General features: G+C 37.7%; 1 protein-coding gene and 2 long non-coding RNA genes across 7 annotated transcripts; 1 reads left to right on the forward strand and 2 right to left on the reverse strand.

The window, feature by feature from the left end:
• Positions 1–6,274: 6,274 nt before the first annotated feature.
• On the reverse strand, positions 6,275–13,867 carry LOC121067720. The gene is made up of 4 exons (XR_005818412.1): positions 13,753–13,867; positions 13,358–13,469; positions 12,391–12,621; positions 6,275–7,199 (listed from the first exon to the last, which is right to left on the reverse strand). It is a non-coding gene; the product is annotated as an uncharacterized LOC121067720 (long non-coding RNA).
• LOC121067721 lies at positions 7,904–25,793 on the forward strand. The gene is made up of 3 exons (XR_005818414.1): positions 7,904–8,176; positions 20,341–20,467; positions 24,576–25,793. It is a non-coding gene; the product is annotated as an uncharacterized LOC121067721 (long non-coding RNA).
• A 1,712-nt stretch (positions 25,794–27,505) lies between these two features.
• MCHR2 (melanin concentrating hormone receptor 2) lies at positions 27,506–56,009 on the reverse strand. Of its 5 annotated transcripts, none has more exons than XR_005818737.1 (8): positions 55,876–56,002; positions 55,512–55,627; positions 53,693–53,827; positions 53,522–53,570; positions 49,023–49,151; positions 36,965–37,220; positions 28,323–28,398; positions 27,506–28,176 (listed from the first exon to the last, which is right to left on the reverse strand). XR_005818737.1 is itself a non-coding variant. In XM_040553316.1 (7 exons), the coding sequence occupies exons 2-6, from the start codon at positions 55,516–55,518 to the stop codon at positions 37,199–37,201; spliced, it is 417 nt and encodes a 138-aa protein (XP_040409250.1). In that variant the 5' UTR covers positions 55,519–55,627; positions 55,876–56,009; the 3' UTR covers positions 27,506–28,398; positions 36,965–37,198. The 5 variants fall into 5 exon arrangements, 3 of the variants coding, with proteins under 3 accessions (XP_040409250.1, XP_040409249.1, XP_040409251.1); XR_005818736.1 differs by adding an exon at positions 29,370–29,489 and having other exon boundaries at positions 27,506–28,398; XM_040553316.1 differs by lacking the exon at positions 53,693–53,827 and adding an exon at positions 41,372–41,581 and having other exon boundaries at positions 27,506–28,398; positions 55,876–56,009.
• Between the last annotated feature and the right edge of the window lie 6,128 nt (positions 56,010–62,137).

Below are 62,137 nucleotides of genomic sequence, written 5' to 3' on the forward strand. Positions count from 1 at the left end.
GGGGGAGAAGAGAGTCTCTGCTTGCCTAAGCATAGGAATTGTAATGACATAAACGTGCCTGGCACTTTACATACTCCAGCTTGTGCTTGTCCACTGTAAGTAATAACTAAAGGCAGACCCCTAACAGCAGACCACGTTAAGCTCTCTATTTTGGGGAACTAGTGATAGGCTAGTTCCTATGTTCAATTATATTCTTCACCTTTCTTGCTCTCCCATTGTCCCTCTCCCATCATATTATTTCTGTACATATGTAGAAGGAATTTTGCAAAGGCATAGTACATTTTTAAGCACCATATTTACCATGTGCATGCAGACTGCCTGTGATGCATATGTACCAATACTTCCTTGCTGTGTATGTATAATGAATCCATTATGACTGGGAAACACAGCATGTGCTGTATATGTACAGAGCTGTTGTGTCATACTTCTGCACTGATCCATTGTTTTTGGAAACCACTGGCTCTGCTGAGCAGTCATGGTTCATTTCTTTTTCTCAGCATGCACAATAAATATGGTGGCCTTAGGAGTAAGTAGACCTACCACTGGCAATCCCACTCTGTGAAAGACAGTTATCATCTGAGGTACATTTTTTGTTTGCAGAACCCTTGAGGAAACAGCTTTGGGAATGGTACTGACAGCCTGCAGCTTAGCATTTTTCTAGTCTACTTGATGCAGTTGTTAGAGACACACAGCTCATCAGTATGCTCTTGCTAGAGAACAAGAGCAAACAGCTTTTATTTTGATGATGGACCTTGGATCTCTACTGTGGGACCACGGAGTTAGAACAAGCTCTTCATATGGCTCAGTAAATCTCCAGCCTCTCATACAAGAAGTTCTGGTGTTACTAGAAGCCATCCCCTCTCCCCAAGATGCTATGGTTACTCCATTCTGTGATAAGCCTCCTGCTCCAGAAAGACCTGTGTGTGCACTTGCACAAGAAAGAGCAGGGGAGCATTTGACATTTCCCACTTCTGTCTTTAATGTTTTTTTTCTAGGTCTCCATGTTGAGTATTCTCTTGTAATATAGGTGAGGCTTTCAGAACTCTTTCTGAGGCAGCCACTGCCCATGTTTGATTTGCCTAAAGAGGCAAAATGGGGTGGATGGGTATGTGCTTGTGTGCGATATAGACCATTAAGTTAAGGGAAGTTGTTCTACAACACTGCCGCAGAAGTCCTACAATTCTCTGCACGATGCTAAAAAAGTTGAGCAGTTCACCACAAATCTTTGCATCTCATAGAAATCCAAGAGAAACAGTTTGACATATTTTGGCAAATCAATGTTGGCTGTGAGGCAGGTTTATTTGCTTCTGGCTTATAAGATATATGTCTGAAAGCTCAAATAAAGTGTGGACCGAGAGAACCAGTCAATCCAAGACATAGGGCTCCATTCGAAGGTTTCTGGGTAAATTTTAATAGTCTGTGATATACAAGAGTTTAGACTAGATCAGTCAGTTTTTAGTTCTGGCCTTGAATCTAACTGTAAATCACTAACTGATGTGCATAAACCTTAACATGCAGTGATTTCTCCAGTGGCTGAATATTTAGGCTTTGTCTCCTGTCAATATTCAGCTTCACTGCTGGTACGACCACCAAGGGAGCTGATTTGTGCCAAATGCCAAAATTGTTGTGAGCATGCACCTGGGCAATAACAGAAATAAGGCCAAAAATATTTAGAACTTTTCAGCAGATTGGAGCATAGTTTCTCTCAGTTGTTTTCATTGTCTCTTCTTTCACAGCAGAAAACCATACTTTTTCTTTTTTTTTTTTTTCTATGACAAACATTTAAACAACTCTTGAGTTCTCAGCAACATAGAGACTAACGTCACTCCTCTCTTTCCTCTGAGTCTTACTCAGAACTGCAATGTTTTGCCATGTAATATTTTGTCCATTTGTGAAGGAGTCTACTGCATACAGATTCAACAGGATATCCTCCTAAAAAACTTTTGCTCCCTTTTTCTATTTTGGTATTAAAATGACAATTTAACAAATGTATCAAAGAAAAAATGCTGAAGCTAAGCAAGAAAAGTATCAAGAGAAGACACTGGACAGAACTCTACCTCAGAAGAGTCTACCTGCCTCATTCCAAATTCTGCTCTTGATCTGATACGCGTACACACACATGCATATATTATAAATCACTTGGGGAAACTGATGTGCCTCTTTCTGTCTCACACACACACATGTGCATATGCCCTTTCATAAGTAATGAGACAGAAGTCTCTTCCAGTCCTGCCTGAGAACTCCTGGTGTTTCCGTGATACCAATGTAAAGAAAACAGAGCTGTATGAAAAAATGTTCCCATAAAAGACTTTGGTGTTTTGACGTTTTGTTTCAATGTGGTTTTAAGGTCTCCTAGTGTTCCAGAAGTGCTGTTCACCTAATTCTAGAGGAAGCTGATGAAGGCTGAACTACGTACGTGCCTATTCTGCTCAACACACATAAAAGCCCTGCAGATCTTTTCTTTTACACTTTCTAGTCCACAAGACTTATGACGAAACAGTGAATTATTGTCCTTAGTGAAAGCAGAGCTCTACAATGATCTGTAGAAATTATTACTAGTCTGATGGTAGATATGATTGTTCTCATTCCCCATGTAGCCATTTGCAGAGAAAAATAGATACCTTCACTGGTGTTCACAGAAAAGTAAAATAAGTAATTATATGAAGCTGCTGACAGGATGATTCACATTGAACTGGTAGACAAAATTACCATTTTTAGGTAAACTGTACTGCTTCCGCACGGTCTGCTAGTAAAAGTCTCCGATCTGCTTGCTTCACCGTGACAGGCTTTAAAGTCCAGCAGTTCAGGAGTTGCTTCAGAAGAGGAACAGCAGTTCAGACAGTTGAAGAGAGATGCACAACAACAAGAATTATGCTTACCAGTTGTCCCCTGGTTAGAAGTACACAGTAGATCAAACTCTATTGTTTGCTTCCTCAGTGCTTAACTGATACAGAGTATTTATCTCCATTTAAATATATCAGATAAGAACCATTTATCTGATTTTTTTTTTTCAGAAGATTTAGATATTTATTTATAAAATTAGTCTTTAAATTGAAATAATTTATTTGAAATGCCAGATTTATGCTGAAGCACAATTATTTTATTCATACAGCAAAATGTTTTGTATGATTTCAGAAGTCAATAGCCACATGATGAGACTGAGACTATTGAAGCAACAGCCCTACAGGCATAATGAGAGTTGTCTATCTGAAATCAGTGGGATAACTTCTATTTTTTAAGTGAACAGCTAGTGAGGAGTCTGACCCAGAATCCATTAAAATTCTGGGTGAGCATTATATTGATTTTTGAGTAAATCCTTAAGTACTTTGCTAAATGGGAGGGCTCAGTACCTATAACCTGGTTTGCAAATCATGACATTACTGCTTGCTGCTATTAAATTCTTACTTGTCATCATGTTCCACTACTGATAACTCATTGGGAGATCATTATTGCCATTCTCTATCTTTTCTTTTTTTTGTCCTATCTCACTCATGCATTGCAAAATGTTCATTGTGTGATTTTCCTATTGAGTCTGCAGTCCAACTTGCTTTATTGAGAAGTGAGCCTTGCCAAAAGCTTGTCTGTACATGAAAAATTGCTTCCATAAAGTTTGAAATAATTACCAGCTGTGTCTTCTGAAATTCACACAGGCTACTATTTATCATTATTCAAACTGGACTTTGGATTCTTGTACTTTGTATTTTTATACCAAATTTATCTATTCTTCTGAGACTTTAAAAGTGCAGTTTCTTTTAAAAGTCATTGGACTTCATGAAAATGATGAAAATCAAATGACCTTTTTGATGTGAGTTTAATTTATTTGAGTTTCCTGATCAAAAACTACTGGTCTGGATCATACTTGTGGCATACAAATTCATTTAAACTTTTTTTATCCTCAAGTTACAGAACACAGTAGGGAACATTCTCCAATATTCAACAGAAAGCTTCTAATACAACGTTCTTATTTTTACATATGTATTAAAAGTTATGCATGTTACATATGAAACAAAGCAGCTAGTTTGCCTTATTTATGCATACTGATGTGCATTCAATGTTAAATACAAACATTGGTTGCAATGTTTACCAGATAAAATAATGGACAAAAATTTCTCATGTGTACATGTTAGGACAGCTCCTTGCAATTTCTGAATCATCAGTTAATACTCAGTCCCCAGACAGCTTGCACCTCCAATCTTTAAAGAACTTTTTTGCTCTAAGTCATCACACAGTGATTTATAGTCATAAATACATACACATATATATAGCCTCCCTTAGCTAATAAGCAGAAAACAATTGTGGAAGTAATCAAAAGTTATACATTATGAAATACAGAAAGTTGATAAGGGAAGCTGCAAAGCTCAGGAAACATGGTTGGCAAGGTTCCCAGGAGTAAAAGGATGGGGATATATGAGTTGAAAGAGCCATGGAAGGTGGAACAAAGTTCTGTAGTTCATTAGAAGAGATAAGGGACATTCTCAAGAAAGACTACGGGGGATAAAACTGCTGATGAGAGCCCTTAAGAGCAGAAACTGTAATTATTGTAGACCTATTTCTAACTTTGGAAAAAAAAAGTCTGTCTAGATTTGCCATTGCCTTTACCATATAGGTTCTCCTGTTCTTAAGAAAGCTAAAAAGCTTAAAAAGTCTTTAAGTTGATTTAGGCCGATATCTACTGCTCACAGAGGAAGAGCCATCAGTCTCTGACACCACTCAGACACACAGATTTGAAAAGCAGTGTTGATCCACAAGTTCTGTACAGGCTTGAAGGAGGCTGCCTGGGAACTGATGATAGGTGAGAGTGGAATAAATGAAGACACGTTCAGAGAGGTAAGGAAAGGGTCAGAGATGTGTAATTCTGTCTTGAGTTAATGCCCTCTGTACTCTTCTGCACCACCTCTTCCTTTATTTCTCTTCTGAATTGTCCTCAGTGCTGACAATTAGCAAGTCATTGATGATCATTATCTTAATTCACTAGTTTATCTATACATTTCTGTAAAACACTTTAAAAAACAATCAAAACAAGCACAAGTGTAAACAAAACATCGTTCAAATGCAGCGGCTAAGCTTGACCTTTCTCAGCACTTTATTTTCTGTTAATTCCCTCTTAGAACTTGTGTCAAAAAGCTTAAACTACTAATCCTGGGAAGTGTACCTTTATGTCTTCCATGAGTTTCCAGGGACACTAATAGATGGAGTAAAGTAGTATATAATAATATCAATAGTAGTAATAGTCTAATAAAAGTGGCAAGTATAGCAAAAGAGACCCATGGATAACAGACAATTTTAAGGAGATGACACATATTGTAAGGGTTTAGTTTTCTCCTCTTCAGGTACTTTTGTAATCACAGCAGGAAAGGAGATGTATGTATAGGGCTCTGATGTTTTATGGAGCTATATGAAGGCAGTGAATCCCAGCCACTAACAACAACAGTTTGAAAAACAGATAGATTTTCTTTTCTCATAACTAACTTTGGAGTACTTAAAAGCAAGAAGACGTCCAGATTTGCATCCTTTGTTTACATTGTGTTTCTTTACCTTATTCTGTTAGCATCTGCTTTTTCCTTTAAAATCTTTCCTTTAAAGCCAGTTACCAAAAGAGATAGGAAGATTTCACCACTGCACAGCAGCACAACAGCAACTTTAAGCGTGTTAAAAAGGGAAGGTGTTCCAGTTCCTTCAAAGTATGGATGTGAATGAAGATCTAAGATTGAAAGCCTTTCACATGGTTCTGAATGTCTGAGATAAGTTTGTCTAGTTAAAAATAACTGAAACATAATTAAAGAGGGATGTTTGCAGCAGATGTCTGCATTTCAGACGCCACTGGGGACCCTATGAAAATAGATGGTCAAAACTTTTTTTTTTCCAGTTTCAAATGAAACCCTGCTAGCTTTTCATTCAACTTTTCCAGTTTCCCCTCCCCTCCTCCCCCCCCCGCCCCTCTTTTTTTTTTCTATATATGAAACCAACAGGGTATTTCTGTCTATTCTTTTGAAAACTGAAAATTATTTGTAATGTTTTTATTTAAACATCCTCCTCTCTTCTTCCTGCAGAAAGTGATAATAATTGGGACTTTTTTTTTTTGTCTAAAAAGTTACAATTCCCTACAGCCATTTAGAAAGTGAATTTGCACTAAAAATAACAGATATGTAACAATCATTTTTATATCATAAAAATAAAAATAAAGCTAATTCACAGGTATAAAACTAAACCAAAGCAAGACCTAAAAGAATAGATGTCTATGAGATGCAGATAGCACTAAAATATTACACTTGTTTCCTGGTGCCAGAGAAAATCTTTACTGCTTTGATTTTACTTAGCAGCATGAAGAACTATAAGAAAGAATCACTGCCATAAAATTGGCAAGCTTTTTGTCAGATGTATAACAAAGAACAAGGTGTGTTCCACACCTGTAATTTTCAGCCATAGAGATTTTAATCATATGAGATTTAATTGTTTTGGCTTCCAGAAGAAAGAGTTTGCAAATCTACTCAGTTAAGGCTGCTATGCAGGCTTGTATAATAAATCCTTCAAATTTTCTGCACCAACCCAGGTCAGTAATTTGCTCTTTCAAGCTGAAGATGCCTTCAATGCAGGTGTTCAAAAAATTGTTTGTAAAGAGATGTCTGTTTTAGAGTGAGCAGCATGCATTGTTACTAGGAATTTGTGCTTTACGGCAATACAAATTCAATGAAAGGCATGCCACCAACTTTTAAGCACGTTGGAACAGAAGTTGCAGTATGTCCTGAAATTCCTTCAAGGAGACATTTTTCCTCAGCATTAACTGTGTTTTAGCATTTTTTTTAATCTAGATCCCAGTTTGATTGCATTTGAAAATTGAAAGGATGTTGTAACATCTCTGTATGATGCATTGTTTTAAATGAGTGACTAAGGAGGCTTCCAGACAAAGTATCACAAATCATGCCAGCATCATTTAAGAAATTATGATCCCCCAATTTACCTTCCTTTGCAGAGGGAGAAGAAGCAGATATGTGCCAATGTTTAATGCTCCATGGGTCTCAGCCTGATAGTGATGAAAATGTAATGAATACTGAGAAGCGTGGCATCAAAGGAGTGAGCACAGATCTGTTTTTTGCTGATTCTTCAAGGGTTGAGGGGAAAACTTCTGGCAGAAGGGTGGTAGACACCACATTGGAGTGTCTTCTTTAATTAACTTGATTTGACAGGTGGCACAGTTTTAGCTGCCAAAGAAAATATCCACAAATCAGGGTAAATAAAGCTTCAATTACTATAAGCAGAATCTCTCATTTGGCTGCAGAGTTTTGGCACATGGACTTCCCACAGCTTTCACAAGACTAGTGCTGGGGACTTCAGTGGGAGGAGGAAAACCCCCAGATTGTTATTGTTTTTTTTTTTTTTTTTTAATGGTTTATACTTTCTCATGTCAGATCACAATCCTGGATAGGAAGAATTTTGATCTCTTTTTACTTTTAGAGTTTTATTTTTTTTTCTTTTCTTGTTTAATTGACTCATCAGAAAAGAAAACAGAAATCATCTTGCTAACTTCCACTGTCTTGCATGTGATTGTCACATGTTGTGTAGGACATTTTTGTTAATATATATCACAGTCATATAATAAATGACTGTCTCACAGGATCTGGTAGCTATTGCATGGATTATGAGTTCCACTTCTGATCTCATATGGGTAGGAATTTTCAGGCATAATGTTTTAGTCTTTGAAAATGCTGATTCAACAAAACTAAAAAAGATCTTGCAGGAACTTAATGACGGGATAAGAGATATCTCAGAGAAACTTTTTAGATGTGCTGTTCCTGTTGGAAAGAAATCACATCTTTCAGATGTTCCCTACCTGAGCAGAGGCCCTATTATTCTTTGTATTGCTTTTGGCAATTTACTTTTGCTAATTATTTCAACATTTATGAAATCTTAATATACTCAGTCCTCAGTTGGCTAACCTTGAACAACTAATTTTACTGTTTTCTAGAAAAATTCAGGCAACTTTGGGTAATTTTAGACCACTAAGTGAATTAGCTATAGACAGATAAAGTCCAAAGCTAATAACTTCATAATTTAGTAACTTAAGCATATTGAGCTGAAAAATCAGAGATATCAAACTAAGGGAACCAACTTTGAAAAACAGATCATGAATCTTTCCATATATAAAAATGGAGTACGGACTTCGATATTTCAAAGAAAGGTAGTATATGTTTTTGAATGATTACTGTTTTGTTTATTAGATATTAACTTTTTTTTTTTTAAAGGTAACTTAGGGAAAATAAAGAAAACCAATTTTTATTATTTCATGGATATTGATGTTTGGCCTTTTTATTGTCCCTGAATGGAGCATGTATAATATGTTACTTCAGAAACTGTGTATTCTAAACAAGTGAAGACTCCCCATGTTCAGAAGCCAGTGGAAGTCCTATAGGTCCTTAACTTGCTGTTAAAAACCTTATTTTTAAATTACATGTGGTTCTATACTTTGTACAGGAATGAGTTTTACCCTTTATAAGCAGTTTTAAAGTGAGTGGAAAGTCATTTTGTGTATGAAATCATAATATAATAAATGCATGAGAAAGCATGAAACTAGGATGCATATTAAGATAAAAGTGTAATATTAATTTTCCCTAAACTTTGGTACAATACAGTATGCCTTTATGTTAAATATTAAAAAAATATAGAATATATATAAACATTTATGCAGATTCTTTTTTGCTATAACCTTTGTATAGCAGTCTGTATTTTGTATTCACATGTGGCTGAAGGGAAGAATATATCCTGTTTAAAATGCTTAGAGAGTGAAAAATATTGAGTATTAAAATAATATTTACTTTGTCAGAGCTTAGCAGAATTGGGACATCATGCATCACATGAGATTTAATGGCAGCCACTGGAACAATTGGTCAATTAAAAGTAATCCCATACTTATGTTGTTTGTAGACACTAACAGAGCATTTCAGGGAAGTTAGTCAGAGAATGTACTGTTTTTGCTTGCATTTTAAACAGATCTTTAAGCTGAGAGAGTTTACAGTAACAGTGATTTTAGAATGATGTCATAAGCTGTGTGAACTTGAATACATCTGTTAAGGACTGGATGTCTATACCAAGAAAAATTAGCTGTCTGGGTTTCTTCTTGTCCCTACACCCCTGCATGTCAGTGACATATTGAGAATGCAGCTCCCAGTATGAACACAGCTTGCTCTCAATCCATGTCCTGGAGCAAGTCAGCGAGATGTCTCTGAGGAAAAAGACAGGCTAGGGACAGGGTAGTCCTGTTCAGGAGAACAGTATGGGCTGTGTGATTCCCTTCATCTTTTCCTGCATTATCCCCAAAGCCTCCCTCACACACCCCATGCTCAGACATGCCATGTCCAAACACGTGGAACATGTAACTGTTATTATCCTGTATGAATATCAGCGTGGTGTGCAGCCTCTGTGTTACTTAAGGCACACCCGCCAACAAAAAGCGTTCTATGGAAGAAGAATGAGTGCCACACATGCTCAAGGGGCACATGGGTGATGTGCTGCACAGTGTGAGCACAGCTACTCAGCTCAAAAGGGCATGGTGGACTTGAGCAATGCAGGCACCAGCTTCTCTTCTGCACCTAACTGGGGGCCAGTGCTTGGTGCCAGGGGGGTGATTCTGGCATAACCTGAATGAATTTCTCCCATAGAAGTCTGCAGCACTATCACTCCACTGGGAATTACATTCATCCATGCAAAGTCAGAAAAAACATACCCAGATAAATATTTTACCAATTTCTGTCCTCATATTTTTTCGAGAGGGGCAAAGATTGTTCAGATAAAATTGTCATTCTGTTAAAGTAATTGGCAAAGCCATCATTACTTTTATATGTTGAATGAAAACGACTTCACTTGTATAAACTTGTTCTGCTTTGTACCTATCTGTCTTCTCGTGTCACTTCTAATATTTCAGACATTTATGATTTTCAGATAGAATTGTATTAATTCTGATAAGGAAGCCAAACTGGGACCTGAAAAAAAGAAGATTCTGGCTCTTCTCTTTACTCATTGCTTTAGAACTAGTTCTTGTGGAAGATAAACTACATGAGGAAAAACACAGTGCGCTATTGTTAATTTGTTCTTTTATCACCAGAAGATCAGTATAACACTTCTTTTTATTTGTCATTTTTAAACATATTATTAAAACCCTCTAGATGCATACACACACAAAAATAAACAAAAAAAAAATTTGGGGCTTTCAATTTTTAAATTTGGGATATAATTTAGGACATTTGTTTCAGTCATGTTTTTCCAAATTTAATAGTTTCTCTTTTTGTTAAACTACATTTATTTATTTATTTATTTATTAGAATACAGAGCAGACTGGATATGTTCTTAAGACAACATGATATTAAATGACTCTGCAACTTAACATTTTTTTTGGAATTCCTGTACACTTCTAACATGAGCATTTTAAACAATAGGAAAGGTCTGAGACCAGAAGACCAGATTCCTTTATAAAATTAGTCTTTTTTTTTTAAAGTATTCTTAACCATATCCTTGGGTGCATCAAGCATGACATTGCTAGCTGGTCGAGGGAAGGGATTGTACTGCTCTGCTCTGCCCTGGTGTGGCCTCACTTCGAGTATTGTGTGCAGTTTTGGGCACCACAGTATAAAAAGGATGTAGAGCTATAAGAGAGTACCCAAAGGAGGGCTACAAAGATCGTGAAGGGCCTACAGGGTAAGACCTATGAGGAGCGGCTGAGGTCCCTTGGTTTGTTTAGCCCAGAGCAGAGCAGGATGAGGGGAGGCCTCATGGCCTGCAGCTCCCTCACGAGGGGAGCAGAGGGGCAGGCGCTGAGCTCTGCTCTCTGGGGACAGTGATCGTAGCCGAGGGAACGGCATGGACAGGGGAGGGTCAGGCTGGGTGTTAGGGAAAGGTTCTGCACCCAGAGGGTGGTCGGGCACTGGGACAGGCACCCAAGGGCAGTGGTCACAGCACTGAGCCTGCTGGAGTTCAAGAAGTGTTTGGACAATGCTCTCAGACACATGGCCTGGTTTTTGGGTGGTCCTGTGTGGAGCCGGAGTTGGACTCAGTGATCCTTGTGGGTCCCTTCCAACACGGGGTATTCTGTGATTCCATGATTCTAACACACTTATGAGATTAAAAAAAAAAAAAAAAGGATTTCTGAAGGCAATATTTTAACTACTTTTGGATAGCCCAGACTGCATGCAGGCAATTTGGATGGAAATCCTTCCTTTCTTTGTTATGGGTCTTGGTAAATTCTATTGTTTCAGCCTTTAGCCATTCACTGTTTTTTGGGTAGGGTGGAGGTGGCAGTATGGTTGCAGGCCTTCATAACTTTTTGAATGAACATAGCTGTAGGCTGCATTCTCTTGCTTGGTAGTATGGAGAGCATTTATCACTAAACAAAAACACTGGGTGTTACTTAACCACACATACACTTTAACTTACAAGATATCTGCATATGTTACAGTGCTCTTATTCTAGAACAAGTGCAAACAAACAAAAAAGCAAACAGCAAAAAATACCTCTTCAGGACAAGATTAATCTCATCTAATATTAGGAGCATGTAGGAATGATTACTGTAAAAGTTTTGACTTATCTTTGGTTTTCCCCATCATATTTCAAACTTTCTCCCATGCAAGAAATTATTTATATTTCTTTACTGTGAGGATCAAGTACTGATGGTTTTAATATTACCAATGCCTGTAATCTCCATTTGTCCAGAAAGCAAGAGAACATATTCAAGAGTGAATAAAATCTTTCACAGCTAGTTTCTGCTTCTTCCTGATGTCTTGTGCCATATAATTCTCTGTATTCATCAATGTAGAGCCAAAAGGTATTTTAGATAATCTATTCTAACCTGTTATTTCATGTCATTCAATTTCTCCTAGTCACTCCTGCATTGAGCATAGTAACTTGTATTTATATACATTGATAAGATTCACACCCTGATCCTTCTCTTCTGCAGGCTGAGCAGTCCTAACTCATCTTCACCTCATATGAGAAATGCTCCAGTCCTTTAACCAGCTTAGCGGACCTTCACTAGACTCTCTCCATTATGTCCATATCTCTCTTCTAATGGGGAGCCCAGAACTGGACACAGCACTCTAAGTGTGGAGTAGAGGGGAAGGATTACGTCCCTTGACCTGCTGGCAATACTGATATGTATGGCAAACATGATTGTTTAAACTGCTTGCATATTTAGGAAGCATAGTTTTATCCTAATTAAAATAATAAAAAAAAAGTGTTGCAAGACCCATGATGTCAACTTTAACATTAAGCCCATCTGCCACTCTTAGTGAGAATGATGGGAATTCTGCCAGACTGAGATTAAAACAGAGATGATTTTAAGGATAAGTGCAAAACCACTTTGTAGTGATTCATTGAACTGTTAAATATATACTTACTTATACTTACTTTCTGGGAGAAGGTGTTGCTGACATGAAATCTCAGTCTTGCTTAGTGATCTGCATATTCCAAGGGTATATGCTAAATCCATGCTGTATCAATATTATGCTTTAAAAAGCAGGCAGAGAGATCTGTACCCCTTTTCCTCTCCAAGAAGAGAATTTTGGAGAGTAGTCTCAAGAAATCCCTTGTTGGCACTTGTCCTTTGATATCTTCCTGGTAAAGGTGGAATGTTTGTGTCTGTGAAGAAGTCATACAGCTCATTCATAATGCTGTATCCCCTTCAAGTGCCCCCTATGGTGGTTTTTCTGTGTCAGAATACAATGTAATAGTCTGATTCACTGACATAAGCATTTCCTCACCAATATGCTCAGTAGGCAGACATTTTGAAGAAATTATCTGAAAAGTTACAGGATCTAATCCGATAAAGCATACACTGATGCTTGATGATTAGCTACCCATATACAAGTTGGGGAACGGCTGGCTAGGTAGCAGCTCTTCCACTGAAATTTTGATGTTTGCCAAATATGCATCAGCAACATTATGCTGTTCTGAAGCGAGCTGACATCATTCTCCAGTGCATAAACAAGAGTATAACTTGCAAGGCATCAGAAATAATTCTTTCATTGCTCTCAGCAATGGAGACTGCAGTCCAAGAAAAATCTGAGCCAAATGGAAAGAGTCCTGAGGAAATCAGAATCAACAGAAGCCTAGAAAAATGTAATTATATGGTGTTCAGCCAAAGAAGCAAAGCCCAAGGGGGAACATGAGAGCAGTTTTCAATTACGTAACACTGTTGTAAAGACAAAGGGAATAATCTGTTTTCCATGTTCGAGAATGAGGTGACAAGAAGTAATGTTTTTAAATTGTAGCAGATTAGATATTAGGAATATGAAGTAGCAGTAAGGATAATGAAGTAGTAAATGAGGTTGCTTAAGAAGTTGTAGATTATTACTACATGGCTCCCAACCAATACCTGTCAGGCGTGACATAAGCTTTTACATTATCCTGAGGAGAGTGGGTGTGTTGATGTCTCAAGAACTCTTTTGAAGCCTGTATGTCTGTCATTCTGTGAATCTATGATGTTTCTGAAAACAAAAGTCAAATGTTCTTATGTTCTTAGATTTTTCTCACGTCCATTTCTTTCTTTTTGTTCCTCACCCCCTTCCCCGCCCCCCCCCAAAATTAATCATCCTCATCTTCATGAGGATGAAAGATGTTGCATGGATCTTCCAGAATTATATTTATTAGTATACAAGAAACTTTGAGTAAGAGGGGAAGCAATATAAGGGGTGTAATAAATATACAGCAGTTGACACAGCTCAGAGAGCTCTAGCTGATTGGTAAGTAGTGGACTTTAAATGTTCATACTCATGCTGTGGAAGACTCCAGGCAGGATTTCACACCCAGTTTGTCTTCAGTAGGTATCTGTGTTGTCAGTCAACCTGATGGATCACTGAAGTGCCACTCAGTCAAAAAAAATGAAGTCAGATCTTGTATGCTGTAATGCTTGGGTTACTGTGATCACTGGAAAGAGAATCAAAGTTTCTATGTGCAATGCCAAATATCTAAAAAGCATTATTTATAAAGAAGCATTGTTTGTTAGAAGGCAAAAAAGAAATCTGTGATTGCCCTCCAAAATGGCAGCTGAGGACTCAGTGTACGGCATGCGTTCCAGCAGGAGTGAAGACCTTTGAAACATGATTTAACACATAATGATTTGCACTTTGAGTGCGGTGGCTGTCACCAATATGAATGTTGGTACAGGTGACTGATTCAGGTGGGGTAACAAAGTCTAACAGAACTAAATACACTGGTCCCAGCAAAGAGACTAGTACCAATTGATATAGCTACTAATGAAATCCAAGAGGATCGGGAAGAGTTTAGAACAGTGTTGGTGCCAGGAAAATCATAACTGAATTTGGCAATAGTGCAACAGTCCTTGTATGTTGAAGAAGACAAATGTCACACAATTCCATTATGTGCAGAATGTGTATAACCCCAAGGTTTTTTTTTCACTGAAGAACAAAAACAAATGCTAAAACTTTGCAGTTCCCTTGCCAGTCCTAAGGGTATTAGCTTGGAACATAAAGCTCACGTCAGTTTTCTTATGGATAAACACTGTGTCAAGGTGTTTATCTGGTGTTTATACATCTGGTGAATGTAACAACTTAGGGCTTGTTAAAAGCATAATTGCACCACTGTCACAGTATTTGCAGTATTAATGTTCTCAAATAGCTGCTGTAAGCATATGGTAGAGACTTGATGATTGTTCAATTCTGTCCATAGAACAGTTCTCGTATATTTTTTGTGGTGATAGCCATGCTGGTATCGTAGGCAGAAATGATTTTGGTTGTGCAGATTCTGTTCCCACATGAGTATTCGTTGGAAGAATGTGCTTCAATGTGCTTATTATAGTGTGTAGGAAGTCCTAGACTGAAAACTAGAATAACATTTAAACAGACAACTTTGTTTTTGAAATGCTTCTTGGTCACAGTGTTATAGACACAAGTCACAGTAATTTCCTCCAAGTGTTTTGTCCCCACTCCATTTTTATAACAACTTATGGAAGTATATAACTAAACTTATCACTAGAAGAGAGGAATTTGTTACCGACTTCACCTTCCTATTAAGCTGTCAGCAGAGACAAATGGTTAATTTATTTTTAAAAGTTTCATTTTCAAAACAAATTTCTGTATCTAAAAAATTATTTTGCTCTTAAAGTTAATGTTTTTGGCCCTGAGGGTATGAATATGAAGCAAATATGCTGTTTTGTTGCAGTTGATTTCAGGGCAGTCTTTCTAGGTTATGACTGTTTGGCATGTAAGCCTTCCCTTAGGCTGTGAAAAAATTCCTCTGTAACCTTGTCAAACTAAGCTGAAAGCAAACAGTTTAAATATGTAGCAGGTAACAATTTGCTTCTTTTGCTATGTTTTTAAAAATATTTTTCTATAAAATAATGATTTCAGGTCTTTAAAAATATGACAAATGATATTTGGCCAGCTCTTCAGTGCAAAACTCACGCTAACTGAGGTCTTGACATCAAAATTCTTGCTTTTAATATACTTTCAGTGCTTCACAATTATTTTTTTCCTCATACTTGTGTCTCTGAAATGCTGATCTGTTCTGCAAAATAATTTTTCAAAAATTGAGTTCTTCCAGAAGAAGTGATCATGATTGAATAGTGTTTAGGTCTACCACTTGAGAGCTCTACTGCCATAGGGGCGTTATTAATGTGATAAAACTGGGCCAGACAGCACAGTGTCAAAATTTGTGCATCCTATCTAAAACTATTTAATCACTATGGAAAAAACATCACTATGCAGTTATAACCAGACAAGGTGAGATTTAATTACAAGTTTTCTTTAAAAAAAGAAAGTGCCAGCAAAAGTTATTTTTATTTCAGAAAGGATGCTCAGCGTGTCTATTTCTTTCCAAGAGGTATCTGCTCATGAGCCTCTCTACTCACATAGAACACGAGACAAGAATTGAAGTTCTTGTGCTTGAGATCTGTCAAACTTCCCTCAAAGGAAATGTCCTAAGCATGAAGTGTTAGGTGAGAGGAGGAGAAAATGAGCTTCAGAATTAATCACATCAGAGAGAAAGAAAATGAACACAAGCACCAAAGCTTTAGAACAGCTTAGGGCTGAGGTATTTCTAAATCCATCTAAGACAAAATGGATTGACAGTCCCAGAAATCCATGCTAGAATCTAAGATTCCCCTTCCAATACAAGTTCCAAAACACCTGGCCCCACATTTCTTTTTGTTGGATGGTAGCTTTAACTGTTCCATACAAGTGGAATATCCAGTTGGAATTACTGAGTCAGCAGCTTCCTTGGCTTTCTTTTTTTGCATGGAAGTTTCCAAACATCTCTTCTGTACATGCCCATTAGTGCTTAATTCCTAAGCAAGCTGAGCCGTACAGAACTTGCCTGATGTCCTGTCACCCCAGCAATGTTTAGGGCACTCTCCTGGCACACTGGACATGACCTATGTACTCCTGTCAATGGATTGCCCTTAAAGGGGAATTTAAAGAAAATTAAAGTCAACTAGGAGCTAAGGCACACTACAGGAAGAGGAAATTATAGTTTGGGTTCCCTCAGACAGAGAAAAACTATGTTTTTCACCTCCTAACAGGTGAGCATCTTTAAGAGTGTGCTAGTGAGTAATAGCATCAATATTTTAAAGGGAGAGAATGACCATTGATAAATGTTGTGCAAAAACCTTTGAATATTTTCAAAATGAGATCTTCAGATATTTTACACAGAAATATGCCTAAATATGCTGCTTAGATGAGAGCTAAGTTATTTACCCTTAAGTATAAAATAGTTCTGGGCAAATGATTTTAGGAGTTTGGGAACTTAGCATAAAAAGTAAAGGTGTGTTATATGATCATGCATGTCCTGGTTCTGACAGAAACTGTCTATACATTTTCAGGATGATACTGTTGAAGCTAAGTGCCTAAATTCTACATTAGATCTCCCTGTATCTCATCTATCATCAGTGCTCTCAGCTCCATGTTTTTACAACAGCATTGAAAATTGAATGAAGAAGGAAAAATTCAAAAAATTATCTGAATAATGGAGAAAACTACAATGAGACAGTCAAGGCACTTATTCTTGGATTATTCAAACAGCATGTGAAGAAGCGATTTGATTCTGGCAGTGTCACAGAAAGGTGACAAAGTCCAATTGCTAGACTGTGGAATCAGAGGCATGCAAATGACATACTTTCGATACTTAAAGTAACTATCAATTAGAGAATATACAGAGGAATTGTATTTGCTATCTCTTGATATCTACATATCAAAGCTGTTTACCTTTTGGAAAGACGTGCTTTAGCTGAACATAACTTACATTTTGTCAAATACAAGGTACAGAGGAAACTGGAAGTAATGAAAAAATGATCTAATGGTCCATTCTTGTTTTATATTTTAAGAATCCCAAATCTCTCCTTTTTTTATTCATTCCATATTGAAAAAGCTTTAAAGTCATACAAGACAGAGAATTAATAGCAGCATAAATTCATTGGCAAAAGCCATGTATAATAGTTTTGGGCACTCACCAAGCTGATGTGAGGTAAATCTCTTTCCACTCTGACAGCATAATATTTAGTGAAGTGATATTCTGTTCCCAGTATCTCACTGATACCTCACTGAGTGTGGCTCCAGGATCTGGGAATTTAGGTTAACCTTGAACACAGCTCAGAGCACTGGGAAAATAAGAAAACTTTGTCCTTGTATTCATTCTGATATCTAATATGCTGCTAATTAGATAAACATCAATTAACCTCATTATAATTCTGCAGGGTCTGCTATACAGATGGTGCGGTTGTGAAGGTGACACTGCAGTGCAGATCTCAAATTCATTTTTCTACCACTAAACAACAGGTATAAAATGAACAACGATAGTCCAGCAGATCAAACCTAGTTAAAGAGTGAGCTGCAATAAAGCTTTGAAAGTAGAATAACCATCCTCTATGCTCAATCTGGGCTTGGATGTTATGATCTAAATCCTGCAACTCTTGCTGAGAACATTGATGGAGGTGGTTTGGGCTATGAATAGAACAGATGGCTCCCAAGACATCAATGAAAAAAAAAAAAACACCTCAGGAAAGTTGCTGCACATACGTCTGGAGTCTTGGCCGTCCACATATTGCTAGTGGCTTCTTTCCTTTCCCCTCATCTGCTGGAAGTCCAACGCCGAAGTGCTAATGCTGATGTCTGGCCAGCCCCGGTCCCTGCCCCCTCTTTTGCATACCCTGATCTCAGAGCTGCTTTGCTTGCTTGCACAACCCGAGTCTTCCTCGAAGACTGTCAAGTGCCTTTGAGACCTCTTTTGTAATTCCACCCTCTCTTTCTCACCTTAACGATAATTGTTTGATGCATTAGTTGTTCTGGAGGTGAATCACTTGAATGACTCAAGACTTGTCTTTCCTTCATAAACTCTGTGGTTAGCCTGCACATTGCTGTTGTGTCTGTCACAGAGTTGTCTTGATAGCAAGGCCCATTATACAGGAAAATTGACTCATTTTCCAGTACGGTTAACCATCACTCCAAGCAGCATAATCCAGGAAGCCAGAAAGGTTTTCGTTTGCTGCAACAACTCATGTCTATGAGGGAGTTTTGTCAGCTCAGTTATCTCACTTGTCCAGATGGTCAAGCTGTGCAGTGGGGTCCTGGACAGTCGTATACAATACCTGGTTCAGGTTGCCAGAAGTCTTTACTCTTAAAAAGCCCCTTTGCAAGGGCTTAATCTGCCCTTGCAAAATTGGGCTTGCTTTAAATTTCTTGACCTCTTTTTTTTTTTTTTTTTTTTTTTTTTTTTTTTTTTTTTTCAGCATCTCATGGAATATTTCCAAAGTGGAAATATTTGTCCAGACTGAATGGTCAGGATGCAAGAGCAATTCTCCTGGGTTCAAATTGCAAACAACTACTTTTGTTTCAGTCTTGCAGTTTTACAGAGAAAGGATGCCCTGGCCATATATCATCAAATCTCTTCCTGTTGCAAGTCAAGTTGAAATACTCAGATCTAATTGATTTATGAAAATCCTGTTCTGCAAATTTGGCTGTAGATTTCAAGAGTAACAGTGAAAACTCACAAAGCATGATAGCAAATGGACACCATGAAAAATGGATATGACAGCAAATGCATAAGGCAGAACATGACTGTTAACAAGGATGAATATGTATCGACCTCCTCTTTCAGCTGGTGGGCTTTGCCCAAGGCATTCTTATAGCAGAAGCTAGCCCCAGACCTGAGCAGTTTTTTAATGACTGGTCATTAAGTGAGGTGAAATATAGCAGTGTGCCATCCAACATGCAGCATTCTTTGCAACTGCAAGACAGGGGTCCCTTGAAGCTAAAAGTGCAAAGGGAAGTCTGAATGAGTTTTTTTATATACTATATAACCCACTGCCAGTAAATATGCTTTTCCTTTTAAAAATCTTATAGGTTTATCACAACAATTGGTTCCAATCTAAATGCTCATTTCAAACAGTCATTGAAATCATTACCAGTCTTTTCCAATATTTACTTTCCCGTATTTTCAGGAACACTGAGGTAAGACTTCTGATCCTCCACATTGCACATTAGCTCTGACAACACTTGTTCCGTCTGCCACTGAAAACAGTATGCTTTTCACAAGGTCGGAATTAGTGTTAGGATTTCTTTCCTCTTTACCAGCTTACACTTTTCAACTGGTTGCATATATTAGCCCAAATTACATTTTTAAAATTCTTTGCGCAATTTGCTTTACCTCATAAACCTGTGACACTGCACCACATTTGGCCCATGGCACAAACAACTCGGCTCCCTTCACAGGAGTCTAGATGCTGGGCCTGACCAGCAGCACCTGCCTGAGGAGGGAGCCCTGCAGAACTGCGGGCTCTGGTGCACTTTAAGCAGCTCCACTGAAGTTGTATATTTTAGAGTAAGCATATGCTTAAACACTTGTTTTTGGAATTGTCCTGGAAAGTTCAAATACCTTGGAAGGCCAAGTCCAGAGCTTTTCAGTTTACACCACATAGGCGAAGAGGCACAGCTATGGGGCAGCAGAAGGCACAAGCAGCTGCAGACCTTGGACTTGGTCCTTGGAGGCACTTTGTCCTTTCTGTAGGGTGCCCGGGTGGAAAAGGGAGAGAAATGAGCCTTCTCCTTAATCTGGCTGCCAGACAAAGGGGCAGAGATAACACTGTCATTGCCACCAGTGCAGTGGTGAGAAGGGTCCCCGAAGTGTGATTTGGCCCTAAAAATATTTACAAAGCTCCTTTTCTCACCAAGCAATGAGTAAACATAATGCTGGATCCTGGGAAGTGTTCAAGAGACCAAGTTATGCTTATTTCCTCTCAAAGAGCAGCAGAGAAGTGATGGGAGATTTTTTCCAACTAAATAAACGTTTCAGTATTCAATGTATTGCTAATACACTGCACTAGTCTGTTAACTCAAGATATCTTTACAGGTCAGACAGAGTGATGAGTGTGTCTTCTCATATTCACTGCTGTGATCATGCAACGGAAAGGAGACAAAGTACAGAAATGTCTGACTTTTGCAATCTCAGTGTGCCTAACATCAAGCCTCCAGAAAATGTGAGTTGGTTTTCAGGTGTGTTGTTTTCCTGAACCTATTGCTTATCATATAATATAATATTTTCTCATTAAGCTTATATTCCTGGTCTGCACAGAGCTATTATTTTATTTTATTTTATTTTATTTTATTTTTATTTATTTTTTTTTTCTAAGTCCTGACCCACAGTGTTCACTTAGGTATCATAATCATAATAAATGCTAGAGTAACTGATTAGCTCTTTAAAGTAAAGATATTCTTAAGTAGGTATCCACTTAAAAGAGCCTGCATATTACTAGGTATTCAGGTAGAAAGGATTTGCATGTGCTTTTACTTCTGTTACATTTACATGCACCTAAATTGATCCAAGGTTGTAATAATATACAGATTTTTTCTTCTTTAATTTAATTCCTAAATGTGCATTTTGTTCAATCCATTTTATCAATTTTAAACAGTTCTTTTATGCTACACAGAACATGAGCTCATTCAAACTACCAGATTTTGTATCAGCTTCGGAGCTATTTACTTGATCTTTTTTATGTGAAATTTGAAATGCATTACATAAAGTGCTATACAACATATTAAGATGCACTTTTTCCAAAATTAATTCCAATCCCAGTCTTAAGGATGAAGTATTTCAAGTAGATAATAAGTCAGTTTTTGCTTTGTGACTAGGTCTTTGTAGGACCCCAAAATTTGATTTTAAAAAGCTTGAATCATCGTAGAAATGTATGATCATAACTGCCTATTTAATATAAATTGTATTGCATTGTATTGTTTTGTATTCTGATCTGAGTTCAGAGTCATCAAGATAACATTTGAATGCTTTGTAATAGTACCGTAAATGGCACAACTGTTATTTAGTACATATGGGTAGTCTGTACATGTTTCACTCAGACTTTGTGTGATTCGTCTTATCAAATGTCACATTTGTGATGCACGTGTCTAATCATAACTGGCCCCTTAGACTCATTTTGTAATCAGTGGAAGAATAGTAAATGGGTATGATTCATCTCATTCTAATACAGATGTCTACAATAACTCATATGAATTGTCCCAGACATAGATTTTTCCCTCCATATCTCTAAAGGTTAGCAGGAGAATGACAAAACCTTGTTGCCCATTTTGCCACAAATCTTCTGCTATAGTATGGTAAATTACATTCTGCTGAAGCATGAAATAACAAATGGTGGCTTGATTCAAAAAATTTTTGCTACTTTTCTGTACCAGAAATATCAGTGTGAGCAAACTGATTTCCCAGTGTTACTGACTTTGAGTAGTAGTTTGAACAAACCTTTTGATATAAATAGGATCACTCAAGCAGTATAGTACGAATGGGCTTATGATCAGGTATTATATCAGGTTACTCATAAAATGATTCTCAGCTGCAGCTGGAAATAAGCTACATACCTGCACTCATTATTGCTAAAAGGTTTAGTCACCCTTTTATGAGGTTCATGCAGCAGTTCAAGCCTCTGCAGTGTAAGGGTGGTCACAAACTAAGGACGGCTTCGCCATAGATCCAAGGGAATCTCAGGTATTGAATTACAAATTCAGGTTTCTTTTGGAGAAACTAAGTGTTTAAATAGTGTTTAAACATAAAGTACAAGAGACAGACTCCCTTGCTCAATCTTTAGAGCCTGTCACAGCAGACTTTCTACCTGCCAGAAGACTGGAATTGCACCAAGGTTTTCACAGACTCATTGAGTGCTTTTGTCACCAGACTGTTCATTGTTGTTGCTTACAGCTCTCACTCACAGCAGATTTCATTACAAGCTGTTTCTTTTCCAAGAAACAGATGGTATTTTTCAGCAGAAAAATAATTAGTAAAATTTTTGAACCTGTTATGCTGTAAAATGGGAACTTTTCACTTGACTGGAGTCTTGAGCTGACTCACTGAAAATACATCAGTTTTTTGAAATATATTAATTTATGTTGAGTTTTGGAGATAGTGACTGATAACTTATAGGGATGTACCCTGAGATTTTGCTATGTGAAGGATTTTGCACTGGAGAAAATGAACGCACAATTTATAATAGCAATCTTCCTTAAGAATGCCAGCATAAACTGTCATTTAAGCTCACAATATGTAGATCTGCAAAGAATTTCTAAAACTGCATGGTGCTCCATTTCTATTTATTTCAATGTAGCTCTGTGAAGTGGCTAGTTAACTTCCTAGTGGTGTATAAAATGTACTGCCATTTAAGATTTACTTTAAAAAGCTTGTATTTCAGAATTCCCTATGAAATATTGAAACTTAGAGAAAGAATTAATAGAACATTTTAATTTGTGCTTTGTGCTGGAGGTAGTTGGGTAAATTCAGTTACCCTGTAATTTGTAAAAACATTAAAACAAACAAACAAACAAAACAACATTAAAAGTGTTCCAGCTAGAACAGAAAAGTCACGAATTTTGCCTAATATGCTCCATTAGAGAGTTGGCTGTTAAAACAATGCAGAAGGCCAAAAGACACAGTAAATATGTCTGACAAGTACATAATCCATGTTGCTACAGCTGGGCTAGAGCTGGTACTCAAGTTAGTCCAATTATCTCTACTGATAGCAAAACTCAAAGTCAAGGACATGCAAGGAAATACCTAGAAGTGTGCAGGTTTCTTCAAAACTTTATGTGCAGTAAAATAAAGTAAAACTTTATTTATTCAGCAATTAATTTTTATCTTCTAAAATAAGATGGGAAAATGGCAAGGCTAAATATTTAATTAATGTAATTGCAGATTTATAAGGATTAGTCCTTAAAGTCCAGATCCTTGCACATTTCTTTTACAGCAGAATCCTGAACAAGATTTCATTGGAAAAAAAAAAAAAGTAAGTGCATCTCTCTTTCTGCTTGTATAGCTCTAATTCCAAAGCAGGTCTATCACTATTTCAGTAGTTTTTTTTTTTTTTTTTTTTTTTCCCAACCACACAAATCAGAAGGTGTAGAAGACAGTGGTGAAAAAGCCAGACCCACCCCTCCTCTCAATTTTCTTTATACCACTAATGCTTAGTGAATTTTTAGACTTTACATATAAACTTTAGAGAAAATGGCATATTTCCCAGGAATGCAATTGTTAGTTCTCTCTCCAGCTAAAAGCAAGGATTTAATTTAATTTTTCTTGTTTGTGAGCTTTATTTATTTAAATAGAGCAGATTATGAGACTATTCAAGTTACTTTTGTTCTCTTTTGCTGTTGGTCTAATGAATGGCAGCAGTTAAAAGCATCAGAAATGAAAAAAATGGAAAAAAATCCTCCTCAACTTTAAATGAATCCATTTGTTGTTAATTATTTTCTCTCTGTTTTCCTTCTTCCTTAGTGAAAACACTTTCAAGAAGACCATGTTCTGATTCTTCAAACACCGAAGAACTGCATTTTCTTCCTTTCTTCTTTGTGTTACCTTCTCTCTCTTGTCCCCTGCCACTATTCTTGAATGGACAAAAGGGAGAAAGGGATGGATTCTAAGGGCTGAAGCTACAAAAGTTCTGAACAGGATGAGAAGGCATTTCTCTCTGCTCCCTTCCCAGAGCTCAGGGAAGTGGGCCAGCCGCAGGCAGCTGGCACACCCCCAATTCCCTGCCCAGCCTGACCAAGTTCTTCTGTCCAGCTCCATGTTCCCAGCCCAGAAACCCCTCACTGGGAATGGCTGTCTGTCCGGGACACTTAGTACTGTGGGTCTTCACTTGTGCTGCTCATTTTCAAATTTTTCCTCTCCCTACTCCTCAGTAACTCCTTTAACTTCTTGATGATTAATCCTATACCAAAATTATCTTGCTCTGTTTCTCTTCATGGTTCATACGTAAAAGAATTAGGAAATCTGGGCTCACAAGCAAGACTTCCATTTTGATCCTGTATCTTAAGCCACACAAATGTCTTGAAATCTGGTCAGAAGAATCTTTGCTGAAATTTCAGCTTTATCTGACTAATTTGCTGCGGTGATGGGTGCAGGTTTAAGTGTCTTCAATCCTCCCACTTCGGCTGGAGTTTCAGAGCTGGCCAAAGCCCTTCCAAATCTCAAACCATGAGGGAGACAAAGCAGTACATTATATCACAAAGCCAAGATAATGTTTCTTTGTCTTCAAGAAGTGATTTACAAAAAGTTAAGGAAATAACTCTGATATTCTCATTTCTCTACAGGAGACCAGAAGATAGGCCTGTCAAAGTGTTCAAGCATGCTCCTAAATCCAGATGAATTGAAAAGGCAGAAACTGGTGCATAAGTATTTTGCTGAATCTAAGCTGCAACTACAGTATATTTAGAAAAGATAATGTTTGCAATATAGAAAGATCTGTTTTTTTTCTAAAATGACTGTGTCCACAGGAAGGTAAAGGACATCTCTATATGCTCTCTAACGTGATTTATTAACACTAAGAATATTCCCTGGCAGAGCTTGTTGCACTGCTCAAGAAGACAAGGAAGTGTGGAGACATTGTTTTACAAATCCCATGCGGAAAGAATTCTTTAAAATGAAAACCTCATTGAAACAAAATATCAGAAATACTTATGATAAAAGGAAGAAACCATTACTTTCATCTTAAAGACCTCATAAAAATACTTTTAATAAGGCTTTTGTTATTTTTTCCTTTTCAGTACAAATGGCCTAAGCAAAGCATGAGAATGCTAATCTTCTTATCCCTCCTGTTACATAGGGTATTTTATGAAAAAAAAACACATCGATGAAGTTTAGAGCTTGAACTAAGACTGGAGCCAGTGGCCCAGACAATTCAGTTATGCTATTACTTTCAGAGGTTCTTTTCAGTTTGTATGGTAGGGCACCAATTACAAGATATTTTTATTCTCTCATATCTGTTCAAACAGAAAAAATATTATTTTTTAATTTGGCATCAGGAGCAGGTCTGGATCATTGTTAGCAACATGATAAAGGCTCAACAGTAAAAAAATAAATCTGCATAAGGACAAAACTAAAGCTTCTTAGAGTATCAGGAATGTTCTCTGGTGTGCATCTTTCAGGTCTTGGTGATTAATTCCAATTGCATCCTTTGAAATAGGAAAGTACGATGGCAACCAGCCAGCCTCTCAAAACCAAAATGCATTAGAATGACAGCAACTTCTAAACTGGAGCTTGGCGAGGTGCTGGGAGTGATGCCACGTACTGCAGGGCTCAGATGTGCTTTGACAGGAAGAGTGCTTCCAGCTTAGCACCACCAAACCCTGTTATGTTTGGGAGGCAGATGGAGACAAGCAATCTGCCACTGCCATCTGTAACCAAACCCTTGCATAAAAACAGAACTGCTGTGATAAAGTCACAGCATATGTCCCCAGAAAAGATTGTCTGTAAAGTCTGGAGTCTGCTTTTCACACTTCTGGTGTCCCTAAAACTGACCCACCAGTGCCTTTTGATTGTTCAGCATCCTGGTAATAAAGTGTTACCAACTGAGCATAACTGTTGTCTATATCTGGAGTTTTCTTCCTCTCTTTTAGAGTTTTTTGAAAAAGAAATCCAAAAATAACTCAAGTATCCTCAGTAAACTGACTTCCCTAGACATGAAATTTGTGTGATAGATGTTTGATTGAAGCAGTACGATTGGAGAATAAGCATATGCGCTCTTGTTACTTTGAGAAGGTGCCTGCCAGGTCCTTCCTCTGGCCAGGATAATAACGGCTGGTGATACAGTATTCTGAGTGCAGACAGTGTGTTTGAAAAGGATGCCCAAAACTGTCTTGCCATTAACTATTCATAATTGTTAATAATGAAGAGAAGGATGACCAGATTAAACAGTAAATGGGGAGTTACAAAGACTAGCATTTTGTGGAACAAGATATAGATGGGTGTTTAGAAATTTATACATGTTTATGCTAACATTTCTAAGTGCCTAGTATTGTGTTAGATCTGATGTTAGTCCTTAATATATAGTTCATAGATTACCAGTTAATATACATCACTAATAAGTTAATGAATTTTTCTGTTCTCACTTGAGTTAAACTAAATTAATGCAGTTTTTCCATGTGAAAAAACCTTCACTGCCTTCCTTTAAGCAATGGAGAAGGTAGCGACCATGATAGTAAGGTCCATGTTAGAAGACATCCTCTTTCTTTCTCTCTCTTTCCTTTTCTCTCTCTCTTTCTCCATCCATCTATCCATCTATCTGTCTATCTACCTATCTCTCTATCATACTTAATGATTTACTGTCCAACTGCTGCTCACTGTAGTCTGAATATATGTCTTCAGGTGCCTTGACCCCTCCACAGTGCAGCCAAAGAGGTTTTTCCGTCAGAGCTCCTGGAAGAAGGGTGGTTTATGTACAGAAGTGGCCTCTTCTTAAGATGTGATGGCAGAAGAAAGCAGGGCAGTATCTCATCCACAGTCTGGGCATCTGCAGCTCAATGGGAGTCACAAGGCAGCCCAGCCCTCCCTCGGTGAAAGATGTTGTCATCTTTCCTGTGTCATGTGTTCCACAGTGGGTTCGAAGATCACAGAGTAGGATCACAGATTGCAACCTCCAGAGTGCTGTAAATACGTGCATAATAGGCCAATTGGGATAGGATGAGAAGTTGGGGACTAATTGCAAGTGTGAGGAGGTGCATTTTAAGTGTTTCAGATTCACCAAGTCTCAAAATAACAAGACTGTAATCATAAATGGTCCTAGTGAAATGTTTGGTCCTAGTGAAACTCCTGAGATAAGAGCAAGTGGTCTAAAGAGAGAATATGACAAATATGATCCCACAATATGGTGAACATCAAATGTGAAATTCTGTCAATATCATTATATTTTTTAACATTTTTTTCCCCAATTTTCTTTATTAGCTGTCAAGGTCCTAATAATATTGTTTGATTACATCTTGGTGCTAGAAATCTTGTGGTTTAAGCATTGGCAACATGCAGGACTTCTTCCCTTCCTGAGACGAGTAAGAGTGCATCCTGGGCATGCATCAAGTTCCTCCCAGTACTCAATGTAGTGAGACCACTATTGAGCTCTTCAAGGACTAGAGACCCTTCACAGGGCTGTCTTGGAAGCAGGGATTTTGAGAAAAGAAAAGTGAAGGCTTATCCCTGAAATGTACAGTTTTTAAAAAAACTTAGGTTTAATAATTTCCAATGACGCACATTGTGAATTCACTTCTTTATTTGCAAGGACGTGTACAAAGGTTAATTCAAAAGTAGTTTTCCTCTGAAAAGGCCTTTTATGTCTCTCTCCTGCCTTCAATAGCTGCGGGAATGAGTGCCAGATGAGACAGCTGTATATCTACAGATAAAAATCAAAAGTTACCCCCTTCTGAGTCACCAGTAACTAAGTCTCTTGTGGTCATTAACAATTTCCATGACTTCACACACAATGTCCTGAATGTTTGCAGCAGTTTTTTTTTTTTTTTCTTTTACTACCAGAGGACTATATTTTTGCTTAATGTCTACTTCTGTCTCTATACATTTGGTTCTTCTATGTACAAATAACCATAAAAAGGCAATGGCACAATAATGAAGAATATTTTTGCAGAGAATCCCTCCTCTAGGAGCAATAACTTTTCAAATAGTGGAGCAGATCATCTTCTCACACCAACTTTACACTGATACAATTCCAGCGACAAAGCCACTTCTGAGTTACGCTTTGATGAAGGAAGTGAAATCAGGCGTATCTACAGTGACCAATAAAATTGGTACACAGATAATGCATTTTTTCAAAAACTTGACTTCAGGGTGTTTTCAATGTGGTTGACATCCTGTTCTGCCATCCTTACTTCCATGTTTATGCACCTCCGGAGATGCTTCTGGAAGTTCCCACTGAGCAGGATGTAGAGAAATGGATTAATGCTGCTGCTGACATAGCTGAGGCAAATGGAGACGTAGTAGTTCACGTAGGAGATTAGGGTTGGGTGTGAAACCTGAAGATTCACAAGCTGGATCACATGGAATGGGGCAGCGCTTACCACGAACACAATGACCAGAGCGAGCACCATCTTAGTGAGCTTCATGACTCTTTGCCTGGGGATACTGGTGTTGTATCTGCAAAATAAAAGGATCCTAAGCATGGAAATTCAAAGTGAGAAAATGATGTCATGGATTGAACATACTGAGGAATGGCAGTCATTTGAGACCAAAATCACCTGCAGTGCAAGCAAAGATCAGCTCTCTCTCTTTTTTTTTGTTGTTTTTTTTATTTGCTCATTATTTTTTCTTCTGATTAGGCTGAATTTGATGCTATGCCACACAAATACGGGAGAATTGTTTATGTATAATTGATGAAACAATGACAATTACTTCATTTAAAATGTTTGCCTTTTTTCAACATGAAAGCTGTATAGTTTTGCAACATGTTTCAAAACATGGCTATTAGGAGCTTAAGGAGATGAAGAAGAGAAGCAAACAATACTCCTGCCTGAGGGATTAAAAACCACACTAAAATGTAAATGAATTACCTTTTTCATGGGAAATTGGTTAAGTTGAGATCCAAAACACTTAGTCCTAGAAACAAAATTTGCTGACGAGAAGCTGGGAAACTGTATTTAAGCTTTGTTTCATCTGACAATTTTGTTGTGTTGCCTAGGCTTCCTCAGGCAGCCTGTGCCTCCCTGTGAAATGTGGCTGGGGCCTCCAGGGTATGGTGGCTGCTACCAGACCTGGAACCCATGTCTTCCCAGCATTTCTTGAGACCTTGTTGGACAGATGCCCTCCTGCAGCCAGAAGTGTACGGTTGAGCCATACCTTTGTGCTCTCCACAGATAAGCTGAGGACTTCTGCCATAATTTTATTTTCTGATTTTAGTCAGTTTCCTTCAAGCTATCTTGCTTCTTCCACTGAATCTCATCCCTTATGGGGAACTTAATGCAGCATCAGAAGCACAGAAAGTCACATGGTGCCGGGCCCACTTGCCATTTTAGGGCTATTCCTTTTAGCCTGTTACAGGCTAGAAGCTTACAAAACTTACAGCCTGAGCAGAGAATCTGAAACAGGAAGAACAATGAATAGCACTTTACCTTTCTGCTTTCTTGTTTTGCTGATAGGTATCTCATGTGTAACATAAAATTAAAATGTAGCAAATAAGTATCAGTGGCAAAGGAAAAAAGAAAGTTGTTATAGTAAGATAAAGTGTATACCTGTAAAAGAAAAGGCAAAGAGAAAGAACAATGTGATTACAGGAAGAAAATCTCATAAATGTAAAGAAATAAAATTACATTTTCATAAAGTGATCTCTGTTTTGTGATTCTTGATTAGAGATACATGGAACCTGTTTTTAGGTAGTAGCAGTTATTCAGAACTGTAAGTACATTTAGGAATAAAATCTATGCCCAGCAGTTCGAGAAATACTGTTGACTACAACAAGGCAACCACAAATTATACACCTTAGCTTTCCAAATTCTGCCTGTGTGTGCTTTTTTTCAGCACCTGTAATGAAAATTATTGCAAACTTCTATGCAAGACACAACCTTCTTAGTCCCCTGGTATTTTGCTAGCCTGATAGTAAACCAGTGGTGACCACTTTCTTAGCATTCATTTTTTTCAACCATTCTTGCATCAATCTACAGCATCTTTCCTATTTTTTTTCCAGTCATTTTGTTAAAATTTAAGATATTTTGTTTCTATTTCTTCTTTAAAAACCAGAGAATTTCCATTAAACAAGGAAATTATATCTTTCTGTTTTAATATGGTCCTGATAAGTGCACATAGTCTTTTTTTTTCTTGTCATCTTACAGACTGAGAGCTTAATAACTTGTTAAACTTTCTGGATACTGAATTTAAGTTCAATGTTTTTTAATCTATCCACCAGAGTCTCTTTTAACTCATCTTTATACTTTTCTGTATTAAAACTTCTGAAGCAGAATTAAACAAACCTCTGACAATTGGTCATGCCATCTGAGAGAGGATGGACTAGGCTGAATTCCCCAAATCCTTTCATCCCTGTTTTCCTCTGATTTTATCTGATTTCTTCAGGCCATTGGGGATCTCATGTCCTTCACAAGTTCTTGAAAATAATCGCTCATATTTCAGTGTTTGTTTTAACTAATACCTTAAATCTTCAGCAGTGAATTGCATCAAGCTTTCCTGACAGTAAAATATTTTACGTTCTGTACTGCTACATATTTCCTCCCTCTTTTTTTGGTGCTCCAAAGTTAGAATTCATTCCATTAAAAATCCAGCGGGGGGGGGGGGGGGAGGGGGGAGGGAGGTGGGATGGGGGGTGGGGGGTGGGAGAGGAGAAAGAAGGAGCTGGAACTAAAGAGGCTTAAACACTTTTTTTTATTATTATTTTTTTTTTTTTGGGTAGACAGCACAGGTCTACCCAAAAGTTTAGACCATGTGACTAAGTGCACAGTCCAATCGCTTCTTAAATTCAGACAGGCTTGGTGCAGTGACTACTTCACTGGGGAGCCTGTTCCAATGTGCGACCACCCTCTTGGTGAAGAACCTGTTCCTGATGTCCTGCCTAAACTTCCCCTGCCTCAGCTTAACACCGTTCCTGCGGGTCCTGTCACTGGTGATTACGGAGAATAGGTCACCTGCCTCTCCACTCCCCTCGCAAGGAAGTTGTAGACTGCGATGAGGTCCCCCCTCAGCCTCCTCTTCTCCAGGCTGAACAGGCCAAGTGACCTCAGCCGCTCCTCATATTGTCTTCACCTCTAGGCCCTTCACCATCTTCGTCGCCCTCCCCTGGACACTCTCCAACAGTTTAATGTCCTTTTTGTACTGTGGTGCCCAGAACTGCACACAGTACTCGAGGTGAGGCCGCAGCAGTGCAGAGTACAGCGGGACAATCACTTCCCTTGACCGACTAGCAATGCCATGCTTGATGCATCCCAGGATACGGTTGGCCCTCCTGGCTGCCAGGGCACACTGCTGGCTCATATTCAACTTGCTGTCAACCACAACCCCCAGATCCCTCTCTGCGGGGCTGCTCTCCAGCGTCTCGTTGCCCAGTCTGTACGTATAGCCAGGGTTGCCCCATCCCAGGTGCAGGACCCGGCACTTGCTTTTGTTAAACTTCACGTGGTTGGCGATTGCCCAGCTCTCCAATCTGTCCCGATCTCTCTGCAAGGCCTTTCCACCCTCATCCGAGTCCACAACTCCTCCAAGTTTGGTGTCGTTGGCAAATTTGCTCAAAACACCTTCTAGTCTTACATCCAAATCATTTATAAAGACATTGAAGAGGACTGGCCCTAAAATGGAGCCTTGAGGGACCCCACTAGTGACCATCCACCAGCCAGATGTGGCCCCATTTACCACAACCCTTTGATCCCTGCCCGTCAGCCAATTGCTCATAATAAATAAAAGATAATTTAATATATGCAAGACATTTTCAAATACAGTTATACTACTTTCTGATATATTTGAGCTGTTGGATTGCTCAAGTCTGTTACAGTTGTAATTTAAATATTTTCCACCTTTTAAAATAGTTGCCACTTAACTGAAGATCCAACTGGAAAACTTCTCTACCTTAAAAGTAACCTTCAGATAGCAGCGGCTTATGATACAAAACAAATTCAGCTTCTGTTTCATGACCTTTACATTTTGTAAAATGGTAGGGTGAACTTTAGTCTGTCAGATCAAAGTGGATATAGTGAGCAATTTTCGAGCTGAAAGCAGATTACTAAATGCAACAATTCATAAGCCAAAATAAAGAAAGGAGACTTAAGGGGAGGGACGTATTTTCCCTTTATTTTTTTTGCAGGAGTGGACAAGGTTTGTGTGAACTTCCATGCATTTGGTACACCTTTTCATTTCCAGATGACATCAGAGTGCACGACTAACATGACTGATGCACAGATTAACAACTTGTTTTGGAAAGAATAGTGTCAGACCACTTTAGAATAAATTCAGCAGAAGTAAAGAAACATAACAATGATTTTTTTTTCCTTTCTCTTTTCATCTTTTGCACATGCAGAATCTGTGATGCTGGGTCCAGCTGTAGGCCTGTTCAGAAGGTACTGGGTGCAGAGAGTATGTAACAGAGGCTGAAAATTTCCATTGCTCTGAGTCTTGGTATTGCTTTATAGCTCTCAAGCTCATGGAACTCCACAAAGCAACATGAGGGGAGAAGTACAGAATTGTTCTGAAATGCCTTTGAGGTGATATAATCACAGGAGATTCCCAGAACCCAGCACAAACTGACCTCACTTTGGTGCTGCATATTTGAACTGCCATGGATATGGCTCTCGTCAGCAGGGTTTCATGGAGGAGACCCCAGCAAAGAGCTGATTCTTGTCACATTGCTGCCAGCTTAGGGATAAGATCAGTTATGGTCTCACCTGATATGTGATGAGAGGTGTACTGCTAGCGCTGCTAATGGCATCTCTACCCATCACCACTCAGACCATGGGTGACTGGAAGCTGACAGCTGCATCTCAGCCCCATATACACCAGGTCACCCCCCTGCAACAGGGAAAGTGCAGGCAGAAGAACCCGACCTCTGCCAAGAGGAGTTGGTGGGTGGTAAGGAACAAAAGCATCAAAGAGAAATGGGAGAGACACAATTTATGAAGAAAACTCATTTCATCCCATTATTGATTCATAATTCTTCAGTTAATAAAAAGCAATGCAGCTAAATGAAAGAAAGCTCCTGGATGTCAAAGTTTTACACAGAAAAGGGGAGAGGAAGATTTGGGGCATTCTTTTTGGTAGAAAATATTTTATGGTAGAAAATATTTTATGATGAGCCTCTACAAAATGAATCAAAAATTTCATTATCTCCTTTTCAACTATATCACAAGCCTTTTTACATGCATAAGACCAGAAGAGTTTTACATAGTGGCAATGAAACACGGCTCTCTTGTGGGAAGTAGATCAGCTCAGTTTCTTTTAAAATGACTGAAAGCTCTGAATCATAGTCACAGAATTCTTTTGAAATGGTAATTTTCTGAAAGTAACTGAAAAAGTGATTTACTAGCTGTTATGAGAAAGGCAAATGATCAGGAATCTAAACAATACTTGGAAATTGTTTTCTCAGTGATTGGTGATTCAGTTTCTCTACCAAATTTTATCCCATTTCCCTTTATGGCAGAGTATTTAAATTTTCTACAAGATGAAGGCATGAATCTGAAAAATATTTAAATACTGGTGGTTTTTCATTGATTTTTAGTGCTTGTAGAGCAGAATAAATTGACTGTCCAACAAACAAAACAGTCAAAGCTAGTGTAATAGGAATGTTAATGTGGTTTCAGGCACTGCCTAAGAAGGCACACTTGTTCTAAAGTGTTATTGTCTGCACATGGAATCCCACAGCACTCATGTTCTGCTCTTTAAGAAGATTTGGAAGGTACAACTTTCTTGCAGAATACTTTTTTTTTTTCTTTCTTTTTTTTTTTTTTTCTCCAGAATCTAATGTTTTTGGTGTGTTCTGAAACAAATAGGTAGTAACACAGCAAATGAAAGACTATGTCAATCAGTGAACTACTTATCTTGTTCACAGATCAAGTGAGAAAAATCCAGAAAAAAATACAACCTAAACACAATAAAAGCCTGCAAGAGACAGTCAATAACAATTGAAACCATTACACAATTGAACAACTAAAAGTCAGTATAATAACATCATACCTTATTAAAAGTATTTCATGAAAGAAAAAGAGGTGTAAACCTCAGTTGCTTGGTATTATTGCTCTTGGGCCAATGAAGGTTAAGAACCACTGCATAAGGTTAAGAAAAATTCATATTTCTTGTGATAAGAATTTATTTTCACTCTTGGTTGAATATGAGTATGAAATATAGTTTTTTTCATTATTCAAGCCGTGGAACAACCAAGTTCTTTTCAGTAAATAAGGTTAAAGTAATGACCATTATAGGTCGAATCAGCAAAAGGCATTTCTACTGGATGGCGTCTTAAAAAACTATGTCTAACGTCATGCTGTTATTCTCAGTCATGATGGTGATAAAGAACATTTTGGTTTTACTGTAGTTCTGTAACTACAGAAAACAAAACAAAAAAAACCAAAACACAACACCCACAAACAACAACAAAACCACCACCACCAAAAAAAAAGAATCCTACCTCTTACCTACAAGCTACTAAGAAAGAACTTCTCAGAAATCCTCTGCATCAGCAATGTAAGAACTGATTTGTAGCATTCTTGGCACACCAACTCTCCTGTTTCACTGGTTGCCTCATAGAAATAGCTTCTGACATGGATACTGCTTACAGGATCAGTGTAATTGATGGTAATTTACAGGCTTATAAGGTTTTTAAAACTTGTGATTAGTCCTGCTTTGCACAAAATTTGACCTCTTAGTCTCCATATAAGCATGGCATACTATGTATGCTTTGAGCTTGCTTTCATTTTTCAAGAGCAGCAAACAGCATCTCCAGACAAAATAGGGGAAGAATACAGCCCTTTTTTAAAATCAGCAGTGGAGATATTTCCAAATATCAATAATGAAGAAATTTCAGTGCACAATACAAAAACCATTAGTGAATAAACTGTGAATTAAATGAAGTACTTATGAAAAAATAAAAGTGTGTAGGATGGAGATAGGACATATGGGGTTTCATGCACAGAGAAGTGGCATTACTAGCTGATGTGGAGTAACAATTACACCTAACCAGGCCCCCTCTTCCCGATAGCTGCATGAAAGATGACAGGACACCATATTACAACCCATCAATCACCTCTGAGACATGCCTACTACTTGCCATTCATGGGTGACTGAACTTCAGCTGGTGTGTTCAGCTGGATGATACAGAAGTTCCTTAATGCCTTCATATCTTTTTACCTCTTAGCAGGAAGGTTTCAGTGAGGTTTCCGTTTTGTTTCACTCTGCTTGAACTCACAGTGCACCTAACCACAAAAATATTGGTTATTTGTTCTTTCATTAAGAACTGTGTATTGCACAAAGATTTTTGAGGTAGGTGAACAAATATGTATCGGGATTCATTAGCAGGGTTTGTAGATGATGGCCTATAGTTACTTTTAGGGAAGATAAAAATTAAAGGAGAGAGGGTGGAAAGGGAAAACTTTTGCCAGTGGCCAAATGGGAAGAGAAACAATGGGGGATCTCCAGACAAATATCCATCTTGGGCATCTTCTCCAGTGGGTGGTTCTCCTCATAATGTTTTTTCCACAGTATCAATATACTTTTTATCAGGATCCACTTTTTATCAGTTGCTCCTGTCTATGATGCTGTTGGTGCTGCTGGGAGCACAATCTGCTGAGGTTGCATGCTGCCTTGCTGTTAAGCTTGGGGCATGCATATTTTGGGTCCACTAATATCAACCAGAAGTTTTGACCATGGGGTAGGAAAAGGGGGGGAAGAAGGGAGGATTCTCACGCTGGTGGCAGTCGCTTCCCATGAGAACCCACCATAACAATGCCATTGGGTTTGCAGGTGCATGGCTGGGAGGATAACTGCAAGATCCACAGCGTGGGAACAAGGCAAAAGGGCTGCCTCAGAGGCTCTGGGAAAGGCTGCCGCGGCAGCTTGGATGACTGGGTGCAGAGCTGCCAGTGGAAAGCGGGCTACAGAGTTTCAGAGAGAGCTGTTAGCAATGCAAAAGACTGCTGCGCTTAAGGCACCGTGTGACATGTGGCTTAATAGAAGGTATTGCCTTTACTCAAAGGATCAGGGCACAGCGCAGCGCAGAACATGCCAGCAGTGAATGCATCTCATGTTGATCAACGTGGCTGCAGTCTAGTAGTTCAACTAATGAAGTTAGTAAGAAAACTAACTGCATTTTGGGTCATTGAAGACCATTAAGGGAAAGAAAGGGCACGTGGAAAGGAACCCTCTTGGCCTGGGATAGGTGCTGAATCCATGTCGTCAGGTTTGAGAGGTGCTTGCCACTGCCTACGTGTCCGTTGGCTCCGGTTCCTTATTCTGGGTGGACATCATCTTCTTGGATATACAGCTGAGTTTTCATAGGATTCTCACAGAAGTAAAAGGCAGTTTACTAATGATGCAGGTGAGGGTACTAAAATCTGGTCTGTATATACTTGTATTTCCCTACATATTGTAAAATGACTTTTCATATTTTCTGGATCAATTATTTTGCAGTACATTTTAATATACCAATATGTGACTATAAAGAGGTAGTCTTTCCCTGGGTTTCTAATTCTTATCATTAGTATTCATCAGAGCAAAAGAAAAAATAGTTATTTAATGACCTTAAAGATGAAAAGAAAATAATTAGACAGAATGGAATGAAAACACCATCACAAATTCAAGGGTAAAGGTAAATATAAGGGTAAATGTAAATGTAAATGATTCTTTTTCTTGATAGAATTCAAACTTTTTCCAGCCTGTCAGTATTCTGACTCATGCAGAGAAATACCTTAGTCTTCCACAAACAATAAGAAATAAATATCACCCCAAACACAAGCAGCTTTTGTCTCCACTCTTTTGCAGTGGTAGGTTTCTTATTGGCTGCTTCAGTTTAGAGGTAATTCTCAATCTTGCCTATTGTCTGATTATAGATTTGTGAAATAAAATATGAAAGGTGCATTTGGGAAAAAATACTGTTTTGAAAATAAGGGTAATTTCTGCATCAGACAGACAGTGGAGTTTAAAGGCAGACATAGGCCCTCATCTGCCAAAGTAATTATCAGTAATAAAAAGGTCTTTCGTTCAGAATAGTCTGAAGAGCACTCACCTGAAACAAACAATAACAGGAGTGTCTGGGCTGTGTCTCTGATGCAGAGAGCTGGACAAGGAGGCAGTGATGGAGCCCGCAGAGCTCCAGAAATGTGCAAGGCGCCAGGTACATGGTACCTGTTACCTGTGCCTATTACTGAACTTCTTTTTGCCTTTCTGCCAAGCTTGCTGTTACAATGCTGCTTGGAGGAAGGTCTATGAAATCAACCATCACCAAAAGTACATGGTATGATCATGAAAGCCAAGATGACAGTCTGAAGGAGAAAATATTTTGTGGGACCATAAGGTTCTAGTTAATGCTGTAGCTAGCTCCACATCATCTTGTCTGATTTCTAACAAGTCCATAAACATGTGGTCATACATATGTCATGCACATATAACAACAAGAAGGGAAACCTGTCTGAGAGCTTAGATTTTTCCTCACTTCTTTTCTCCCTGCCTCTGGATGTATCTTAACCTATTATATGTCACATCCCATGGTCTAACATTATTACGTATTGTCACAATATTGTATACTGACACTATTATTGGTAATATTGCTAATTAACATCAATTATCCAATTAATGTTAATCATGAACATATTATATGCATTGGCTTAAAATATTTGGACTGCTCCAAGAGGCAGCAAAGTGTACCACACTCAAAGGCAAATGATGGTCTGCCCAGAAGATGCAGCAAATGTCTTTTACTTTTTCTTCTGGCTGGGGTGTTTATGACTGCCTGTGAAGTAAAGCAAGGAGCAAAGGAGAAATGAGTGTGAAGACTGAATAAATGGATTAGTCCATGGCAAATCAAGTGGTTCTGGTTTTAAATATCTGAAAGCCCATGACTTTCATAGAGATATAACCCACCCTACCAGTGATACTGCCTTGGAAAATATTTCTTAGAGCAATATTACAGCAATGGGCAAATCAGGAACATATTTTCTCATGCCTGTCGATCTTGCATGCTGCAAAGACTGGCAACACCTGCCTGCCTCTTCTCAGCTGTCACAGAGCTACTTACTCCAGATTTATCTTCCCAGCCTCACCTCTCCATTTATACATCTGAAACCTTAAGAGAATTGGTTAAATAAATATTTATGCAGCTATCTAAACTGACTGGTTCCCTACGTAACTCTTCAACTCCAGGCATCTTTGCTCAGGGAACACTTCCCATGCACAGAGACACTTCGCAAGTAGGATATTCACAAAAAAAAATTATTTATTGTCTATTAAAATAGCCAACAGACAACCAGGACTACTGAGCTCCTAGGCTAAGTGTTAATGCTCTCATCAGCTCCATATGACACACTTCAGCCTTTGCTAGACAGTCGTCAACGAGAGTGAAGGGGCATCTTCAGACTCTCATTTTCTTTAGTATTTGATACCTCTTCATGCCAATGTTTCTCTTCTTGAATCTTTGAGCTGCCAACTGTTTTCACCTCAACAATCTTATCTCTGCATGCACTTTTACCTTTCTTAGCATGCATGGTTCCACTCTAGCTTTCTCACAGCTTAGCGTGTAGCAGTTTTCCCAGGAGACTGAACTAAGTCTCAGCTGTGTCTGTATTCATCTGTGCTATACCAAAAGCAGGCTTGGGATCACAGACAAGTGAACCCCTACCAAGAGGTTTACACCTTTTCTTATAACCCAAGTTTGCAGAACTAGTCAGAAGGAAGTGCAGCCTGTATGAAGGGAGCCAAGCAGGGGCACTTTGCTGTGACATGCTCCAGTGGATTCATAGTACAGGAAATGAGATATGCCTTGCAGACTCCTGCCAGACAAACAAAGTCTAGGGTGGGTTTTATCAGCTATGTCTTGTGGGCCATGCAGGAATAAGGTATGATGTGACTTCTGAAATTGCATTAGTTATTTTGGAGATTTAAGGCTTGGCTCTTTTTTTCAAAACAACATAGATCAAAAGTTCCTTTGCTAGTTTAAAGACACTGGCATTACTAAGTGTAATTTAAATCCCTTTTGAATGAATATCAAATGGCTTTCTTCGAATGTTCCAATTAACAACTTCAGTATAGGACATCACGCTGGACCCTGTTTTCACCCATCTCTCCTCTCTCACTAGACTGCAACATAAATCAATATTTGGAAAATAAGAAATGCTGCCTGCAGTGTACACAAGCCTGATTTCTCTTAGGCCAGATTTGTATCATGATATCAGGCAGATTTACTCGTGATCTACATGAAGGTAAATTACATTGGGATTGGTATCTACATTTGCCTACGGACATCCTCATGCAAAGAAGACGTTGTGAGTTGCTTCTCAGGAATTTCTCTCTTAACAGATAGGCAAATGTTCTGATAACAAGGTTTCATTCAGGTTTAATTTATGTGATGTTTGCCTATGACATAAACATGACTCTCTATTAAAAATGCATTTGATGTCTATTTTGGAAACTTTCTCATAAATGTTAATATACGTGCACAACTTGCATAGTTTGTACAGCTATCCTTAGTGTTTTTTTTCTTTCTTTCTTTCTTTTTTTTTTTTTTTTAATATCAAAGTGAGTAATGAAAAGCAAATTTTATCCATTGTACCCCTTATAAAATGACCCTTAAAGCTCCATGGAGAGAAAAGCTGTTTTTGCCACTTCTTAAAATTTTATAAAGAAATTTGATTTTCAACAGGAAATGCTGAAATAGTAAAGTCTCTTTGGAAGAGTGTGTGACATAGTTCTCTCCTGTTATGAAGATGAGGATTTTTGGGAATAAAAACATTATGACAATATGACACATATTAATTTGCATGTGGTAGCCATTTTATTCAGCTCAAGCTTCTTTTGGAAGTGCCTTCCCAGTTGTGACCCACTTCTGTCTTACTTGAGAAGTACTTTTATTTTTGAGAAATGTGAAAAAGAACATGAAGCTGTCTTATGATGCATTAGCTATAGCATTACAGAGGCATAATTATGTTTCTTGCTTTTATTGTGAATTTGTGATGATTTTAATATCAAACAAAATCTGATAAACTCTGCTGATTTTTTACAAAACAGATGGTTTAATCTTTTCACCTAATAACAGCTCCCAGGTGGATTCAGAGGTGGTTTTATCAAGCACTAAACCATTTCAGAGCTAGTTTTCTGAAAACCCTTCATCTCTCAGCGGTACTGTCATAATGGTTATTGGCAATGATTGGGACAGAATAATTTGAAGAGACTTCCCTAAGCAAGTATTATTGAGATGGAAAAACTTGCTCAAAATAGAAGTGAATGCACAGGCTTACACTCAGTATTTACAGGAATATGGGAAAAAAAATGTCCATTTTTAAGAGTTGGTTTTATTTGGTACATAAACTAACTTTTATACTGAGTTTTGATATTTTGCCTTTCCTCAGTAGGAGACCATGGCTTTTCCCTGTCGTAATACTTATCTGTCCTTTGCATAAGGATTTTTTTTTTCCTCCAAACGGAATGATTAGAGTTACTATTATGTGCAAATTCTTTAGAAACATGAGAAAAGGCTGTCTTCTATCACATTACTCACATGCAAATACAAAACAGAGCTTTTGAAATGCACGTCAAAGGAAATGATAATTTCTTGCATATTTTTTTAACTGCAAGTTAACAAAATAATATTTCTGATATTGTTCATTAGTTTAGCTTCTGTATAATAGCCACATATTATCAATTTCAAAATTATTTTTAACTTTCAAATTTCTACTTTCTGCTCTCTGTTTTACAGCATTTTTTTCTCTCCCTCTCTCTAGTGACTACATTCCATTTCCATGTAAGCATGCTCTCTTATATGTTACTAGTTCAATAGCAACCATCCTCCCCATTTATCCTGGCTCGTAAGTCAAAAGTTGTCTCTGAATGTCCTCTTAAATGATTCACTAGTGCCTTGTGCAATGATGGGAAGATTGTCTTCTTCATGCTCTTTTACATACAAATAACCTCTTTGGTCAAAAATAGACTTTACTTTCCTGATCCTGGCCACTTTTTCCTTAAGATCAAGACCACAGAGAAGCTGTTTTTGAAATCTGCAGTTATGAAAAAAGCTAAAATTCTTGTTATACTCTTACTACATTTTAATAAAGGTTTTCAAAGATAACAGATACAGTATATTTCTGCAGATTGTCTTGAAGTCATTTTTTTATCTTACAGTGAAATGTTTAAAATAAATCTAGTTTCAGTGAAATCAAGTTGCACCTCTAAAGAGAATCCACAGAACAGTAACACTGGTACTGAGCAGGATCTCTGAAAGCTTTGTGCATGGCATGATGCTATAGCAAGACTTAAAATATTTCTTCCACCTCCACAAACACCAAAAAAGGAAACATGCAATTAAAAAAAATTATTAACCATGACCAGCAGCATTTCTCTTTCTTAAATTACTACGGATTTGCATAAACACAGGTATTATTGTCCTTGAATGAAAGGTACAGAATGAAAATCTGAAAGTATATACCTGTCCAAACTCATTGCAGTCATAATGGCACTGCATGTAAACTGGTTGCATGTGTCCAGGGAGGTAATGATGGTACAAAGAAGGCTGCCAAACACCCACTCGCCTCCACATGCCCATTGGTGAATGAGGAAGGGCATGCCGATGATATGAACCAAATCTGCTATAGCCAGATTGCAGATGTAGATATCTGGGATAGTTTTCTTCTGAGTTCTGCAATAAACTGGGGGACATGAAGACAATTCCTTGACATAGTTACCATATTGTTTCCCAAGGATGCTGCTGATAGAATGGACATTAAAACTGATCTGAACATAGGTAAGTACACTGCTGGAAAAAGTATTTTAAAGTCAGGGGACATTTGTCAAACCAAAGATATTTCATAATAAACATTTTAGGCTTAAAATACATATATACATATATATAATATGTAGATTATTCATAGCTTTGGTTTCCAGTGAAGTTTAATGGGCTATTTAATTTATTAACATCAGCACAATTATCCCTATTCTCCTTTGAAAACTATAAAGTGTTCAAAAGGAAGAAAGGCCTTATGGAGATAGAAACTAGCACAAATAGGAAGAGAGAGCAGGTGATCTGGTGATGCAATTAACCCAGAGTTGAATCGCTAAAAGATGCAGGTAGAACATTCTTGAGTGTTTGAGGTAAAACAGTGCTGCTAAAAGAGGAAGGGTCCTCCAAGAAAAAAATAATATGCGGTCAAATATTTAAGGACAGTCTCATAAAGTTTACACGTACATAAGGAACACAACTGAATTAAAACTGTATCCACAGTCTTCAACTAAGTACTAAGAGTCTGTTTTTTCCAGTTTCATAATGTATTATATAGTTTTTGTGTGAAATATATGCTTTCCTAGATTTATTTCCCAAACTCTAATCTCTATCTTAACACACGCTCAAATTTAGGCTTAGAGGAATGTTACACAGGCAGTTAAAAGAACTCCTGACTTTAAATTACCTTATTCTATACAAATCAAGGAAAACAACATAACATTTTTTAAAAGCATCAACATTAAAAAAAAAATTATTCACAGAACTTTATGTAAAATGTCCTTACCTACAGTGTTCGTATAGAAACACTATGGATTCCTATATAGATTCATACAGGAATCACGTTACCTAACTTCATTTACATATTAGACATCTAGCCTAAGCTATTTGTCTGGCCTCTCTCTCAGTATCTCTAATCCATTTACTATTTTTTTTGTTTGTTTTTCAACATGCTCCAAAGTACCAGTTTGCTTGTCACTTTCACTGAAAGACACAGAAGGATCTGCAGCTGGGAGAACTCCTCCTGGCCGCCCACATACCGCATTCAGAAGCCTGACTCTATGACCATCATTTCCTAAAAGGAACCATGTGAGAAGAGTTCATCATTTCATATTTTTTGTGTTACCTTCATTGCATGTTATAAACTCTGAAATAACTACATTTCCAAAGACAGAAATTTAAGCTAGAGGGAAGGAGCCAGACAAAAGTATTTATTTCTAACCTTTTTAATAAATTATCAAGTATGATTCACTGCCATCTGGTTATGATGCTGAAACCAAAGCCAGACATCTATAAAGTATATCTGTTGGCACTGACGACTAGAACTTGCGGAGAGAATGACGCATATGTAATCTTTTTCCTCTAATGCCTACAGCTTTGTGAAAATTAAAGGATGTAAAATCTCCAGGAAAAGCAAAGCCCCAAACTGTGTTTCCTGTAAGACATCAAATGGTACCATGATGTTCAAACACATAAGTTTCAGAGCATCTGAAAACTGCATGAACATGCCATTTAATTCACATTAATAGGGTAAATCATACAAAATGAGAAAAAACTTTCAAACTCTAAACAAGAACTTCGAATTCTGTACTCTCAGACTTTATGTTAAATTTAATTAACAAAGAATATACAGTGCACAGCTTATAGCTACCAAACTTCTGCCAAAAGGGAGTGCAAAGGATGGACATGGGAGATGTTTTTGAATACACATTAAATTTGGCCAAAATATTGCCTAGGTGTTTTGTGTTTAGCTGAGACATCCAAATGGAACTGCCCAAGAGGTGAGATCACAACTGAGGGTGAGTAAAATTACTACCTCGGCAGTTCCATGGATAATGTGATGGGAAATGTTGCAATACCCACTCTTCCATGCTTTACACTGAGGTTTGGAAAACTGTGCCTGTATAGAGCACATGCTTCCTTACAGATTTTTGTATAGTTCCCTGTACAGACATAGATCTTTTGTAGAAACCCCAATATTTAAATGGTAACCCATGCAGTAAACTTTATAACGTCAAATCATTTTGGCTACATTTTATAGTTTAGAACAGCTTCACATTTTATTAAGGCAGAGGTGCTTGTGCTCTGCCAAAAACAGTCCCTTTACAAAAACAAAACAAAACAAAACCAACAAGCAGACAGACAAAAAATCAACCAGGGATATAATAGCTATAGCCTCAGTTTCATTTTTTTCATTCTTTCAGTAATTTCTTCTATCTCACCACAAACTTGAAAGCTTCTCATCAGTTTCTCAGGCCATAGATATTAACTGGACAATTCTTTTCCACCCAAGGAAGAATAATTTGCATCTCTGAAACATCCAAGTATCTACCTATGAAAAATGTACAAAACCATAGCTTCTGTTCAGAAAAATCTGTGAATATGTCAAATCTGTAGCTAGTCCTATTCTCTGTTTAATTCTTCTTCTACAGATTAAACTCATTAAAAAATAAATTTGAATGATCCCAATCAATTACAAAAAGAAATGTTGAGCAGACACAACACTGTAATAATCTATGTGCTGGCTGTGAAAGCCACAACTTTGAAGAACATAATAAGTGCATTATATGTTGTCATCAGTCGTTATTTGTCCCCTCCAACTTCATTATGTATTGTCATCAATATTTATTTATCTCCTCCTAGACACAGATTCTTCACTAACTAGAAGCTTACGTGTTAATTTGCAAGTGATCTTCCAGGTCAAAGACAAGATGGTTTACAAATATCACACATCTACAAACACAAGAAAATACCCTTTCTTCAAATAGGAAGAGTGAACATGTCATGGTCTACAACAGCAGGTAGCACCAGCCTTAAGGTCATTCTCCTGTCCTCCCTACACTACAAAATCTGAGTGTTTCCAACTAACCAGCTCGAGTTGGAAGTGTTTTTTAGTTTCCAGCAGTGAGGTCAATCACTTCCCTGTGCTCTCAAGCTTGGAGTTTATCTAGACCCTCGGGCCCTGAAAATAGCAGGTCCAAAAGCTGCAGTCCTACACCTACATAGCACTATGAGTGCTGCAGAGAAACAGTACTCAGGGGGTAACTTTTCCTGTCTAAGACAGGTATATGACAAAGATGATATGAATTACCCTCAGTAGTGCCTCTCCATGGAGACCCAGGTGACTGGCTTGGTCAGTCAAAGTTATGCTGAAAAAAATTCACTCACATCAAACAGTTGTATAAGGCCTATAAAATTTTTGTAAGACCGAATCTTACTCTGTATCCATTATGAAAAACTGTACATAGAATTTACAGCCTTTCTATTCTACATGTTTGACTCCATGCCTTCTCTCATTACACCATACCTGACAATAAATAGTTCCAAGTAATTCAGCTATCTAATCTGTTGTATCAAAGATTAACAATAGCTATATGTTTATCCAAGATTTTTAGTCCAAAAATATATTACTGCTTAACTGAATCTCATAGTCAAGCCAGATAACATCACTTAAAGACATTTATGAGTTACTGTGCCAGTGTCATCATGGGAAGTCCCATATTTCTAGCATTACTTTTAAAAACACATATATTTATTGTATTTCGGAAACAAATAGAATCACAAAAATTAGAGTAAATTGTCAGCATACTGTTTCATTGCAGAGACTCTTAGCTTTTCCGCCTATGCTAGGCAAAAGAACAGAGCAGCTGGGGCATGTTTTAAGGTGCTGGGTACATTGTTTAACATAGTTTTTTTTTTTTTTCTCCTTGATTTAGGAAAACTAAGAACCTAAGATTGGAAGAGATAACCCTTGTCACAGCACAGAGTTATCTACTGTTTCAGGCAACCAAATTCTAACAGACCCTCTCATAACAAAGTAGTTTCATTGTAGAAATGATATTTTTAACTTCCTCTAATCCTACTGAAGGCAGTCACAGCATAACAGCACAACACTGCTCAGGAGAGTAGAAATCGCCTTCCAGTTATCAGCTTTTAATATCTGCTGAGTGGAGTCTGCACAATAGCCCTTCTACCAGTCTTGGCCTTCGTTTAAAGCCTTTTGGTGTATTTGGTCCTGATTTATAGAGAACAAGCATACACCTCTGAGACTTTTATTTTTATTTTTAAAACAAACTTAGATGAATTTTCTTAATTCTTCTTTCTTCTGGTTCTAGCAATTGTTCTTTTCTGTTCTTTTCCAGACTAAGTTTCTCTTTCCTGGAAACAGCTGGTAAGAATTGTATTTCAGGCCTTGTTGTGAGCCTGAAGAATGGCATTAGCAGCTCCCTTTTCCCTCCGGAAAGGCAGAGCCTTTATATTACATACATTACATCTGTGTGTGCCTCTCATGCAGATTTAGCCTACTGACAGCCCACAGCAATCCCAGGAGTTTTTCATCTGTTTTTTTCCCAACTGACAGCAGTGCTTCCTACTTATTATAAAAGAAAAATAAAATTCTGTGGCTTTGTGCTATTAAACATTGCAGTAGTTGTTTTGCTTTCATCCCTGTTCTATTCTTTATCTCGTTCTTTCTTTATGACAGTCTTAAACTCCATAACATCAGCCAAATCTCCACAGAGTATGCCATTAGGAATACCATTGACACAACCGTACACTTTACTCCAGATCTCTGAGGGAAGATAATAAATCTGACTGGCCCTACAATCAGTCCCTGAAAGTTCCAAGTTAACTTATTTCCCCTGAAAATCTTTTCTGAAAACTTGTTTCTTATTAACAACTCGAAGTACCATCCATACATTAACTATTTTTTTTCTCATCTTGTAATTCTTGAACTCCTTGGATTTTTCTTTAGCCAAATCAATATTTTTCAGCATGATAATATATAACATCTGATAACAAAATCTCTGATCTGAGTAGATTAGTCATGCTGTAGCACTTTCATAAGTTTTCTGGTCATGGCTTTACTTCCAGTGGTGAGTACAACTCCAACTGAAGACTCAGAATGCAAGTAATAAGTGCTGTAACACTTATTTGCAATCTCTATTTCAGGAAATTTTATTAAATATCTTATTAAAAATCAAGTTAATCTGAAAAGCTTTATTTATAGGTAATTCAGATTGTATTTGAATCCTTTTTTTTTCTTCTGCAAGAGACTATTTCTTCAAAATTTGAAGTTAGACTAATGTGGATGATTGGGTTTATCTGGATCACATTCCACCCTCCAAACAAAACCATAGCTATTCTCCCAGCAGCTGGTCTGCCAAAGTCAGTAGATTTATATAAAGCACTTGCTAGCAGAACTGCAGTTTGGGGGGCCAATGTTTGTAGGTTGCTGGGATGAAGTTTATCATATCCTACTGGCTGACACTGAACTCTTGCAGCGTTTTCTCCACCATTTTCTTTTTAATTTAATAGCAACATATCTCAACTCCCTCTATTATTCTCTAGGGATTAAAATAATTCACACATGGAGGGTCAGCTGAAAGTCATTGAATTAATAATTTTTAAATTAGATAAGTGCACGGGCATATATTACATGCAAGGTTTGTTATAAGGTTTAGTTATTCTCTCACAGTATTTTGCAGATAATATCATTTTAATTCACACTTTAAAATGTTTGTCCCTAGGTAGTAGTGTTGGATGTGGTGCTTAGGGACATGGTTTAGTGGGTAATATTGGTGGTAGGGGGATGGTTGGACCAGATGATCTTGGAAGTCTTTTCCAACCTTAATGATTCTATGATTCTATGATTTCTTACTGGGAAGTAAATAACTTGTTAACTAGAGAAAGAATTTAGCTTCTTTCTCTCTTAGAAGTGCTGACTCTGTAATGCTAAAAAACTTGAAATGTATACATGAGAAAATATGTTCAATAAAGAAAAAAGAGACATCTCTGAAGCAGAGTCATTGAGTAGAATCAAATCTGTTTGATGGAAGGTGGGAATTTGACACGGTTATTTTTCAAAATGTAGTTGCATTTCAAATATATATTCATCTACAGAGACTGAGGTTTGTGGTTGTCCTTTTAAGTGCTGGTAACTACCACATTAACTTTTTAATGCACTATTTTCAAATTCTTTTCCTATGTATAAATGTTCATGTCCATAAATTTGAATACTTGTAATTTTATTGAGCAAATATGGTTTAAATTACATTCTTTTTTTAAAGTCATTGTCTGTGTCTATTCCCTCTGTCTCTCATATTTGTATTTAAGTTAGACAAAGGCCTTTCACCAGGGGAAAATATCTTTGTTCTTTCTCAGTTTCCTTCCATTCTATTATTTTAGAGACTCTAAGACTGTTTTTTAGAAACTCATTGATTTTTTTTCTTCTCTATTCATTCATACATTTTAAAAGTCATATTGCGATCATGTCCATTTCAGACATACTGTTTCCATATTTGCTCTCTTCTGTGTTCAGACCATGAATTTAGTGCTCTCAACTGCACCAACCATCAGATTTTTGGTAGTTTCAAGGGAAATTTACTAAAGCTCAGGGGCTGACAGACACTCAGTCCTAGGCTGGCCTTTGGAAATCTTTCCTTTAAAAGCCTGTTACGTAGGGGAGAGGTCTATCTGTTGGAGTCTATCCCTAGCTGAGTGTGACATTTATTAGCTTATGCTCTCATATTTCTTTATGTTAATTTTTCATTGCAGATAATAGCCCCTTCTTCGTGATTCATGCTTGTGGCTGTACAGTCTGTGATTGCATGTGCCAGTTGGAAGACAATTACCTATTATATACAAAAAATCTCCTCTTAAAATTAAGTGACCAGAAGATATTTTTTTATTGTATAAAGGATGTTTGGGTCAGATTTTATGACCCAAAAATCTTTAGCAACTTCAGCAAATTTATCTTCTCAGAATACATCAAAAATATTTTGAGGTATAAATTCTTGTCATGTGAGAATACTTGACTGGCACTAAGGCCCTTGTTTCCAGAAGCAAGATGATGCTGGAAAAAAGTATTATGTTCTAGGAAGCTGCAGTAAATGGGCAAAAGGTACATGGAGCTCTTTCATTGAAATAATCTGAGGTAGAAGTACAGTTTTCAGTCTTAAAAAAATTCTTTAAAAATTGTAATGTCTGGTTAGTGCCATAACTGAAGTTTAAAGTCTTGTCTAGCCTTTTCTGGTGCCAGTAGGAAGATTGCTGTTAACTCTAATGAAAGTCACAGAAGACATTCATTTCAGTTTCCTTGAATGTGCTTGAAGTCAATCATGCACTTAAGTGTTTTCTTATAACAGAAAAGGCTAAGCAAGCATATATTACCTCTATCTGTTCTGTCTATAGTCAATTTATTTATCTATTTATTTATTTTAAATGAGAAGCAAGTGTTGATGACTAGAAGAAAGACGAATAACATGTTATACATGTCTTTGCAGAGCAATTCACTCCATTAGTGTGGTCATTGTTTATTTTGTTAAGCAATAAATTGTTTTATCAAATGTACTAAATTCCATACCTTATTATTGTGAACACAATGAGGATATTTCCAACTAAGCCTGTTGAACAGATAATTCCAATCAGAGAGGGAAGGATGATTGTCTCTGCAGCACTGATCACCTGGTAATGATGCTTTCCATTCCAAGACCTGTTGAAGAAGTCTGGTGTAGCATTTTGTAAGGAAGGCTGAAATTCACTCATTCTTCAGCAACATTAATACTTGGTTCTGCAGTAGCAAAATAAATAATTCATGGACTAATAATTTGAATATTATTATGTAAGTATACTATCTAAGTGTATATTACGGTTTAGCAGTTTTCTCATCTATAACATACATCTTTACATAAAGCACTAAACAAAATCAGTCTCAGTCCTTTACCTTTAAGATTCTTAATTGTCTAGATCTGCAATCCCATATTTCCTCAACTAAAAATGATATATTTTTCCATAGATAATTTTCACGCTACTTAGCTATGGAGCTGTAGCCTGAGTGTCTGGTTTATTTGTCTACTGCAACTTTGAGCTGACAGGATCTGAATAAGTATATAAAGGCACTCTGCTTAAAATAATTTAGTAAACCCTGCTGAGTCCAGCAACTTCAGATAACTGAAGCACAATACTGCCCTGCAGTTACTCCCATGCCCAATTAAAAAACAAATCAAAACAAAACAACAACAACAAAAACAGTAGATGAGAAACAGATCATTCTTCTGTATTTTTTAATCCTAATTTAAGACAAATTTGTATCTGTAGCAAGTTTGATCTTTATTTCAGTAAATACAGTATCTGTAAACATAATGGCAGCCTGAACTAAAAAAAAAGTCCTTTTTATAATGTAAAATTCCCTTATGTTTTTGAGAATAAAGTAGTCCTTTTACCAGATTTTAGTCTTTATGGTATCATGACTTGCTGCTCTTTAATAGCATCAAATTAATGGTAGCAGGTTTCTGCTGTTCAATGTGCAGGAAAGGCAATGGGTAATAGAGGCTTAATTTGTTTGCCCAAATCAGGTCTGGGAGGCTACCAGAAGTAGGAAAAATTAATGAAAGTAAAAGACAGGGACAGATTGTTTTTGAATCTAATTTAAAAATAAGTAGTCTCCTGTTGTTTACAGAGAAGAAACTTGCAACAACATGTTCCCTTAGTACAAATAGAGAGGTAATATTTACACTTGTATAATACATTTAATTCTGAGGCCACCACCAAGAACTTTACAGACTTTATGTTTCACAGCAAATCTGTGATGCAGAAAAGTGTTTTTTAATGGGGAACTACCATTTGTAGCTTATAAAGACCAAGTGAAAGGCATATGATCACAAAGACAGTTATTCATGTTGGTGAAGATAAAATAAAGCCAACTGCCCCAGTGACAACAGTTTATCTTCAGAAATGTTCTTGAAGTCATACATCACTAAGGAGTTTGTAAGTGTCATGGTTTTGGCTGGGATAAAGTTAATTTTCTTTACAGAGGCTCACACAATGCTGTGTTTTGGATTTTTGATGAAAATAGTGGTGATGACATACCAATGTTTTAGTTGTTGCAGAGCAGTGTTTGCACAGATCCCAGGCTTTTCCTGCTCCTGGCGCTGCCCTGCCAGTAAGGAGGCTGGGGGTGCCCCAGTAACTGGGAGGGGACATGGCCAGGACATCTGGCCAAGGATGGCCACAGGGATGTCCCACGCCATGTGGTGTCATGCTCAGCAATAACAGCTGGGGGAAAGGAGGAGGAAGGGGGGATGTTGGGGTGATGGTGTTTGTCTTCCCAAGGAACCATTCCATGGGATGAGCCCTGCTTTCCTGGACATCACTTAATAGTGAATTAATGCTTTGTTTTGCTTTGCTTGCACATGAAGCTTTTACTTTATCTAGTAAAACATCCTTGCCTCAACCTATGAGTTATTGCACTTTTAACTTTTCGATTCCCTTCCCCATCCCACCTGGGGAGAGTGAGTAAGCAGCTGTGTGACACTTACCTGCCTGCTGAGGTTAAACCTCAACAGGAAGTTAAGTGAACAACGGTAAGTAAGGAAGTGATGCCATCCAAAGGGACCTGGACAGGCTTGAGAAGTGGGTCCACATGAACCTAATGAGGTTCAACAAGTATAAATGCAGGATGCTGCACCTGGGCTGGGGAAATTCCAGATGTGAATACAGACTAAGAGAAGAACTCATTGAGACCAGCCCTGCAGAGAAGGACTTGTGGGTTCTGGTGGATCATAAGCTCGACATGAGTTGGCAGTGCGCGCTTGCATCCCAGAAGGTCAACTGCATCCTGGGCTGCATTATAAGAGGTGTGGCCAGTAGGTCGATGGAGGTGACTGTCCCCCTCTACTCTGCCCTCATGAGGCCCCACTTGGAGTACTGCATCCAGGTCTGGAGCCCCCAGCACAAGAAGGATGTGGAGCTGTTAGAGTGGCACCAGAGGAGGGCCACAAAGATGATCAAGGGGCTGGAGCACCTCTCTTACAAAGACAGGCTAAGAGAGCTGGGGCTGTTCAGCCTACGGAAGAGAAGGCACTGGGGTGACCTCATCGCAGCCTTTCAGTACTTAAAGGGGTCTTATAAAAAGGATGGAGAAGGACTCTTTACTCGGGTAGATAACAATAGGACAAAGGGGAATGGTTTTAAACTAAAAGAGGGGAGATTTAGATTAGAAGTCAGGAGGAAATTTTTCACTCAGAGGGTGGTGAGGCACTGGAACAGGTTGCCCAGAGAGGCTGTGGATGCCCCATCCCTGGAGGTGCTCAAGACCAGGTTAGATAAGGCCCTGAGCAACTTGATCTAGTGGGTGGTGTCCCTGCCTATGGCAGTGGGTGGAACTAGATGATCCTTGAAGTCCATTCCATTCCATTCCATTCCATTCCATTGAATATTATATATATTATAGCAAATGGTATATATATTATAGAAAAAATACATATTTTTCAAATAAGAAGTGATAAAAAATAAATTGGTTATTAGTGAAACCTCCCATTCCTAATAAGTGATTATTCTGGTGAAAATTTATGAACAAAAAGCTACACTGGGCTGAAAAAATATGTGTTTAGCTTCTACAAAGTAAATGACTGCTATTTTGTTTATAAAAAGAGGTGAGTTTTTCAGCAAATAAAAAATCATATTTATTTGTGTTTTAAAATGTAAGATTAGCACTTCATGAAAGAATTGGAAAAAGAATAACCATTTACATTAGTAAACAGAGCTTCAGATGTGACAGAGCAACTTCCAAGCTAACAAACCCTTCTTGCTTTATAACTATCTCAATTGATTTATTAAAGAGCATTGTTTTAGTATTTGCCTCCAACAAGACATTACCCTTCAGATTTCAGCAGAAAAGTAGAAAAAAGCCTTCTAATTTAATTAACATCAACCCTGAAAGGAGAGACTATTCAAAAGAGCAACATCATTTACTTTTTTAATTTTTTTTTTAGTGACAGAATTTAAAAACTAAAAGTTAATCCCTGAAACTTCAAGTTTTAATATATGTGCTCTGTATCCATATTTCCTTTGACAAGCTATTGCCACCCAAAAATGAAAATCTGAGTCAGTAAGGAAAACAGCACACCTAAGTTTAACCATAAAAGCAAAACCTGTATGTTTAGCATTGTGAAGATAAGAACATTGTGAAGATAAGATACATTTTATTGTCATGGAAAGAAATTTTGCACAATACAAAAGAAAACAAAACTTAAAAGAGAACAAAGTAAATAGAAAGGAGGAAGAACGTTTTGGAAAAGCGAAAGAGCCCTTAACTGACAAGTCTGAAGACCATAATTCAAGAGCAGAAATTTGAAATTTATGCAAACTTGTTTAAAGCAGATACATATGAATTTGTGAAATCCAGAAATATGTCAGGTTTCTGAAGCAGTCCAGAAAGCTGCCCAAGGAAGCAAGTGAGGATTCTGATGATCTTTACTGCATTGTTTTCAAGATGAGATCTCTAAACTCTGACTTTACAATGGCTAAAAAATATCTTTTCCTTTTTGTTGATGTGGCAACAAAGGTGGAGAAAATTTAGCTGGTTATTTCTCCAAGTTTTTTTCCAAGGAAATGGCTGTCACTTGCACTGAAATAAGCTATTCATCCTACTCTGATCAGACAGGATTTCATTATCTACTTCTGAAATATTGAAACACCCTCATTGCTTCTTTTCATATGCTTCCTCTAACATTTGTGAAGATTTCATTGTTAAAGATTCTTAAAAAAATCTGCCTATGAATTATTTAAAGTAAGTATGCTCTGAGCACTGTCAAGTGTCTAATCTCCCACCTAAGTAAAACTGTTTTCTTGTATCATACACCAATTTTAATGGGAATGCTAGGACTCTGGTGATGCTGGGATGCTGCTATGTTTGTCTATCTTGCCCATGCTTCCCCTGAATTTTTGTAACCTCTTCGATGTGAGCAACATGCCCTACATTACATGGCAAGAGGTTATAGTTTAAGCAGTTAAAGTAATTAGCAGCTGTGAGTTAACTCAAGTTAACTTGCTGGTACAGGCATGAGAGAAATGTCAGTTTACCTGTTTATCAACAGTGCCCTTCTTGTAAGTGATGTAATTTTTCTTATTTCTGTGAAGAAAAATAAGAAAAGGCGTGAGATTGTTCATAATCAGGAATGGGTTAGGTGTGGGTAGTTTTGTTCAAATGAAGAACAAAGGAGAGGGAAAGTAATTACACAGAGATCTACCTACTTGGACCAAGAACTGAAGAAGAAATTCAGACCATATCTGTCAGTTTTGTAAAGCATAGTTGAGACAGGCCCTTCCTGAAGCAATGTATGTGCTGCATACGGTAAGCACATCTGTACCATGATGGCAAGACCTGGGCTGGAAATGGAAGGTAAACATTACTGCTTACATTTAACCACTTACATCCACTGAGGCTAAATGTATGAAGCAGCACATATAAAAATCTGTGTAAACTGTTTAGGTATGACTGGAAACTGCATACTACCTATTACCTGGTCATAATACAGAGTTTGAGAATGACCAATGAACTGAACACGGATAAAATCAGAAAGTAGAAACAATCTCTGGCTGTCTTGGGAATATCCTGCCATTTTAACCCACTGAGATGGTCACAGAGCCAGGAGAATTGCTACTTCTATGTTCCCCTGTCCCCCAGCATCACACATACAGCTCCAATTTATCTTTGATTCACATAAGCAAACTGAAGGATGCAAATTCATATCCTAGCTAAGTGATATCACTTTTCCTTATCAAATGTAATCTTCCTTGGTCTTTGTGTGTGGTACACTACCTACCACTAGGAGAGTGAAGAAGCATTCTGGATGTCTCTCCTGTACAATGCATTTCTTTTGTCTGTGCTTGGCTGCTCATGCAGTATACTGCCCACCCACTTGGAGTAGCAAACTGCTTTGTTGTGGACAAAAACATCCTTATATTTTTTTGATGGATCCTTTTTTTTTTTTGGGGGGGGGGGGGGGGGGGAGTGTTGGAGAGGAATGCACTGATTAGAAAATGTTGCTTGGTATATGACATTTTCATTTAGTCACAGAATTTTACTGACATTCCAGCAAAAGATGCTTGGAGATTTCTATGTAAGACCAATATAAATTCAATAGAAGAACTGATTCCATATAATTTTTCAATAAATCCCTAACAAGTAGGTAGCTGGCATTACAAACCAGATGTTTACTTCTCTAATTCTGATAAATGAACCTGGGTTAAACTATTAAGGGAAGATGTTTTTCTTCCCACAATATTACTTGACTTCACGTGAGTCTGATATCAAAATGCATACAAAATAAGGCAACATGACAGGAGAAAAAAAATATTTAAGCATAATAACCCCGTTTGATTTTTAATCCTGATTTGAATGCAGTTATGCTGCACAATGGCCTTTGCAAAAACCCTCTGTATTTCATTTTTTGACTTGTTTTCTTTTGCAAAAAATTTGCTTCTTCTTCAATAAATAAAGGTCATGCTGACTTGTTCCAATGAGTAGAAAGGAATGGAAAATTATAATTCTTTTAAAAAGCTGAACTCCTGAATATAACTGTCACATCTCACAAATCTTTTCTTCATCTTACTGTATTCTTCTTTGTAAAACCACCATCCTAAGCACTTTGACTTAAATAGTGTGAGAGCATCTTGTTCTCTAGTACGAGCTTGCGTTTAGAGAGATGCTGATTTTCCCCACTCTCCCAGACAACTAACCTCTAATGATTCGTAAAGGCACACACACCTTTCCCCCAAAGACAGAGTTGGATTGATTGGTTGTTTTTAATTAGAAAGGAAAAAGAAAGAAATCCCTCCAAGTTTAGGAAACAGTAGCAACCTCGGTCCGGAAGCCCCCGCCCCGTGGCTGTGCCACTGTGAGCCCCCCCGGGGCACCTTCCTTCGCCCCTCCGCCCCTCCATCCCTGCACCCCCCTGCTCATCCTGTGGCACCCTCCCCGCCGTGTGCCCGAGGGGCTGCAGTGGCCCCCAGCACGCCCCGCTCCCGCTGCATCCTGCCGCACTGTGACCCCCTCCGGCTGGGAACTCACCTCTCATCGTGCTGTGCTCCTTAGTCTGCGGGCTGGCGGAGTCATCTTCGGCACGACAGGAGGAAGCAGCGCCTTGCTCCCAACACACAGCCCGAGGCTGTGCCCATCGCTGAACGCTTGCACAGAGTGTTAAATATGTTAAATATAAATATATATATATATATATTATATATATTATAATATATTTATATATTTATTTCATATAAATATAAAAATATATGTTAAATATAAAAACCAAAAACAAACGTACAAACAAAAACCCCAGCACAATATTTACCTTGGAGAAACAAACATACAAACAAGCAAATGAAACAATAAACACTCTCTGTGAATGTATTTTAAATATCAAAAGAAAATATGTTACCTATTTCACCATCTACTCTGTTTCACAGCACTTATATATCTATGCAGTTTTAAACCTCCCTGAAATATCACGGAGCCCTTCATAAGAAATCAGAAAGAAGAGCAGAGGGAAATGGCCATATCTCTCTAACATCATAACAAGAACTGTGGCAGAGTTGCTGAATTATACTAAACCACAGATGACTGGGCAGATCTGGTTCAGGCTTTTCAAATTATGGCATCTGTTTCTGGTTATGATATGCAAAGGTAGTCACCTAAACATTTTTTAAATTCCTCCTTACAGGAGTGTGTGAATGCATATTTTGACTCAACTGATAAATAGAGGTTTTTTTTTTTTTTTTGGTAGTGAATTTTCACAGTTTATATGCAATAAGTACATGAATTGAGTACTCCTGAAGCCAGGACATTGCAGCATTATAGTGCTGACAGATCATTCTCAGAACTGCTTTTCACACTTTAATGCAATTTTGGCAAAAATATTTAATATTGGTTGGAATTTATTTTTGCTGAAACATTCCCGATTTCTCCCACTTCAAAGACACATCTCAGATGATTTGATTTGGATTAACATCTCAGCTTCTGTAGGAAAAAAACCTTACCCAAACATTTTGAATTGCCTTTAAAAACCATACGATCCCTCTATACCCACTCAGAGAAGTGCAGCTCACATAGGAGTATGGGAAACACAAACTGTTTCAGTAGAGTTGACACATGAGAAAGGCTGCTATGAAAAAAAAGTCAGTTGGGAAAATGCTTTACATCCAAAGACAAGCGGAAGCCTCAAGGGTATATTCTTTAGTGATATACCCCTTTCTAGCTCTGGAAAGGAGGGTTTCTCAGATTGCCACCAGCTGCCTTTTCATGCCCACAACAGAGCCAGCCCAGTTGCCTTTAGCTGCCCCAAACACTTATGCTGGAGCTCACTGCTCCCTGACATGTGCCAGCACACCTTCAGGTGTCATCCCTCTCACCTGGTTCTTGTCAAAAGATTGGGGCTAGAAAAGTTTACCATTAAATGAAATTAAATGAATCTGTGTCAGTCTGGCAAAACCAGGTTAGAGAGGTAAATAATATGCATATCACTGGCACATCTGTGAGAAAAGTAACCTCTGGAAGGAGGGAAGCAATAGGCAGCTTAAGTGGTGACTGCTCCAGCAGGAAGGATCAGCGTGCTTTCTACTCTGTAGGCACAGGAGGGAAGCAAAGTGTCAGTCAGAGTACTCTGTGAAGATAAGTCCAAGTAAACCAGGAAAAAGTAGAGACAGATAGCCCAGAACAAGGACTGTAGGTCATATCTAGATGGTGGAGGCATCTGTCTCAGGAAGGAGAATCTTTGGGAAGCATGTTAGGGGTTGGGGAGAGACGAATGTGGGTCACTGTGGAAAATAAAGCAGAGACAGGCTTTCAGAAAAGAGTGTGGAGAAGTAGCCAATGCAGTCCTTAGACATACCAACATTAATAACAAGAAGAACAGAAGGAGATGAGATACTATCTTGATTTGGTGCAAGGAGCATTATGCCCTTTTCATGTTTTTACAATATAGCCATTACCCAGAAGATTCAAAAAAGCAGAATGACAACTTTAAACCCAGAAAACAAACACATAGAGAGAGATTTGGGGTGAGGGGGAGAGATTTTCTTTAGCAAGGAAAAGATTAGAAGCTTATCATGATGAATATCAACAAAAGGAAAAAAAATAGAAGTAAAAGCATTTTTTTTTCCCAGCAAACAGTAATGCAATTAAACTGACAGTCTGAAGACAGAATTAGAGAAAAACTACAATGGTAATAAGACATCAATTTGTAGCTAAGCCATAGGAACAACTTATTGCGTTTACAGGTATGATCTGCAACAACGAAACAACTTTTAAAGTAGTTCAGATATTTTTCCGACATATAGGTCCTTGCTCAAATGGGAATTAATTGCAAATAACATATTTTAAATTTATTTTGCAGGAAGGCAAACAACTGCTCTCTGTTTATCTACTACCTTGCTAATCCATGAGAAAGCTGATGCCACAGTTAGGAAGTGAGGTACTTATCCCTTTGGACAAAGTTTGGGTACGTATTCATACATTCAGACTTTGCAGATACAATGACAGAATGGAAATCTTTGAAATTCTGGTAGTTTATGACTAACTAACAACTTTGACTCATAATCAGTGAAATGCTGCAACCTCAACTGCTCTGAACTGCACAAAACTCACTATGACTGGTTTGGGACAAGTAATGAAAGAAAAAGAATGGCTCTCAGTTGATTTGGGAGATGTTTACCTGGAATAGAGAGATAACAGGAATAAGTATTTTGAATTAAGATTTAACTGGAGCAGAGACTGGTACTCTGGACTCTGTGTATTCATTCTTTCTCTTGTTCTCTTTTTCATACAGTGAGTTTTAATTATTTCAGGACAACTGGAAGAGCATGAAGAGATGATAGAGTTCCCCAGAGTGCCCATGGTTAGGTCATGCTTATTGTAAACTCCCTTGGGCAGCACAGATTAATTTATTCCCAGTCAACCAAATCTGTAGAGATGTTGGATAAATCAGAAGAAATGTCATGATCATGTCCTTTACTTTCTAAGAAAGGAAAAGAAGCTTTCTAAGAAAGGCAAAGCTGGAAATTTTCAGGGGTGGGAAGGGGAAGGGAGAAGAGCAGATGACAGTAAGGGTATGCTGACTGGGGAGAGGGAGCTGCCTCCCTTCCTTAGGTGCTGGGAGCCTCATTCCCTTGCAGAAGCAGGTCACAAATCCTCCTCCGTAGCATTTCTGACTCCTGCAGGTTTTGATTTTTTTTTTTAATTTTTATTTTTTGGTACAGAGCTTTCCTTACACATCATATGGAAATCTTATAGGATAGTTTATGAGGGAGGTTTCAACTTTTTTGTAAATAATTCATTTTTATGAATATATTAGCCTGAAAAATAGTTAAGAAGAAAGTTAATGTAAAATAACAACAACAAAAACAACAACAAACCCCACAATGTTTCACTTAGAATTTTCCCTGTGGCTGAAGTTTAACTAAAGTCTTGTACTTTATTTATGGTTATGTACCAGTATATTAACTTAACAGATGCATATTTATTTGGGTTTATTGTTACAAGCTCTTTTTTCCCCTCATAGTAGTTTCCCTTAAAACAAACTTTCTCTGAGAGAAAATGAAGTTTCTATATTTTTGGTTCTAGTCTCTTGTTATGCTCTGGCATTTTAGATGCCAAAAGAAAACCTCATATATAATTCACAGGTGCTTATGTTGCTTATTGTATCCCCCCCCCGCCAAGGTGCCCCCCCCCAAGACTCCAGATTGTACTTCTCTAAAAATGTCACATCTTTCTTGATCAGAATTTCTTTATCATGTTGAAAAGTCTACATTTTCTTAAGGAATAACATTTGACACCCTGTTTCTTTGCAAATGCATTTCAACTCAGAAGGAAGCTTTGTGGTTTCACAGCACATTCAGTGCAAAGCCTCAAATGTCTAGTCTGTTCTCCCATTTCCCCATGAAAAGGCACTGCTATGAACAGTGATAAAACTCTGCACTGCTTCCATCCAGTGCCCTGCTACTATTCCGTTCTTACCTGTACAGCACAGCTGGGATGCTTCCAGGGGCTACATCAATAACAAGTCAATACCACCAGGTGGTGCTGCGAAACAGTTTTCCACATCCTTTTTATTCCTGAGCGAGGTGAAGTAGTCTAAAGGAGATGTACCCAGAAGCTAATTCGAGCTTGGTCAGTTTAATAAAGAAGCCATTCTATCTGGGGAGAAGAGAATAGGAGGGTGTCACCTCTGCCTGTGGACCTGAGAATAATTCCTGACACACGAGCATTTTTATTGGGCTGAAATGTTTAAAAGATGGAAACTGTGCATGCACGTTGACAACCACCCCCTAGACAAAATTAATACGTTTCACTACCACTGCAAAACCATGCGAATGTGCAGGGTCCAGCCATCACCCTCTCTTTCGCATAGTCAGGGGTAGTAATGAGTTTGAATACTGAATTTAAAAAAAGGGATAATAAAATAAAATATTTGTTAATAAGCTTCTCCTACTCAGATAGCAATGTTCCAGGTAGGTATGTTTAAAGTAAAACTGGAGGAATTAGGATAAAGGTAATAGTTTTGAACTCAAAACCACAGATTACACTTTTCTGACTCTGTGTTCTTGCATGATTTCTTTAGATACACCTGTTGTTCCAATGTACTTAAGACTACAAAAGCAATATAATCGTGGTGTTACACAATAAATCTGTTTTGCTCCCTAGGTACTTTATGTCTGCAAAATATCTATTTGGAGAGAGCTATTATTAGTTCTGAAGTGTACACCAGTAGCATACAGGATGAGAAATATTTATGGAAATTAAATGTTAACAAATGTTAACAAATTCCTCTGCGCCCTTACAATTTTTAGCTAATAAAATGGTACTTCAAAACATCCTGGCTCATTTGTAGATTGCTTGAGGTAATATTCTTTACAGTAAGCAGTTGTTTATTGCTTGAATGTGAGTTTTTCATATTACCATTGGTTAGAAGCAAGAGTGCATTATGTAAAAAATAAATTGTTTTCTAGTGATCTTTTCTCAGAGCAAAGGTTTCAGACATTAAGAGAGATATTTTCATATTATGCGTAATATTGTGAGAGAAATATAAAAGGTCGTTCAGGTATTCATTTCCTTTTTTTTTTTTTTTTTTTTTTTCTTCCTTCAAGTTAACTCATTTATGCCTCAGATCATTTATGATCTTACAGTCAATGGACTTGTAGGCATGTGCAAGGAAAGTCATGATTTGAGACTTGATGAAGCTATTTTCCTTGCTGACATGGAGTCAAAGAAATATCCTCAGCATTTATTTACATACTTTCCTGCACAGCAGCAGTCATATATAATATAACTTCAGAGCCAAACACTCTGGTGCTGTCTGAAAAACATCTCCCCTTTGCCAGTTCTCTCTCTCTCTTTTAATTGATTTTTTTTTTTTCATTATATCTCTATCTGGGAGTTTCACAGAAATTCCTTCAGAGAAGTTATTTATTTATTTCACTTATTTTATTTTAATATTGATTCTTATAGAAATAGGCAGCATGCTACCACTTCTTGCTAGGCAAATCAGAGCATACCTGGAAACTAAAAGAAGGTCATGGAGAAACAGGTCTATAGCCTCTAGGAAAAGTACCTGGAGTTGGAATCCAATTTAGCCATCTCTCCTACTACTCACACTGTTTTATGAAAATTATATTAGCTTTGGGGCACAATCTCTATCTGGCCAGTTGGCTCCAGGTTGTGTCAGCAAGCTAACATCTTCAGGTGAGGACACCGAAAATCACAGTGCACAAGCATATTTTAACCTCTTCACAAGTTTAATGAATCCACATCTGCACCATGACAGTATTGTACTAGTGATGAGAAAATCCAATGAACCACAGTGCCAGTGTCAGTGCAGGTGAGCAAATTCTTTATGACCAAATCTATGATCTGGCCTCTTAATTTTAACCTTTCGTAGCATCAGAACGTTCGTGAAACAGGTTTCAGACACTCTGCTTAGTCAACCCTTTTTGATAGAAACCAGTATGACAAGTGTTTTGTGCATGTGAACAAAGTCAAAGGTGTATTCATGGGTTCTGTTCCTTTGCTAAGCAAGATATACTCGTAGTTAAGTCTTTTCAGTATATATATATAATATATTTTAATATGTATACTATACTATATATTTTTATATATCTATATTATATATCTATATTTTGTATCTATATTATATATATATATATATTTCCAATCAAATCCCTCAGGTATGTCTTTGGCCACATTATAAGGGAACAATGCTTTGTTCTTTGTGGTCACACCATAGTCCTGACTATGCTGCAGGTACGTTCTTTTTCCAGTGACTGATATAACAAGCACCAATATGACAGAAGTAGTAGAGATTACAAATTCATAAAGGGAGAGATTTCTATCTGAACCGAGAGAGACTATGAAGTTATGCCAGTTTAAGCTTTTTCAGCTTCATTTGAGTGGCTGAAGCAATAAATCCGAATGTACCTTTAAGTCCACATTCTAGCATGTATGCCTGATATCTAACCCTAGAGCCTGTTGAGCAAATGTGTCCTTCTAATTGACCTGCATGTTAGTTTTATGAATCTCCTTCTCCTCTGAATTAATATGTGTCTCCTTATTTATTTCTTAAAAGATGACCTTGAAAGATCCGCAGGATATGAATATTTCTTCCTGGACAGGGGGTCTACATGTTTTCACTTGTGGTAGCAGAGGGGCCT

The sequence above is a fragment of the Cygnus olor genome, chromosome 3 (genome assembly GCF_009769625.2).
Source record: "Cygnus olor isolate bCygOlo1 chromosome 3, bCygOlo1.pri.v2, whole genome shotgun sequence".
Taxonomy (NCBI): Eukaryota; Metazoa; Chordata; class Aves; order Anseriformes; family Anatidae; genus Cygnus; species Cygnus olor.

What these genes read in the sequence shown, in the direction of transcription:
- MCHR2 (XM_040553315.1), bottom strand. Translation starts at nt 53,811, where the DNA reads ATGGTACAGATGTGCTTACCGTATGCAGCACATACATTGCTTCAGGAA. An exon ending in AGGGCACTGTTGATAAACAG is followed by an intron (nt 49,152 to 53,521) that starts GTAAACTGACAT and finishes CTTCTTCAACAG; the next exon opens with GTCTTGGAATGGAAAGCATC. An exon ending in ATTGTGTTCACAATAATAAG is followed by an intron (nt 41,582 to 49,022) that starts GTATGGAATTTA and finishes AGTTTATTGCAG; the next exon opens with AACTCAGAAGAAAACTATCC.